The sequence below is a fragment of the Cyanistes caeruleus genome, chromosome 19, assembly GCF_971803275.1.
Source record: "Cyanistes caeruleus chromosome 19, bCyaCae1.hap1.1, whole genome shotgun sequence".
In the NCBI taxonomy this organism is placed as follows: Eukaryota; Metazoa; Chordata; class Aves; order Passeriformes; family Paridae; genus Cyanistes; species Cyanistes caeruleus.
Genome location: NC_141719.1, coordinates 6,520,044 through 6,592,132, shown reverse-complemented (window position 1 = coordinate 6,592,132; position 72,089 = coordinate 6,520,044). Strand labels below are relative to the sequence as shown.

Below are 72,089 nucleotides of genomic sequence, written 5' to 3'. Positions count from 1 at the left end.
CGTTTCCTTGAAGCACAGCTGATTCTCTCCAGCACTGCAGATGGGTATATTTTACACAGAGGTTCAGCAACAATTTCATGTGTGGCCTAAATGACAAATGAGAAGGTAGACATGAATAATTTATTGTCATTACAGCCATTTTTATACTACTATAGTTTCCTAATATATTAACAATAAGTGAATGTTGATGAAAAGGTTGTGGGAACATTTAAGTGGTTTTATTGTGTTTATAACACATAGTAGTAGTAATGTAAAACTATCAATGTTTAATAAATTTTTAGCAACATATGTTATGAATTATAAATGGGTGACTATGTCATAGAAAATATGCATAATTTTTCAGATGTTTGTTAAATAGATGCTGCAACTTTTAGAAAAACTATTAATAACAAAGTGATCAGGAGTAAAAAAAAATTACAGACATGTTCAGGAAGCAATTTCTAATTAAACAAAACAAAATTAAAATCAATTAAATACAATTATAGTGGTCTCTGCTATACTGCAATTGTTTAATGAGTCTTTCTTTCTAAGCTGCCTGGAGATACTGACTACTCCAAATGCTTTGGAGAAGAAACAGGATCAGTTTTCTAATTGTTGTCATCAGTGGCTGAGCAACTTCTTAATTCCAAACTTCTGTTCTTAAAGACAAAATATTTATTAGGAAAAGGATATTTTAATTAAAGTCTACATAATGATTTTTGTAGCATTTTTGTAGGGCAAAGCCACATTTTCTTCCCAGTGTGCAGGGATCAGTAAAAGCCCATTTTAATAACAAAAGTCTCCTCCTAAGTAAAAATCTCTGCATTGTTATTGGTTATGAGGGTATTTGGTTGATACAGGTGGATACTTCTAAAGAGAATTCATCAATATCTGAGAGGTGATTAAGTGCCAAGCACTCACATTTTTCCCATCTTAGGTGTTAGTAAAGGGGAGAAATTAACATCCTCCCAGACGCAGCAGTTCTCCAGTTCATCACAGCTAATTAACAACTGGTTAAAAAGAAACAGCATACACTCCCTTTCTCTTCCCTAAATCTCTCGATTTTCTAATATTTTAGGCTGTGGAAATACCCAGTGTTCATTATTGCTGGCCCAGCCAGCTGAGGAATACAGAACAGTTACTACTGCTGACATGAAGACCAGAATTATTTCTCTTTAGGGAGTAGTATTGCTCTGAAAAATAAAAATAAACGAGCTAAGAATAAGGGAGAACATTTTATTTCTCTAATGAGGAACATGAATACACACACCTGTGCACAGGTCTCTCCAAGCCCTCCCAACAAATGGACTTGCTGTTCAAAGAGCCTGGGTCCCTTTACAGCTCATGGGTCATGCTGTACTTCATAATAACTCCAGCCTGGGCACAGCATTGCACTCATTTGACTCCTTCAAAGTAATTTTTTTCTGCCCTCTGTAAAGTTCCTGTCTATATTCCATGGTTAACAAACACCACACAACTTGAGTGTATAATTGCAAAGCCCATCCATTTACCTCAGTTTGGACTCAGTCATCAGCAGAGGAAAGAAATCATTTCAGACCCTCAGTGCCTTGATAAAATTTTGCTTCATTTCCTGGGGTAAATTTATTCTCAAGGCTGCTTTTCCTGCCTGCTCTCTGATGACACTATTACCTGGAGGGGGACAAAACTTCTGTAATAATTGGAGCAGCTTCATAAACCAGAGCCTAAATTAACTGAATTCAAATATATACAGCAACAGGGAAATTGTTTGCAAGCATAAAATTCCATTCCAATCTAATCCATCGATTGTGCACTTACTCCAAAATTCAATTAACCTGCTGCCTGCAACAGCTCTGCACAAGTGCATAAAACTAAACTCATGGGTAATAGTTTGCAAGATCAGATCAGTGATTCATCCACATTAAGTTGTTCAAAACTGAAAAGCTTGTCTGGGTACCAATGCCAAGAGCTCCTGCCTTCCATGTTACAATTATCACTGATGCCTCCCAGTTTGTCTTCACTTGTTCAGCGAAGAAGATGCATATTTACAGAATTTAAATGAAAGTTAATGCATCTTCCACACTAAAATTATACCAACCCTGTATCCTTCCATCTGGATCAGAGCAGACAACTCCATTTATATTCCATTTATAAGAAACCTGAGCTGAAAATGACAGGAAGAGGGAATCAAAAGGGGAAGAATGGCACAAAACAAACATTTTGCACCTGTTCTCTCCAAGAATTTTTTTTAAAAAAATCACAGATCTCAGTATTAATCTCTCAGTTTTAGACCAGCACAATTTGCTTGCCTTTCTGTCCTTAACTTTACACCTGAATATCACAAGAGAAATTATTTTAAAAATTAAGAAATTAAGGTTATTGTCTCAAAAATGCAAATGTTTCCTGCTACTTTTTTCCTAATTGTCTCTGTGTATGCTGCAGGTTGCATGAAGCCTTCCTGTATAAAATTAGCAGTAATCACTCCTCATATTGTAGCACTGAGCAACTCCTGGGCAGGAAAACCTAAGTGAGTTCCAGATCCCTAGGGGTCAGGAAAATAAAGATTTCTGCCAGCAGACATTGGGTTTCAGATTTACTCTGTCAGGGCACTGCCATATATAAACAGCAGTTGCCAACAGTAGCATTTTCATAAACACAATAATTGTGAGAATTTCAGTCACCTCCTCCTGACTCACAAAAATGGTGTGGTGTTCACACTGCTGATGTATCTAATTGGATTAGATTTGATACATCAAATTTTGATATTTTCTTTGATAGATTGCTGTGATTTTTCAGCACCCCAAAGATTTGATCTGTTATGTGCAGTCGTAGGCTGGAGACAGAAATCACGACTCGAGTCCTCTTGATCATGAGACAAACAGCAAAGAGTTTATTCCAGCAGCTCTTTTTATAGGGGGTGTGAATTTTCCTGGGTTTAGACAGCTGATTGGGCTGGGTTTTAACCCTGCCCAGCTCCTTGACCACTGAGATCTCTGCAGCAGGACTGAACAGGATTGGTTGTGGTCTCTGAGTTTAAATCTATCCTATCATTGCTCACTTGGGGACTTGTTCTACTTATTTTCTAAAATGAGCTAGGCCAGTCAAATTTGGTTTCTGTTTATGACTAGGTTTATCTGTCTAGCTACAGACTAGCTGTACTGTGACAATCAGCAAATAGCTGAGGAATCAAAGTAGTTCCTCCATACCTGTGATTTTCATCCCACAGTGAATAACCCCATCAGAAGGAGTCTGTCCCCCACCCCCTATCAGGGAATTGAGCATCACAAAATTCTCCCTAATTTACAAAGCATTGCAAAGTTCCACTTTTGTCATTTTTTTTGTGTGCAGGTTGAGAGCATCATCAAACATATGTGATTGCTTATGATTTATTATTAAACACAGTGATCTCCAGGTATTGCACATTTTATTTGAAAATTAGAGAGCAGTAAACAACCTTACTGCTTATTGCACTTACAGTTCCAGAACTGGCACAAGGATTTCTCACTAATGTCAGTAAACATTTATTGCATGTTTCACTGTACATCTAATCAGAATGGGGAATCATTTGCTTCTAATAACCAAGAGGAAAATAATGTAGATATCCAAGCACAATGACTTTAAAACAACCTCCCTGGCAGCTCCAGGAGCACACCTTGATGAGTAACTCACCCCTTACAACAGCACCAGTTGGCAATACAGTCTCCTTTGTTTTCCTGTGTTTTTCTCATGTTTTAAGGACAGAGAGGCAATTCTCAAGTTTACTGCTAGTTTGTGTGTGTGACCTTCTGCAGCATGAACAGAACTCAAAGCAGATGGTGATAAAGTTGCACAGAAGATTTAAGTTATACTCTGATCTGGAGGTCAATCTTGTTTTCAAGAGCTGTTTCAGCTTCTCACAAAAAATTCCCATCCACTTCTCACAGGAGTTAATGGGAATCTTTCAGCTTCCTTCCACAGGGTCTGGATTTATCTTCAGTTTACTTGTTTGCTGCAACACACAGTAAAAAAGGACCACAGCATGCTGTAGTTTCAGTGATCTTCATTAAACATCCCAAAGCAGATAGTGAACTATGATGTATCTTTCCCTGGTATGTTTTGTTGGTGTATTTTGTTGTATGATCAGTTATACCAGTGTACAAAACATTCTACATCCTGAACAAGTGGCAGAGATCCCTACAGCAGAACTGGAAACATGGCATTCCCACAGAAAAAGTCCACCAAACACCTGGCTATGGAACAAAATGGCTATAGAAAGATGGAGATCACCTTCAAGAAATTATCTCATAAATGATCCTCAGCTTTGAAAATGATATCTGCATTTTTCACCCTGTCTTCTACCCAGATCTTTCCCACCCAATAACAGAGTAATGGTAATATTCTGTACATTTCAACCAAAACAAAGATCTTGACCCCAGTAAGGTTTGCTACTGGAAAAGCAGTGTAAAAGTTCCCTGGAGCTCTCCCAAGGTCTGTGCTATAAGAACGTTATTGGATTTACAGCCAGAGACTCAACAGGATAAAAACAATAAATTAACTAGATTAGATTAAATAGTCAGACATCCTCTCTTTTGAAAGAGAAAAAATAATCTAATTGAAAAAAAAATTAGAAAATAAATGACATACCCTGGGCACAGTCCCAGCAGAAAATGCTGAGGCTGATCTTTTGAATCCTTTCATTTCTGCAGAAGAGGAATAATTTCACATTTGGAAGTTTCTGCTAGCTTCTGGGAAACCAGATTAATTGCACAGCCCCAGTTTCAGGATCAAAAATGTTCTGATTTTAGCACACATACTTTTTTTTTTATTTTAGATTATCCCTTGCTGTTCAGTTCAGATAAATTTCATAAACTAGAAATTTCATGCCACTTTATTGAAGCTGATACTCAAGATAACTTGAAGACTGATGAAAAGATTCCTTTGCTATTACTGTTATTACTTGTATTTCTTAGGTGAGACCCAGAGACCAAGCCAGGCTGATGGGAAATTGTGTCAGGAGCTGCACACACACAGCAGGGAGAGGTCCTGTCCCAAGGGGATTTACAAACCACAGTGCAGGGACACAATCTGGCCTTGAAGTGTCAAATTCAAGCATACAAATTCCCCACATGGAATATGTGGATGCTGAATGCAAGCAGGGAGCAGAGTGTCTGTGGAAAAGCAAGTCACAGAACTTCCTCAGACTAGCCTGAGCAAGAAAGGGAAATCATAAGGAGGAATTAAAACAATTCTCAGAGATAGAAGACAGCCTTGCAGGTGCTGTTTGTTCCTTGTTTTCTTGCAAGAGAAGGTCAAGGGATGGTGAACCCCACTGAACAATGATGGTTATGTCTTAGTTCACTAACCAGTAAGAGTTTTACCTTTCCAAACCTTCGTGTGCTTGTCTATAAAAGAAGATCTGGGGTAATAAACCTTGCTCTCCTGTTCCACTTACAAGAGAGTCTGTGTCATTACCACCTTGCCATTCCCAAAATATGTGACAGTCATACAGTACCTGGTACAGTTTTTGCTCTCAAGAGCTGTGAGGGGTTAAAGGGAGCAGCTAAAGGGGAAGATGGAAAAGGGAGTAATTTCTTGTCCTGGGGATTGATTGCAGGACACAAGGCAATGAACACACAAGGAATGGAAAGGGAGAACATGGAGAGGACAGTATAAAGAAGAGGCAGAGAAAAATCAAAGTGCAACAAGGTCCCTAAAAAGCAACAGGGTCCCTGTTTTTTAGCTCCAGTTCTCTGTCTAGGTCATCCAAGGAGAAGGAAACTAATGCACAGACCCCAGTGCAGCTGCAGTGGAGAAGTATTTACTCTGTACAGTCCTGGACTGCCACTGTACTATTGCTGCTAGAGTAAGTCTTTGTGCAGCTACACTGAACTTGTGCTAGTTTATATTAGTATTATATTTTAATCTCTCCAATTCAGTTCTTGCTCTCTCCAGCTACAATGTTTCATTTTTTTCCAGAACACTCAGAAGTAGATGAAAAATAGTATAATTTTTATCCAAAAAAAAAAAAAAAAGTGATTATGAAGCTCTCTTCTGCTTTAAATTTTTAACCAGCACTGCTGGGTCTTTGAGCAGTTGCCTCAAATTAGACTTAAAATGAACCTTTCATGACTCCAAGCTTTGATAAATTCTGTCCTGTTCTGAGTTTTTTTCATAGTCCCTTATTTTAGCTTATGGCAGTGGGGAAATCCAACCTTATGATGAAAATGCCATGAAAGAAATTGCACTGTGTGCTTCCCCCACCTGCCTGACAACCCCCAGGGGTGCTCCAGGCACCCAGGGAATCATCCAAGGAAGATTCCTGGGCACCAAAACTACCTGATGCAGGATCTTTCAGGTTCCCTTAGAGAACAAATAGCTGTAACTTCTTATTATAAATCTAAATCAAACAAGTGTTGGACAGTGGAGTTTATTCTTCTGTTCTCATGCCATGAAAGCACAATGCAGCCAGGCAGTGCCTCTCCATGAACAGAACTGAGAGTGTAGGCAACACTAGGGCATTTTTAATGTTGATACTTGGGCTGCTATGGAATAACCTCTCAAGATTTTAGTTTCCAGATACTAACCCCACTTGCTTAGTAACTTACCTTTACAGTAAGTTATTCACCCATGAAAAAAGAAAACCACCTCATGGATAGCACTAATATAGGAGCTGCCATCACCATCTAAAGATATATTTTCAGTGTGATTTCTTGGCACTGACTTTTGAACACCCAGCTTGTCCTGTAGGTCCTTAAAATATTGGATCTAGACCAAGAGTAGACAAATATTTCTAGAGCACCAAGAAAAATACCACAATGGCTTAGGGTTCAACACTAGCTTTTCCACTCATTTAAGTGGCTCCACAGCCATTCTCTCAAACTTCTTGATCTTCTCTTCTCCATTCAACATTTATGATAAAAAAGTGTTCTGGGTGCAATACCAAGTGTCGGTCATTCCTCAAACTTAAATGCTTGTTTTCTTTCTATATCTCATGGGGCTAAAGCAAAGGAGGTTTTTATACCCTTCATAATGCAGTTCCTGACCCCCACAAATCTCTCACTTCCAGCAGTTCTGATCAATACAGCCCTGAAGTTGTCACTGCCCATGTATTAGTGCAAACCTGCTGCTGACCTCACTGCTGTTCCATTCCCCTCTGCTCCATCAACAGCCCCTTTAAATCAATTATTTGTCAGATCCACTGGGACTTCAATACTAATTGCAATGAGATTTGTGGCTTCTGGACCAAAATGAAGTCCCATAACACAAAAAGTTTTTTGTTCATACCTCATTTTCCAATTTCTTTGGAAGTCCCTACGAAACAGCCAGACCCTTGCAGGGCTGAGATTTTATAGCTCTTTGTCAGCACTTGCTGAAATTATCCCACACACAATGAGAAATCCAGTGTTAGAAGCAAGAAGATGGCATTACCTTCCTGAGAGCCATGGCAGCTGAGCCCTCAGGGCTTTATTTCTCACCATCTGTAACATCTCTCTATTCTCTCTTTATATTCAGCTCCACGAGGATCCTCTCACACACTTTATGTCTAATATGCTGTCTCAGATGCTGTGAGCTCCTCTCCAGGACTGATCTAAGCTACCCATGTTGCACAAAATACTTGGTATTTTGTTTTTCAGGAACATTAGTAGTGCTCACCATTTTCTGTAAGGAAATCCAACTCAACAGAGAGAAACCAGCACTGGGAATGAGGAGGCTTTTAAAAGATTTGAGATAGCCTGGTAGATTCCACACTGATTCTTCTATTTCAGTCTGGTTGCAGTAACATGGAAAAAGGGTCTTGGTGGTGAATTACTCACCTGTACAACCCCTACATGAGAAATGTATTCTTGCCAAAGTCTCATGGGCAGTACTGTATTAGCTTTGAGCGACCTTCAGGTAGAAACAATTCCACTAATCAACAAATTGTCTACAGCAAATATCCCCAAACAGCTCAAGAAACTGCAATTCCCATACTGGATAGAGAGGAAAAAACTCTCAGTTTGACACTGAGAGGAATTAGAATAGGGAGCCTGGTTGGGATGGAGTAGAACCCATTAAAAGATCACCAAAACCCAACTCCCATGAGGATGCCAACACGAATTTTCTTTTGAAACACTGAGTTCCTGTAACCTAATGAGAATTAAGCACATACCAGCTCTAAATTCCAGCCAGGACATGGGACAGACACACAAAAAAAAAAATTCCATCTTTTCCAGGATGTCCTTCAGCATCCAAATCCCCAAAGCCATAAATAACATATATTAGCATGGAATAATTTGGCAAAGGCACATAACTTCCTAGGGGGAAAACACCAATTGGTGACATATAAATATTGCTTTGACCTTAGGGTCAAATTTCTCAGAAACTGCTAAATTACAGAAGTGCTTGAACTACCTAACTCCCCTTGCTTTAAGGGAATAGATGCACTTAGGGACTGGAGCTGCAGAAAGCCAGGAAAATGCCTCAGGCGTGTTTTGCCACAGCTTTTACATCATTCCTGAATGGCTGCTGCTATCAGAGGAAAGCCAGCTACTAAAAGCACTCTCAGCAAACTTCTCCCTGCCTCTGCAGGAATGCACACTTACCTTGCCAGCTTCCAAAGCCACGTGAATCAAACCAGATTATTTTGGGATGAGCATTCTCACCTTACAGCCGCCGCTGCTCAATGGAACTGCAACAAATAAGCTTTTTTTTCTTTCCCTAAAACCATTATCACAGCTGGGCTGCTGATTCATCACAGGCTTGGATGTCCCCAGCCCAGGTCCCCTGCAAGAAAAGCTCTGTGATGTGTGATAGGAAACAAGCATTTCCTGCTCGGTTTTCTGGGCGCTGTAGAGCTCCACAGAGATGCTGGAGGTTGATGCAAAGGGCTTCTTATCTTCTCTCATCGAATTCCACAGATCTTGGATGCACAGTACAAGGAGAACATATTCAATTAATTCACAGCAAAATGTAAAATTTATCAAAAGACACCAAGGCTTAAGAGAGTCAGCCTGTTGTGCTAAAACCAATTCATCTCCCCCACACTCAGTACACCAGCCATGCTAGAAATAAGTGATAGCTTTTCAGCAGTCCTCTGCTTTCATTTAAAATACAGACCTTCTTATCATTATAACTCTCTAGAACCCCAAAGACACTGTCCATTATAGAACTAAACTCTCAATATTTATCTATGCAAGAGGGATCATACACTTTTCTTGACACACTTTAGGACTGTAGTGGATTTTAGGACTCGAGTCCAGCAGGGGATGTCAAATGCTTAAGGCTCTTACCAGAACAATGAACAGCTGCATCTGAGATCCATCACTCCCATTACTATCAATAAAATCACAGAGAGCTTCGGTGAAGGTCTCAGTACAACAGGGAAGGGTTAAGGAATGACAAGCTCTTGAGTTAGGTACATAAAAGATGTCAAAAGTTTAAGAAAAGAGAAATCAGTGATTTTTCTAACTGGCTAAGTTAACAGGGACAGATGCAGTGCTCTACCACAGCAATATTTAAGCTGCTGCTGAAATAGAATTTTAAACCTGTTGAGGTCCCAAGGAACAAGTGATCACAGATCAGCAGAGATGCTGCACTGGGGCAGGCCAGGGACTGAAGGGGTAACTCACTTGACAGACCCTCAGCTTGTGAATGACTCTATCCAGTCAAATAAGAGAGATTCAACATAGCTTATTAATCATTAGCTCTAGCATGAAGTATTAGAATATTAATATAATAAATATAAATATATAATATCTATTTATTTTATATTTCATATTTATTAATATATGATATTAGAATATTTAAAACCACGACAGAGACACTCTGGCCTGTATTAATATTTTTCCTAAAGTGATTTTCAGCCTTTCTCTATATGTCATTCTATTTAATATATCCAAGATCCAGCTCCTGTTCCTGCTGCCAAAACATCTCTAATCAGTTTGATGCCCTCCCCATCCCAGCTTCCTTTAGAATTTGCTCTGTAAAGGAGGAGACCTCACAGAGTCTGTTCATAATTCTTAATAGTAAATTTTTTATCCACCTTTTCATCCCAGCAACTTGTCCCTGTTACAAAGTAAATTTTTACACATATTAAAAAAATGAGTTTGCAAGATAAGAAACGAAAAACCATTATCACCAGATAACCTAAAAGGATGCAACAGAGACAAATTGCCTACAAATATGTTAAGATTGTAGTTGAAAGTTGGTTTATTGACAAGAAAACATTGGGACTTTGCAGCAGAGAACAGATATAAGGATGGAGTGGATTCACCACTTTTAGCTCCAAGGAAATTACCAGTGTCTCTTTCAGTATCAATGTCACAAGAAGATGTTTGGTGTATCTATATCCAGCACAACAGCATTTCTAGGAGAAAGCAGGGCAATTATGGCCTTGAGCTGTTCTGCAATTTTATATTTAAACTTATGAAATACACTCTTCCAGTTTAAAAATCATCTCTAAACTGTCAATCAAATCACTCCAGGAAACAAGACTTTTCATTTCTCAAGCTTACAAGAAGTAATTTATCAATTAAAGCCAAATAGAGTTATAGGGAAGCTTTCTTGGAATTTATTTCTTTAACTGTGTGCAAAACCCAGCAAAAAAAAGGCCCTATTCATCATTATCCATTGAACCTGGTGAAAAAAATAAGGAAAAGAAGCACAGGAGAAGGATGATCACTGACTGATATAGGCTGGGATTAGGCAAGGCTCCTGGAGGTAAAAAATAAAAGAAGATAAATAAAAAATAAAATAAAATAAAATAAAATAAAATAAAAATAAAAAATAAAAATTAAAAATAAAAATAAAATAAAAATAAAATAAAATAAAATAAAATAAAGTAAAATAAAATAAAATAAAATAAAATAAAATAAAATAAAATAAAATAAAATAAAAATGCAATAAAATAAAATAAAAAAATTAAATTAAATTAAATTAAATTAAAATAAAATAAAATAAAATAAAATAAAATAAAATAAAATAAAATAAAATAAAATAAAATAAAATAAAATAAAATAAAAATCAGAGTGAAGAAGCCAGCACAGAGAATTCTCTGCACAGCAGCAAAAGGGAAGAGCAGAAAGGTCTCCACCATTTCCCTTGTCCCTTGCCTTCCCTCTGCTCCTCTCTGCAAACCAACAGGGAAATGGTGACAACTCTACTCTTATTGCAGAATTAATGGTCAGCAACAAAAGAAAATCAAAAGAGGAAAATTAATTCAAAAGGAAAAGTGATCTTCCTGGCAAAGCAGAGCTGTGCAGCACTGCAGGGTATGTAGTCCTTCCCAGAAATCAAGAGGTGTAGGAAATCCATGGCACTGCCACAGTGTCACATTAAATAACATTAAATAACGTGACACAATGATTTTCACAATTACATTATTATAATTTTAGCTGGGTCCCTTAAGGACACAAGGCTTTTGGGATCCCTGTGTTCAGCAAAGCCCTGTGGAACTGGCCAGCCAGAATTACCACTGCATTCCTACAGCACAATAAAGAGAGCAGCTGGAGCTGGGTAAGGCGTGCTCAAAACAAGAGAGGATGTTCACCTACCCAGCAATTATCACCAAATATCCAGTCCTATATTGGGTTTAGGGTGGTCTGAGTACAGGAAACAGGGCAGAACAGTCAAGAGCTTATCAGCTCTACTCAAGGGTTATCAGCTCTAATCCTCAAGGAATGCCTTGGATTTATTGGAGAATTTTGTTAACACACATCCAACATATGGCAGTGCTCATTCCCATTGGAAAAGATTTCACTGAGAAGCCAAATGCTAAAATCAAGCAGAGGGTAGAATTTAAAGGCCTGTAATCCACATTTTACACATTGTTATTGGAGTTATGGAAAAGCAGGCTGCTGAAGGTACACACTCCATCCTTCCTGTGCTGATGAGGATGTGCAGGGGGGAGGACTATGTGTCTTCTTTGCAATGCATCAGCAGATTCATGCAAGGATAATCCACTACCAGTAGAAGACAAGCTTTGGTGAACCCATGCCTGTGAGAAATTGCTTTATTTTTAAGGGGAACACCACAGCTGCCAAAAATATTCTTCTGTTTCTCATACCAGGAGAACTGGTATTTTTAATTGTTAATTAGGTCTCTGACCTCCTCTTTTGAACTGACATCCTTGTACAGCTCCACCTTGGGATAAGTGCCCCTTAAAGGCAGTCAGACCCAGAACTGGGTGTGAGCACAGCAAGATGGAAAACACAGTTAAAAGATAAATGGTTTTAAAAGGGTAAGAGAAACAAGACAATTTAAATGAAGTAAGCAAAAAGAGGAGTACTTAAAATGGCCTTCTGCACTCAAACTGTTTATTTTATCTAAATACAAAGTAACATTTGCCAAATGACTCAAGTGCTTCCATGGATGCCTCTGATAATTGTGCTGTGGTCTCTGTGTGGCAGAGAATGCTGTGTACACTGGACAGGATGCTGTTTTGCAATTAGCTCATTTCTATAAAAATAGAACAAATTCCCAATTTACAAGAATGAAATGTACTATCAGAAATGTGGCTTAAAAGGATGGAACAGCTGATGCTATGAAATCTGGGTGTGCTAATGTGCTTTTTTCCCAGAGTAGTGCTATTATAACCATGATGCAAAATCTAGTTCTAGACTAAAACCTCTCTATGGAAATAATGTTCTCTGATGTTTACTCAGCCCAGCTTGGCCCCATCCATTTCCCCCAGTAATTTAGAGATGAAGGATATGTCAACATGAACTTACCTGGAGCACCTCTCACACAAAATTCCATTTTCAAATATTCCTAATCTTCCAAGGCAATTTTTCACTGGAGTCTGGGGAGGGTTTAGCAATGATGATTTTCCCTGTACAAAACTTACTCTTCTGAGATCAGGCAAACTGAGTGAAATGATGAAGAAAGGCAGTTCTACTGGAATGCTCTTGGATTCCCTGTTACTCACATTTATCAAACCATCTAACACCTGAAACACTAAATTAATTATGGGTCTAATATATTCTTTGCTAAGAACTTCCAATTTAAAAATGCTTCAAATTCAGACATCTACTTGAAATGCAAAAAAAATTATAATTTGGCTCCCATCATTGTTGACAGTACTATTTATGATACTCCCCTAGATTTTGGGACAGACTTTGGCTCCAGCTTCAGTCAGAGCCTTGCACATTATTTATAATTCCCTTTTCATTTATGTATGGAGCCTGCCTGGCTTCTGTGAGGGATGTCCAAGTGTGGAGAGCACGTGACTTGCCAAACATTATCCAAGAAGCTGGGGATGTAATTGGGGTCTCTAAAGTCCTGAGCTATTAGCATAATGAGAGCATTGCCCTTTTACAGGAAGCTGCAGGTACAGCTTCAGTGTCTCTGCAGTTTAATTCCTGGGTAATAGAAATAATGGGCAAAAGAAAGCAGAGCCCAGATAAGAAAAAGTACAGGAGGCAAGAGGCAGGTGAGGTTTATGAGCAGTAGAAGTTAGAAAGATGGCTGTGGACAGTGCTGATTGGGCAGCAAGGACTCTTCCTCTGACATACAGATATAAACAGCATCTTTTATGTTAAATAAATGAGATTTAAACACAAAAGTTGGTGCTCAGCACTGGAGCACTGCTCATCTGCAGTGGCTGAAAGAAATTGCTTTGAGCTGAGAATGCAAATCCTGCAATCTCTGAGCAGGACTGACCTCACTGGGCAGCCTCTGCTGCCCCTCACCCTGGGCCATGCAGAAGCTCCTGAACCATCAATCAAGCCAGGATTGTCAGAGTGAAGAGCTGTCACCCACACAAATCACTATTGCTCAGGGTTTCCTGCTCTGAGGGTTAATTGCATTAAATAATGTTGTATAATAATAATAAAAAAAATCCCAAACCAAGCAAACTTTGATTTCCCAAGGTATTTAAGGCACCTAACTCGTGGAAATTCCAGTTTAAATTAATGGGAAGTGTGCATCTTAATTCTCTTGAGAGCACTTTGAGAATGTCAGAACAATGAAATCAAAATGCTCTTTCTGCAAAATGGGAATAATTTTCAAAGATCAAAGCAGGGAGATGCTATTGATAGTATGTTCTGCATTTCCCATTCTTCTGCTGTAGGTAGAACCAAGTCCTTTCCCAGCAGCATGCCCCTTTCTTCAAAGAGGGGAACTTTGTCATACTCACTAAAATCAGTGCCCAGAAGCCTCCTTTTCACAATTACTTCATGTAACTGCAATTGGATGTTAGCCCAGCATGGTGGGAGATTAGCTGGATGTCTGCAATCTCTAAAGTTATTGTCTTAAAAAAAAAAATTGCAAAGAAAACTGAGCCCTCTACTGTCTCCTGATTTTGAAGTCACCAAGGAATAAGACGAGGACAAAGCTCAAAGTGAGCAAAAATCTTACCCAGACCCTGAAAAAAGCTGAGCTGAAGAAGAAGGAATAAATGTTGATGGCACAGTTCCTCATTCAGGCAGGAAGTCTGTGACATTCTTTGTAACATGCAATCCCCCCAAATCTTAAAGATAAAGGTGACTGGGGAAGAGCAGCCCTGGGCAAAAGGGAAGAGGGAATTGTGAACCCACAGAGGCAGTTCTGGATTTCACAGTCAGGCTGGAGGGAGAGGTGGTTATAGGTTTTATAGCTTAGTGTGCATGAAGTGATCCCTTAAAACCAACAGCAGTGAGTGCAAGTGGCTGCTGTGTGTTGGTGCAGAGTTCAACAGAGTGATAACTTCAAGCAGTGAAGCCCAAGGATGAGGTGAAACCCTGTCATTACTGCACATCTTGTAACAGGAGATATCCAACAACTGCTAAACTCCATGGAGACTGTAACTCCATGCTTTCACAACAGTTTTGGTGGCTCAGCTTTGCATCAACACAAAATATGATGGAGAAAAATGGATTGCATGAAAATTCATAGAGAGAGCACATCGGTGTGTGCAAGCAAACAACTGCACAATCATCTAGGTAATTCTCCATTAATATATTTTAGATGTTGAACTCCTTAGGGTGAAATACAGTAATTTTAAATCCACTTTGAGTGAACTGCACAGAGCTCTAAACACAAGATATCAGCTGTGAGATGGCAAGGGAACTCCAGCAGCCACAACTCTTCCACTCTCCCAGAAATGCAAAATGTTACTCTATTAAGCAAAGATCAGCCTGAGAAGCAGCCTAGATTAATGATGCACATCTAATTAAAGAGGTAAATAATTGTGGTGATGTACCCTGAACAAGAGGCAAAATATATAATGCAGCAGGAAATAAAAAATCTGGGGTTTTGATTAAACTACATTTGTAAAGGTAGATAGAACTACAAAGTGCAGAATATTAATGCAGAGTAGCTTAATATAAATTAGACTAAGAGTTTGTTTTCTTCAGCCAATACAATTGAACTTAATTGTTACAGCTTACTTTTGGGGAGGGAAAGAAGTTGATATTAACTAATGAGAAGACCCTGATGTCCCACAAAAATGAGATATCTGGGGTTGAAGGGGTCACTCAGCAAAACCTGTAGTTAGGAAAAGGTTTGACCCATCTCCTCAAGCAACATGAATTTCTGTAAATTATTTCAATTTTTGTGGCTCTGAAGAATTTCAGGGAGGGACCAAAAAGCCCCTTATGTTCTGCCCCCCATCCCCTGCCACACCTGCAAGGGCAGAGGAAAAAAGGTCTATGATTCCAATTCTCCTTTGCACACAGGTAAATAGAACCTATAAAAAGAGGAAATTTACCCCATCATACATCAGAGCCCCCAACAGTAACCAGGGATGTTATTGTGCTGGGGGAAAATTTATTAATCAAATATTGCATCAACCTTTGTTCTTAACATTACATCAATCCTAATTCAACAGCATCACCATGGTTACACTGTTATTACATTTTAGCCTTGCAGGTTTCTTATCAAGATGTACCCAAAGAATCTCAGTATTCATTCTATGCACATTCCAGACAAATAATCTGGCTATCATATCTACTCTATTAATATGAGGCCACAATTCCTATTCCTTAATTAACACAGACCCACAATAGCATCTTCTCTATCAAAAGCAAGTTATTGTACATCCTCTCTCCCAGAGTCCAATCCCCCATACAAAACAGCAAAGCTCCTAATTAGCTTCCAGGTTTAAGGAGCTGCTTCCATCAATTTGCATTCCTGTATCACTAAGAGCTCTTTTTCCACTATCAGCAGGACCATTAAAGTTATAAAAACATCCACAACAACACAGGGGAAAGGAAATTTATCAGAGCTTTGTCAAGGAGGTAAAGCTGAAGAGAGGTTTTAAAATTTTTTTAAAAAATCCCACTGAAATAGCTTTCAAATAACACTAATGAGAGTCTGTAATCCCAACTGAGGCTTCATCTCAAAGCATAACAAAACCCCAAATTATGCAATCTACCAAAGATGGAAAAAACTCTCTGACAGTCCAAGCAGATTGTGGTGATTTGATTCCATTTAATCGATTTTCTTAAAGTTTTATACAGAAATTCACTAAAAATAGAGAGTTTAAAATTGTCAGCATGACTAAAACAGATCCTTGGCTTCAGGATAATTTGGTATCCCATCAAGATTCCAGACTTTAGCAACCCACTCCCTTCAGGATTCTTGCCTTTGTATTACTGTTGCTCTTCATTTGGTATTTCTCTGCAAGGCTTCATCTCCTTGTGACTGTGAATCAGAATGTTCATTATCTGATGAACATAAACATTGATTCAGCCTCTCTTGCTTCATTAAGCTGGTCTGGTTTGCTCCTGATTTATTCCATGTCTGCCTGAGACTTCACCTGCATCTCCTGGTTCCAGGCTTTTGGAATTGTTGTGTCCCATGTGTGATCTTTGCAGCTGGGATTTGTCCTGAATGCCTGCTGGAACCTGTCTTTAAACAGAACTACAAACTACAAACTACACACCTACAATGTCATTTCAGCAGGGGCTTACAATTTCAGTGAGCCAAGTAAAGTTCAAATAGCACAGATTGTGAGAAAAGTGGGTTTAAAATAATTTTTAGAGATGTGGAATGTTCTGCTTTTCAGCAAGAATGGGCCCTAACTTTGTATTTCTGATCCAGATGCATGTTTTCAATGAAAATCAGGAAAATAAAAACACTACAAACATGACTGGAACATCACTTGCCCCAGTCTTGGAATTCAAGATAAAGGCATTAAGATGATTACACTGAAGTAACTGGACATTAATATGTCCAAGCATTTCCTACAATAGAGCAATCTAATTTGCATTTAAGGGTTTTCCCTACAGAACTGTGATTTTTATTCCCAAACAGCTGAGGATATCCCAGGATTATTCTCAGGATATCCCATCCCATGTCTGTGATTCAAAAGCACAATGATCACAACAATTACAATATGATTAAAAACTCATTATCAGAAATACCTCGATAGCATGCTGAAAATAAACATTTCTAAGGTAATTTTTCTCACAGCATTCAGTAGATGATGTTGCCATTTAATTGGCTGACAGCCAAACAAATTACTCATAATGAATATTTCCTTTCAGAAATGACAGCATTCTGCCTTTTAATTGCACCTGAATGGAATATGGTTTTCTGCAATATATTTCTTATTCAAAACAAAATTCATATGTTTCATCATTTGGGAAGTTAAGTAACACCCAGAGGATTATTTCCTGCAGGTCTGCTAAGGGTAGAATTTATTTTGCATTAATTTAAGCAAATGTCTACATTTGAACTGACCTGTAGATTACATTGCTGAGCCAAATGGAGACACAGAATTTAGACAGGACTTGAAAGGGGAAAAGTCAGATTCTTGTAATTTAAAAGAATAACAAAATTTAGCTTGTTTGCAACTACACAAATTATCTATGTTTAACATGGGTTTTCAAAGTGAGATACTTATTCTGCAAAATAATTCCTGCAATAAAAAGAGCAGACTACTTTAATTATTTTTACTTTGTACTGCAGTTAACACAATGGGAATTGTTTGGGCTGGCATACCCAAGGGTTTATTAATTGAATAGAGCAGACAGCTCTGAGCTGTGGTCAGGAAAGATTTCCTGAAAATCTGCTGCTTGAATATAATGAATGAAATCAGTAAGGGGAAAGCAATGCTTAAGAATGATGTTTATTGACTTATTCCTGGTAGGCAGTGCTGATAAAAAGGACAGGACACAACCCTGACATGACAAGAGCAGGGCTCAGATTGGACTGTCTGTCCTCAGGGCTGCTACTCTAGATTTGATCTGGCATAGCTGATAGCAGAATCAGGGCTTGAAATGGACAATTTTCCAGCAATAAGGAAAAGATTACAAGACAAACTGCTCTATAAAGCAGCAGGGGGAGAAAAAGGGGGGAACAATAAAAATTGAAACAAGACCAATAGAAGTTTCACTGCATTACATGGATCAGGGAAGTAAATGTTTCCAATAAAAAAGCTCAAGCTGAGGAGTGTTATTTATCAGGGAACATCTGTTTGGCTGGCCACTATCTGTGCTAGTATGGCCTGACATGAATACTTATGGAGAGGAACACAGCCTGGCTTGGGAGCAGAGAGATGTGCTCTGAGGAAAGAATAAATATATCCCCATCTGTACTATTAGAAATCTTGGATTTCTACTGATATTTCTAATGCCAGGCTTCTTTCACCAATTCATCCCTGTACTTTATCTCAGAAGTTATTCCTGACTTGATATGCTAGGTACCCTGTAAGATTTCAGTCTATTCTTGCTCTTAATTCTTCCTTTTCATATAAGTATTTTATATACTTATATGAAGTATAATATATTATATATATATATATATATATATATATATATATATAAATTCATATAAGTATTTTTTATATTCTCTTTCATCTAAGTATTTTTTACTTGTCATTTAAAATGCATAGGTACAGGCCCATCTTCAATAATGTTTTTATCACATATTTAATATCATAATTTTTTGAAAGTCATACAAATTAGCAACAGTCCTCTCTCAGGTATAAGTGGAATATTGTTGTTATGTAGAAGTTACACAATAAACTGCTGTCCTGATAAACAGGTTTAGCATAGACATGGATCCTTGTGGGGTAGATATGTTTTCTACTACCTTCTTACATTTACAGAGGATTTATTTGCAAGAACAAGAAAGTCAGAATAATTGAGATCTAGCAATGTGATACCACAATGTTAAATATTTTAATCGAAACTCAAAGCAAAAAAAAAATCTGCCGCTATAATCAGGCTCAGGACTCCAAAACTGTGAAGGTTCTGGGGGAACATCTTAATTGCAAAACACAGCAGGAACCCTGCAGTATGGAAAAGGGAACAAACTTCTAGTCTATATGCTAAAAAACACTTGGGCACCATTTGTGTTACAGCTTGGCAGCATCTCCTTGAGACCAGATTCACTTATTGCTTTGGCCATGGCAATAGTTTCATTAATTGCAGCTGAAATTTGGATGGGAAGCATTTCCTTCCAGGATTTAGTGCAACAGACTCCTTGGTCCTGTAGTGCCATTATCCTCAGTCCTGTGGAATTATTTATGTCAGTTTAAAAATAATACTGTGTGCAACAGAACAATAACACTGTTGCATAAATGAGAGTACAAAGTACAGGGTGGTACAGATCTTTTCAAAGCCATCAGAACTGCTCTATCTTCTATTGATGATAATTTCTTTGATGTGTCCTGATGGCAGGATCAGACTATTAACTTCTGCCATCTGTGTGCAGCTTGTTCCTTATCACAGAATTCTGACTACAGACTGTAAACCTCTGACTCAGCAGGTAATACCTGTGCCACTCTGCTGGCAGAGACTGCTTTTCCCTCTGTATATATGCAGTGGGGACAAATTGCATTAAAAACCAAAATCTTGCCAGATGAATTACTTTATTTCTTAATCCAGAGTAAGGCAATATTTATGTATTTTCATGGACAGTATATAAAGGTAAATTAGGTTACTTCAGAGAGGAGGTAAATTATTTTCATTGCCACTAAGCACAATTCAGCAGGTTTCCTTATGCAGCTTTCTTAGACAAATCCTTAGAACCATATATCCTTAGAACCATATATCCTAGCATCAGGTTAAAGCAAAGAATTTTTTTGTTTTGTTTTGTTTCTTTTTGCAAAAATTCTTGTTAATCTTTTGTGGTGCAGTTCCTAAATCTAAGCCTGTAATCTCAGATTTAGCAGCCTACAGAATGAGTAACACAAGTCACTACAATAGATCATATACTAACTCCACTTTAAAGGCATCAGAAAAAGTTCCAATATTGTTTCCATCAAGTTCCAGGCAGCACCACTACTTGCTTCAGGTGCAATTTCTATCCTAATGCTTTTCCACATTTTGGCCCCAAATAACACATCCCACCACATGGAGCTCTGCCAAGTTTCTTTAATGCTGAATCCTGCAGGGTGCTAAATAGAGCCTCAAGTGTTAACTGAATTGAAAATCATCTCAACTGGCTGCTGAAGGACTGGAAGTAATGGGAAAAATCCTATTCCACAGGTCACCTGCACAGCTAGGACACAAACTGCATCACTCAGCTCGGTTTTGGCAGGCTGAGCCACAGACAGGAAAGTCTCAAGTCATGGTTAGCACCCAACAGGCAGAAGCAGACATGGATCCCACGGAAAATCCCTGTGTGATTCCCAGTGAAACTGGCCACCTCTGCCATTCAGAGCTGTGCCAAGCAGGGCCCCTGCCACCCTGCCACCCTCCACAGCTCAGAAAGCTCAGGATGCATCAGGCTCACTCCAAACCTGCTGTTTTGTCACAGCTCCAGTGACCGTACCAGCACAACTGATACTTTTGTTTTTTAAACAGTTTAAAAAAATCAGAGATAATTTCCAAAATTATTGTCCATGGCAGCGTGGCATTTGTAACTAGAGAGTATTTAGTCTCTCTCTCAAAGTCCCCCCTCACTTCCTGAATGGTTTTCAGTCTTTATATTTAACTATAATCAATGAATGTCTTTTTTCTTAAATTACCATTTCAAAGGCAAATAATACACCAGCAACTTAGATAAGGTGGAACCAATGGGATCATTTACAGATGCAAAGGAATTAGAGTTTGGCCCACACTTCAAATTAGGCAAGGTTAATAAAAGTCATCTATGGCTTGGCCACCCATTCAGGGAGCTGTGACGATGCATGTGATGATTTAGAGCTCAGCGCTGCAGGGCTCTCCCTTTTGGGGTACAGGGAACCCCTGGGAGGTGATAACATTTAGCACCTCAAATATATGCAGTCTATCAGCACAGAGCCTTGTAGGTATCTTGGTCAGGGGCCAGGAGGGGCCATCACTGCAACTGTTCTGGTTGCAGTGATGCCATAAGATTTTAGCCTTTTTATTTTTCAAATCCTGTGCTGCATTAGTGCCCAGCTCTAAACTGCATATAAAGTGTAAACTTGTCTTCACATTTTGGTCAGGCAAAACAATTCCTCTGGGCCTGAAGCTCAAGGACACCCTAAAGCTTCAGGCCCAGAAAAATATAAACAAAAGTGAATTGGGAGTCAACTGGGGGAATATGACTTAATTACCTGAAGCTGTAATTGGAGGATTAACCCTGCTATGTAAATGGACCACACTTATTTCTGTCTGGAAAAAACTCGTGACCATCATCCATCCCAGATGTAACTTCTGGGAGGCTCTGACTGCCCAAGGTGTATCTGTTGAAGGTTTTTAATAAATACCTACTCTTACTTTTTAATCATGTCTAGCCTCTCTTCTAGGTAGCCACTCCAAAGCATCAGCAAGTGTAGCAGATTTCTCCTGGATGAGATTGAAATGATATTCAACCTCTTTTCCTCTCTCTCCCCAGATCACATCCCTACCTCAGAAAGAAGCACACAAGCAGTGGGATCTACTGTCTGTTTTAACCATGGTCCAGTAAAGGAACTCTTCTCATTTTAGCTATTGTGCTATTGATGTTTGGAACAATCCCAGGTGAGTATTCAGTTCCAGCCACTGGAGGAGTAGTCATCACTTCAACAGGTTGAATTCCACTTTCCTTTGCCCTCTCTCAAGTAAAGTGAGCTTCACAATCATTCAAATGATAATTAAAACCAGGTAGAGCAAGCAGGTAATCTCCCAAGCAATTCAATTTAATTGTCAAATTAAGTAGCCTCCTCATTGTTCTGCATATTTATCAGGGTGTTAATGATTCATTTGAAGACAACAGGGTAAAATGGCTTCACTTCACTGCCTGATTCCTGGGGTTCTTACCCTCACCACCAGAATCAGACATTTCAACATCTTCCACATTATTCAGAGGTCACCTCTGTGCACTCAGATACCAGCAGATATTTCTAAAATCCCTATATTTTTGTAATTATATTTCTTCCACCACTTCCTGCTGGTTCCTTCCAGAAGTGTATGGAATTTTTCAGAGTGCTTGTGGTTCAGCATTTCTTCAGAGGGATCCTTGTTGACAATAACTCAACATTAGAAGACATTTGTTTCTCCTGACTTTTTTTCCTAACCCCCACATTGAAAAATCTAAGGCAACAGGGGAGCAAACAAAAAGAAAATCCTTCTGGCTTCCAATGCCTCTGAATTTTTGTGAAGCTCACAGCAAGAGCGGTGGGCCACCTGAGAAAATTAGATCGAATTCATCCATTTCCTTGATGAACAGCCAATAACTGGGAAGTCAAAGCCAGGGATTGTGCCAGCACTAAATCAGAACTGAAGGACACCACAGGACTTGGGTCACACCGTAAGTCAGGAAAAATTACTCTTTGCTCCACTTAGGTTTGTATTTACATAGGAACCCAGTTTTACAAAGGAGCTGACCTTGTCTTCTGCCAAGACAGAATGTCTGCCCTAGATCCAGAAGTTCAAAGCAGGGACTGAATTTTTGGAGTTTTGGGTGTTAGGTCAATCTGGCTGGAATAAGGGTAAAAAAGTTATTTCTTCTATTCCTTCTTTAAACAATTATTCTTAAATAATAAAAAGAAGTATCCCAACGATGAATAGCCAGTCAATTTTCAGTCTTTGAACTGGTGAAAAAGACAAAGCAAGCTCTGCTTAGGAATCAATCAATAGAGTGAGCACAGAGGAAGGGAGTAGAGCTTTGCTCTACTTTGGGTTAGAGGGCTTGTTATTTGGAGTTCTCTTTCCAATAAAGAGAGCTCCTTCTTACTTAGCAAGCTCAAATCCAAAGCCTGTTTTTCTTCTGATCCCTTGAAAACCGGATGATTTAAAGTTTCCAAAACTTTTCATCATTTATAAATGTCTTATTCAAAGCACATTGACCAAGTCTTCAAAACTCCTGGAATAAGTGATATAAGATATAAGTGATAATAAAAAAACAGATGGGGGTTTACAAATTTACAAGTGCAGGACCTCACAACTATTTTCCTGAATTCCTGAAATCTCCAAACCAGACAAGTCCCCATGTGATACAGATGGAATATGTGATAGAAGGACTTCATAGTAGTGAACATCCTTCCATTTGTCAGATTAAAGGCATTCCTACTAAGAGGATTTGCTAGATAAATTAATTCTGAGTGATCACCTCTGGGCTGCTGTGCTGCCTGGGCTTAAGGAAAGATTTTATTTTTTTTTAAATGTTTTGTCATTTTCATAAGAATTATTTGGTCAGTAGCTATTTCCAGCTATGCTGAGCTCCAGTCAAACTTTCTAAAAATTCACCTGGATTCTTCATTTTATATAATAGTCTAGTAAACTCTAAAATCCCTAGCATACAGAGCACATTTGCAGGTGTTTTTGTGGTAAATAATTCTTCATGACCTCACTACCTGCTTTCTGTAAAGGAAATAATCAAATTTTCCAAGTTCAGGAAAGCATTGCTCTACCTCCTTTTTCCCCTGTTGTCATTTAGAAACACCAAGAGGTGAATGACAAATGTTACAAGTCTCTGGCCCACCAGACCTTGACAGCAGTTTCCTAATATTTTTCTCTTTAACCTCACCTTCTGGCAAAAAGCAAATACATTTGGACACTTATTCCACTACTCTGGTCCTGCTGCACCAGCCACAAAGCCTGCCTTGCATTATTTGTCTCTTCTGCACATCTACATACATCAACATAAAGAATCATCTTGCTGAGTATTTTCAGAAATATTTTCCACTCCCCTCTCAGGATTCCCTAAAATCCCATTATTTTTCTCCATGTTTTAAGCTCAGCTTCCCAACACAAGTCTACAGAATGGTGATTTTAGCACAGCTGCTCTCAGTAAATGCTCTTGCATTTTCATGGGGATCCTGGAAAGCTGCACACCATTTAAATGTTTTGGAAAGCTGACAGTCATCCCAGCCTTGTGATGCCCCTTGCCTCAAAGGCTGTGAGAGTTCTGTGATCTGACTTGTACAAGGCTGGCAGGAGTTGAGTCATTTTGAAGCTAACAGCAAATGCCATCACCCTTTCATTTCCTTCATTACCCTGGATAATCCCCAGTTTCTATGGCTAAAATCACCTTAAGGGGCATCCATGCCCTGAACTTTCAATGGGAAAAATGGTTTCACCTCCACTTCTATTCCTGAGCCAATCTTTGGCTGCACTGTTGTCCTGAAGAGCAGCATTGCTGGGAAGCTGAAGGAGCTTTTTTCTCCTCTCCAACACACAACCCCTTCAAGCCTTTACTACTCTTTTCTTTCTTTCCACCCCAAGTTTTAACCTGTTCTTGCCACTAATCCCCTGCACTGTTCTGCACCTCCAATTTGCATTCAGCAACAGCCAACTCTGTGTTTTCCCCTCATTTTACCACTCCTCTATATCAGTGTTTCTCACAAGGCATTCACCATGTTTACACTCTCCCTTGGAATCCATTTCCTTTTATTTCCTTTGCCATTTGACACCTAACTCCACAAGTTCTATTTCCAATGTCTTACTGCACCTTAAAAGACATCAGAATTGAGGGAAGTCACTTGGGATTGAGTGCAGCTCTCACAGCCCAGGGCACAAACCCAGCTGGGCTGAAGTGGGGACCAGAAAAAGGCAATAATATTGTTTTGATCCTGAGCTAGCAGGACAGAAACTGGAGAGAGAACTTTTGTTCTGCTAAATAGGAACTGTGCAGCCCTAGAGGCCCTGTCCTGGCAGGACTCAGAGCAGCCAAGGAAGGAATGTGGATCAGCTGTGAAATGAAGTAATCCTGTTATCACAATCTGAAGTCTGCTGCTGTTTTGAGAATAATGAAAAACAGTGCACCTCTGCTAGGATGCAAAGAGGGCTGCACAGAGACCATATTATTTCAATTTGTTTTCTTTTGTTTCTGCTAGCACCACTTCAGAGAAGTCCTAAAGTCCTTTAAAGTCCATATATTGACTTAAGGGAATCAATTTTCCTCCTGCATTTGTTTTGTTGAGGTTTTTTAATTTGGTTATATCTGGTTGTTTTCACATTTTCACCTTGTTTTCAGGGGCACTGGTAGCAAAAATCCCCATGAAAACCACAGTAACACTGAGAAATGCTTTAGGCACCCCTCAACAAAAGAACCACAGTTCTTTAGTAATAACAATGATATGAAACTTGCTTTGGGTTAAAGAATCTTATTTTCTTACCACCCCCTCCCTCCTACCAAAACAGCCTTATTACCACTTCACAGAAAGATATTTACAGTGCACAAAGGGATTTTTTTTCTGTTGTTTTGCTCTTGTCATCCATAGATGGCACCTGAGCTTTGGGGAGGGAAAGGGTGTCACATTAGAGCTGGGAGGTTCACATCACAGGAGAGGCACACGTGGAAAAATTAACAGCATAGAAAAACAGTCAGCTCAGAAACAGCAACACACAGGGCTGAAAAACACACACACTTGAGGAATCAAACTGTGAAGTTTCTCAGGTTCTCATCATGGCTTTCTGAGTAAAAGTTGCCTCTGGTATATTTTGGCTGGTCAAAACCCAGCTGTGCTGCTCACAAGACGAGCCCTTCTCTCCCTATCATCGTGTCCTACCTTAAACCCTCTGCACGTGGAGGAGCACAAAGCCCTGGTGAAACACTAATAAAGTACAGAGCTATCACAGCTGGGGACAAATCAATACCCAGTTATTTTATTCTGAACAACAACTCCCAACTTGTAGCCTGGGGAACCATTTTGTTGCATGTCCATCATCTTTTCAATTCTATCAGGCAGCATTCACTGATTTTGCACCACTGTTTATTCTGGTACAAACACGTGATAATTAAGTAACACAATGATTAACTAGCAATCTAGTTTCCAAGGAACCTTGGTGAAATTGAAACAAGAATTGCCTCCAAATTTAAGCATGGAGTGTGCAGCTGATCTGCTGCTTCCCATCATCTCAACTGGTTAGTGACAGCTGAAGGCTGATGCACCTTAGCCTCTCACATAACTCAGACAATTTTGTTATATGTCTCAGCTGTAAATTGCTGTACTAAGAGTTTCTCACTAAGTAGATCTATCTCTTTTTGCTTCATAAAGAGAAATTAGCACTATCACACAGGAGCCTCTTTTCCAAATCACCTATGTACAGCACAAGCACAAAGTGCTAACTAAAGACCTTTATGAAAGTGACAGAAGCACAAGAAAGAATCCTCAGAGTTCTGTTAAAGCACATTTAAGAGATGTGATTGAATTTTCCCCAGCAAAGGGACTCTGTCTAAAGCAGATGGCAGAATATTAAACAAATTCTGTGATGCTTCTTTAGAAGGACCTAATTTATAGTAGTAGGATGATGGCAAATATCTATCTCCAAACTGACAGGTACAATTAAAAAGGAATTACTAAAAATAAAATTTAAAAACCCCAACTAACCAAAAAACTAGAAGGAGGTGCATCAGGAATTCTAGCAAAATTAAACATGCATAAACAACCATTTGGTGAAGAATGGAGGACATTAATTGTGACAATACATTACTGTTTCAAAATTGCTTTTGAAAATCTGTTTTAATCCTGACTGGCAGAAACTATTGCTTGTAAGAGACACATTCCCTTTATAAACAAAGCCAGCTGTATTTTATTTTTTGTTATTAGAGATCCACATTCAGACTGTTATTTTCCTCTCTGAAATCTTTTCTGCTGCTGTGGATGGTCTCAGGTGTGCAGCCTTAGTATAAATGGATAACTCTAAAAGGTGTCTTCAGGCATAGCCTTGAGCTATTGGAATAAAAACGTCCTGCCTTGTGAGCAGCCCCTGGCACAAGGGTTAAAGTGTGCAGAGAGCCCTCTGAAACTCCTTCTTAGTCCCCCAGCTAATACTTTTACTTTAATTCCCTTTCTTCTCTGGGAAAATTTATCTCCACCTGTCTTGTGTTTTGTGAATCCTCTGCTAGTCAGGAGAACTATAGGGCCCCTGTTTCCTCTCACAAATCTTCACATCAGGTTTTTGGGGCCCACAGAGAGGAGCCCCCCTTGCTCAGGTGTTGTTGTTCCACTCCAGCACAGTCTCAGGTAAGGCACAAAGACAATCTCCCATGGCTGCTAGGAACAGTCAGGGGACCCAGGGTCATAACATCTGTTCTTGTACAGGAGGAACAGGCAGCTCAGGCCTCCAAGCAGTTCTAGGAAACCACTTAAGAAAAATACTGTAAAAAATGCTTCTCTGCCTTCCCCCACAAGACACTCTCTAGTTCACTTGTTTGTTTCCTGTTTAAACCTAAGGAACAGGAAATATTTCCCTCACCTAGAACACAGCCATATACAATGCTAAGGGCTCTGCCTTTCCCACACTGTGCTTTCCACATTATCTAACAGAATAAAGCCAAAATGGTTGGAATAGCAAGACTCATTTGGAGTAGTCATTGACAAAACCAACAGATATTGGTGCCTACAGAGAGCTGACCTCTGTCCTCAGAAGGAATTTTCAGAACCCTATTGCCCATAATCATGGGCTTCTAAAAGTGTTTCACCCATGTCTTTCCAATTGTGGTGCCAATCCCAAGCTCCCCTTGGCCTCTCACCAACGTTTTGTCCCCTTTTAGCCCCTGTCACCACTCAGAGCTCCTGCTCTGTTGCTCTCCAAAGCTCCCTTAGGTAGCCCCAGCACTTGTACCTTCTGTAATCAGGGCTTTAACTGGAAATAACACTTTTGTTTCAAGGTTCCCTTCCTCTGGTCAGGCTTCACACCCCATCACAGCCTGATCTCCACTTTGTGATGAACTATCCCCTGCCTCTTGAGCCTCCACCCTGCTCCAGTGCAAAGGTGGTTCAAAGGCCACAGAGCACTGGCCCCTTGGGCACTGGGCACAATCACCCCTGATGGATTTGGTTACATGGAAGACAAGGATAAGATGGATAAATTCTGCTCTGGTGCAATGAAGTTTCTGCTCAGGACATTACTCATCACAAATATATTGTGTCACACACTGGCATGACAGATGATTCATCGTTGTATCTTACCAGCACAATGGAGCACAGAGAGAAGCAGTGGCATCTGCAGGACCATTTCCCCTTATTTCCTCTAAAACCTGCTGACCTCACTGGTTCCTCCATCTCTGGATCATCAGTGAGCACTTCTTTTCACACAGGGTGTTCTGATTGCACATGAGATGAAAACCCACTTAGCATTGCATCCTCAGGCAGGCCAAGACTTTGTTATTGCAGGATGTCGTTGCCATGGCACCTTCCTACCTGTGCCAGTATTTTTTCATCTTTTACTTAGCCTTCTGCCATAAATGCAAAAGTTTCACTGCTGATCCCTTCCCCACGTGTTTCTGTGACAAAGGTTTATTTATCAACTCAGAGCAAGTTGAAGAAGGTGGAACAGGGAGTAAAGAGAGAATATGGAGGTAAATTATTTGAACTCTCTCTGTGAAAATAATCCCCTCATCCCTTCTCCATCACAAACTTCCAAACTCAGGCCAGCCTCAAACTGATCTGCTCTGTGTGAACTTCATGATGTTAAAAATTCCTCCAGCAGCCTGTGGTCCAGAGGCAATCTTGGGGAGCTGCAGGAGGAAATTCTCTTCCTTCTATCTACAACCTTATCCATTTGGCTTCATTGCCCAGGAAAGATTAATTCAGTACCTAGTGTTGGTGGTTTCTTTCAGATATGAGCATCAGAATCTGCTGGCAAACCCCAGGCATCTGGGCAACAACCTAATTAATACTTCTTTTTTTCCAATGTTAAGTTTGATGCTAGATTGTCAAATACTAATGCCTAGACCTCCTGGAAAGAGGATGAGAACAGTAATAGTTAATCCTCTGGAGAATGTGATGATCTTTGCAAAAGCAAGCAAACACAGAAGTCTGGAAATAAAAGCATTGCTGCAAGCTGATATCTGAATATATCCTGGCATATGGCTGTCTGTTAAATTAGGCAACATGTTTTATCACCTTCAGGATTGACTGACCTTCCTCTAAATGCTTTATATAGTTTTCTATGGTTTGTTTCTTGTTTTGTTTTTATAAAATATATCTGAAATAAATACTGTTGATACCAAGCAAGATCTAGATTATTCAAAAAAGTTGGAAACACAATGCCATTTGTACGTATGTTCATTTCATATGAGCTAGCAGACTGTACAGCAGATGCAAGAACACCAGAGGATTCAACCAAGACAAGCCCACGCACAAGACATTGTCAGAATCAAGTATTTTCTTTCCATTAAAAAGATTAAGAAATAGGAGAGCAATAATTCCTGCAAATTATGTGTGTGTTTTAAGTAGAAACAACATGAAGTCTTCCCAATCTTTTTCATTCAAACAATTGTAATACTGAAATTTTGTAATTTTGGAAAAGAATTCATCTATTGAAAGTAGCAGTACTTACATCACAGGGGCATCTGCCAAACTCATTTCTGAGCTCATAAAAGCAAGGCTTGCTGCAGTTAGGATAACCTTGTATTTCTGGTTATCTTCTCTTTCAGGAGAACACTTGTTTTTTTCAGGGCACAGCTATCATATACACAGCAAACCTGTGCTTATTCTAAATGCCCAATCTAGTTTTGAAAACATGGTTGGAGTCCACAACTGCTATGAAGTATAAAAATGTGGTCACTAAAAATTCTACTGCAGTTTGTGGGACAAGCCAAGTTACTAAGGATCTTGGGATACAAATAGATTTTCACAATAAGTTATCATCCCTCATTATTCCTTCAAGAACTGCTCCAGAAATCAAGTGAAACACAGATAAAGCAGATTAACAGATAAAGAAATACACAGGTATTTCACGCCTAATTGTACTAAAGAGATCTGCAAAAAGCAGGTTGAAGAACTTAAGGAAAAATTCAGGTAAGAATGAGTCACTTTCCATAAAACATCAAGTCCAGAACTGGACTTTGCAGGCCACTTGTCCCCTCTGAGAGTTTCCTCATTGCAGAAGGGGTTTTGCAAACATCTTGTACCAAGGCAGGAGACTTTTCCACTAATTGAATGCACAGGACCTGTCAGATTCCACAGAATTCCTACAAGCTGTCTGCACATGGAGGGGACAGTAACAAACTTTGTAGATGTTCTGCTGGAATGGACCAAAATACTCAGGACAAAAAAAACCCAAATCTCAGATGTGCCATAAAATATCTACAGGTACAGCCACACACATGTGCTTGAGATGATGATAAATTCAATAACAGTCAACAGAACTGTGATAATGGTGATGTTATAATCTGTGATATCATTTGATGTTGTCTATCTGCTCCTTTGTTTTTTACCCCAAAAGACAATCTACAGATTTTCCATAGCTTCACGAGACTTTTCACACCAAATTGTTGTTGCTGGTGTGGAACACAGGTGTGTGCTGGGTTGGTTTGATGGTGATGGCTGGATTTGGCCTGAGGAGATACCTCAGTTTGGTGGGAATACTCACCTGGAGCTTCCATCTCATCCTCTGAATGTCAGCCAGGTTTTCTGAGGATTAATTTTTATTATCAGATGATGTTTCTCCCCAAAAATGAGGGTCTGATTTCAAAAAGTGTGTGGTGTTTCTGAGGACATGCCCAGTTTCAGAAATGTTTAATGTGTAAAAACTAAATACACTATCTACATTCATCTCATGAGTGTCTTTGAATTAACTGTCAAGAATACCCAAGAGAATAATGTTAATGAAGAGTCTTAGCCCACAGCACCTACTGCCACTCCTATTGAACACAGAAGAACAAAAATATTAGTATGAATGTTGATATTTAAGCAAAAGAGAACACTTGCTGTGCATATTTATGAGGCACTAACATTAGCCCCATTTCTGTTCTGCTCAGTTAGTTCAGTGATAAACAGATACAAAATGTGTTTGAATGTGGCTGTAGAAAATAAAGATGTTCTGGGAGCTTGCTAGAACATCAATTGATTTTACATGCTTGGTTTTTCACTTTCATTGTTCAATTCTACCTCAGGTTATGAATTTTCAGAAGGAAACATGAGTAATTCAGAGTAAATATACAATTGCTTCTTGGGCTGGTGTATCATTGCTCTTAGGGTTCTTTTTTTAAAGGTTGCTTAAATCAGTAGAACTGTACACTTGAAAAACTCTACAATATATTCCTGTATTTTTCTTGGCCATTGAAAATCTTTCCATAATATTTTCTTCTTCTTTATTGTAAAATAAATTTGGGAAATATTTAATGATCTTAATAATATGGCTGGATGTATGATACAAAAATTGATCAATAATTACTTTTGATCAATATAAGTGGTAAATTTACTGCATGTATTGTTTGGTACTACCAGAATATGTATGTAAACATTAGTCAATTCAGTTTTCACATGTTAACATATATAATTTAGCTCAAAATTATAATAAATAATTGTATTAATTATACACATATCTTTAAAGCCATCCAGACGTGCAGCAGAATCATGTTATACCAAAAAGCCTAACAGACATCAAGAAAACCATTTCTGCTCTAATATTCCTCAACTGTAGTTCAATCATGTGGCTCTCCTCAAATTCTGGTTCTCTCCTCCTTCCAGCTAGGACATGTGATATCTTCTCTATAGAGTTCAGAGCAGGGACCCATTAATTATTGTGCAGTGCCTCTATTGAGTGTGTCCTGATGACACTTGAGGCCAATGGATGCTGCTGAAATCTGTGTAAAAATTACCAGAAAATGTTTAAAGCATGAAAAGTGATTGTGTTGTGAACCACTGGTTCACAATAATAATGTGTAACAGTATAATTAACTTATCTTTCACCATTATCTTAATAAATTGTGAATTATCACACCAGTGTTGAACTTTCTTTCTGTCTGAGAAGTGCTTGTGGATGTGGTCTGGATGTTTTACAGCTCACAGAGCCAAGGTTCTCAGCACCTGGTTGCAGTTTGCAGTGGAAATTCTCCATTTTGAGTCCAGTTTGAGACAAAGCCACCAAGCCCAGAGGTCAGAAAATTGTGCCCAAATCATCACTCTCTCTGCTGCTGATGTTATTTTTTGGTTCTCACTCTGCTCCCTGCCTGGGTTTTTGCCTTTCCTGCAGTCTGAAAGCCCTCCCAGACAGGTATTTCTCTGTTGTCTGTGCTTAGACTGCCTGGGCAAATTGCCTTCAGATTGAAATCTGGCACTCCTAGGTGCTATCATAAAGTATTATTTTGCATACTTCCCACTGACCATATTTCCTTAATGATGTTTAGTAGTCACTGCCTGGGGATGTTTGCCAATTAAGACTGGCAGCAATGCTTTTTAACATGTTGTTTACTTGAAGTGGTACATGCATTTTTCTTTAAATGGTAGGCAGGTTTTGGCTTCTAAATCTTGTTTGAACATACCAATAACCAAATGGTGGGTAAGAGGATGCATTTCCAGGCCATGCAGTTTTTCCCATATAATGAATATGGCAAAGGCTGTGTTCTCAGTGCTACAGAGCAGCCCACCAGAAAAGCTTCTGCCATCAGTTACTGGATCTCCAACACTGAGAGCATTTCCAGTCGTGTCATTCATGAGACTTGAGTTTTGTGCTTTCCTCACTCAGCTTTGTACTGTGTATTGGTGTGAAATTGAAACAGGGAGGGTGAGACAGAAGGAGAATCCTATAAAGGGTGAAAGCAAGAGTATCAAACTGTCTTTCCATCAAAAATATGATACCAATGAATTAGATAACAAAGAAGTGGATGGTGTCACTGAATGGCGATTTTAAAGAATTAACTGAATGTGTAAATCTGAAATATCGGTTGTCTGTCACCCATGTTATACATTTTTCTTTCTGTCACTGATTCAAATGAACCTTGTAAATTGAAATGTGCATGCAGAATAGGGTGTTTATAAAAGCCTTTGAGAGTTTCACAGTTTGGGCTACAATTCCTTTTTTGAGTGCAATTCCTGGATACAGTGCCTACCCCTCGAACAAGGACTGATGATCTACAGTTCCCCCTGGTTTCATTTCAAGCTCATTGGGGAAGGCTTTATGCTATGCAGTGTCAATGGAACCTGGACTAATAAATGGAAATGGGATGATTGATTAAAAGCCAAGAAGAGCCTAAGTACAGATGATTCACTGTGCTGAAAATCTCATGCTTTGGAGACAAAAGAGACAAAGGAGTGCAGGAATAAAAAGGCAGCCCATGACAGGGAGGAAAAAGAAGCCAATGGCTCATTCACTGATCTCATGTTCATGTTAAATAACTTCTTTCTTACTCACTCTATTATTTTTAAATCTCTCAGGCCAGAAACTTACATCACATTTCTTCATCTTGTTTGGTTCTAAACCACAGTAAAATGCCAATCTCTCAAGGTGAAGATGGGTTGAGTACAATCCTTGTAGAGAGGGGACAGGGTATTAATCTTTAGTAACTTATCTGTACCATTATGCAAATCAGAGATCTGTTCATTTAGGAGTGATTGCCTTCACCTAACTGGAGCATCCTAGTTCCTGTTATTCATCTAGTTTCTCTATGGATTTAATGGAGAGCACTGGCATAGGTGTTTTTCTAGGTGAGATGATTCATGTTCTGGAGGTGTGAATAATTCTTGTTTGACTAAAGAGGGAGCTTAAGCATTTTTTAAAGATAATTTATTTTTACATCATTAAATAGTAAAGAAAATTAATTTTACTATTAATGGTTGTCTTCAATGCAGAGCTATATTAGTCAAAAATAGGTTGCCAAAACAGAAAACAGGAGAGTGGCTTCAGTCATCTCAGTCTCAATGGCAGGACAATTCCATTATTCTTCATGACAGAAAAACACTGCTTTTGCCCTGAGTTAACATTGTGGTCCTGCCCTTTAAGATTGTTCAGAAATCCACTTCTTGACTGAGATCATGAGACAGGTTGATTGCCAAAAGCTGTCCTGCACTGTAGAAAGATTTGCTCATACAATAAAAATGGAAATGTGAAGCTGTTTTATGACTTTTTAACACACAAAACTATTGGGAAATGTTGTAAGCTCTGACCTGCACTCGTAATTATAGTTGCCATCACTCCTTGGGAATGAGAGCTGAAGTTATAAATACATCCACTTCCATGAGATGTTGGAAGCTACTTCAAAGAATTCACTTTCAAAAGGAAATTATGCACAAATTAAATAAAAGGCTAAAAATTAAAAACCAGTCCCAGAGATAAGTCCACTTTGAGCAGACATTGGTGCATCTCTCTAATACTAATGCAGAGAAGGAGTCAGTGGGTAGGGAAGTACCTTCAGCCCCAATACATGAAATATTCCTGTACTCAAGTGCTGCTGTCAAGTCTCTTCCTAATGAGCCCAAGAAAAGTCCAATTGGCTGAAAAGACGGGAAAAGGGAAGAATCAATGTTAATATAATTTGTAAAAAATACAATTTAATCAATTAAAAAATCTTCACACCTCTATTTATTTCATTTCATTACATTAGACAGACTCCAATGGGCTGATATCCTCAATTAGACTTATTTTCTTATGGAAAGAGGGAATAATTCATGTGCCTTGAACTTCACATGTATTAGGACACAGTTTTAAAGTTTCCAAGGAGAGTGCAATGTGCCATCCTTCAATTTCCAGGCTAATTTCACAAAGGAAACTTTTGAAGGGCATAAAATATTTGAGCTGTGTTACCCTTATAGATTTACATAAAATCCTTGAAAGTGCTAAAAAATAATTATTCCAAATGAAAAGTTTTATGAGAAAATTTCCTTTTACAATAGTTATTTTTAAATACATATTAAAATGGTACCACCTAGACATTCTGCTAAAGAGTTTGATGTGATTTAAAATACATGTAATGCTATTTTCACTTGAATTCCACAGAAATTTTCTGCAAAAGCATGGTTGCAAGACAGGAGAGGAAAAAGAAAAAAATGTCTATCTCCTTGCTTTTGGCTAAGCAGTCTCCAACTCGATCAGGCAGCATTTGCAAATGGATCTGGGCTCATTTATTTTCTCCAGATTTTCATAATGTATTTAAATATTTCATTTTCACTTGTGCAACAAAGAAAAAGAATCAATTAAAAAGATGATAGGCGAGAATTCTGTGCAAGTCTTTGAAGCAATACTGGTAATACAGTCCTGAGAAACTGAATTCCCATTTGCATAATTACATGGGCCAGAACTATCTCCTGTGGTGAATGGAGTTTGTTAAAAAGCTGACTTGGTTTCCCTCTGCATAAATACAAATCCTCTATTCAATTGTTGCTCCTGTATCTTGGAACTCACAGAACATGCAAAACTTCCTCCTGGAAGTGCTGGAAGGATGATTTCCACACAGCAATGAGGGGCTGATCCACCCAATGGGTCACTGCTAACCTCTGCACCTCAGAATAAAGGAAAAAGGTGCCATGGAATGAATCCTGTCCAAACCTGCAGCCAGAACTCAGCCACAGTGAGGATTGCAAGGAAAACTGTCACGGGAAAAGCTGCATTCCCTTCCTGACACACCAATATATTCCTGCCTACAGAGAAAAGCCTTGCTCTTATCAGCATCAGCAGCTGGTGTTCAGCCAGTTAATTTTCAGTTTCCTTCAGTCAGGCACAAAGCTTTCCTAACTGTTATCCAACACAGAAGAAAAAGGTTCCTCCTACTCCTCTAGAACGTGACCAGGGCTGGCTGAGCCCTGGGAGACACTGAAGGGTTTCCTGGAAGACCCAGAACCCTCTGAACTTGCCCCAAGGTGGTAAAGCCTGCAGCAGTGATCTGGAGCTCTCAGAAATTGTGTTAGTGAGGAAATGTCATCACCCTGGAGGGAACATCAGACTTCAATACAATAAAGGTTCCTGGGGAATGACACTGTGCTTTTAAGTGCAGGAAACATGGAGTTTAATGGTGATAAACTCTGATAAAACAAAACACCCCACCAACCACCAAAATAACAACCCCCCACCATGTATTTGAAATAAAATCATAAAGTGTCAGAAATCTATCAAATGTACTCTTCTTGACCACAACCACAAGGTGACCCATATGTTTCCTGAATATCTTTTTTACAGTGAATGCATTTATCAAAGACCATTTTCTCTGAATAATAAAGGATGATGAACTACCTAAAGAAATGTCGGACCATCTGTCTGCCTCCTTAGTCATTAACATTCACCTTCAGTATATGCTTGGCTTGTTTTATAACTACTTGACTGACAGAAGAATTAGTTCATTCCCATGGTTTGGGGGTTTTTTTTCCTGTATACTTCATTTTTTTCCTGTCATCTATGCATACATTTGTTAAACAGAAGGTGGGGGTGGAATATGTAAAGTCTAAACTAATTTGAGAAACTCGCACAGCTCCTGCTTGCAGATGTCATGGTGTTTGCATTTTACATATTCATTGAAATTATTCTTCTTTGCTGGGGTAACAAAAATCAATTTTAGGCTGCCTTTAAGTCTCAGGTACCCCCTGAAGTTGTAATCATGCTCAGGTTTTCCCCAGTTCTCAGGGAATTCTCCTCCCAATGTCTTTATAGGCTGATGAATTTGTCAGATTTCTGGGTTTTTGGATGTGAGGATGGTGGTCCACATATCTGAGCTGACACATCTCATAGCTGGTTTTCATAAAGCAAGAATTGCTGCAAGATCTCACCAGGTGCTATCTGAGGTGATAAAACAGAGAAAAATAAAGGGAGTCAAGGATTTTTCCAGAGTTTGCAGGCTGTAATATGGAGACAGGTAAATTACCATATATAAGGAATTCACTTTATAAATTTACAATAAAAAAACCTCAAAACACAACATCAAAAATCCCCATTTCCACTCAACTTTAAAAGTCAGTGTTATGCCCCAACCCCTTTAAAACAACAAGGCAGGATTCTGTGGGACAGTTTGGACTGAAAAAGAAGAATAGTGACTAGAAATGGGTTCAGAGTACCCAGGTACTTCCAATATTTTTAAAGATGTTCTGTATGAAAATATTTTCTTGACATTCTAGCTGCTAATCTTTCATGTGTCTGTCCAGTACAAAACAAAGAGTGGGAAGAAAATACTTCAAAAAAACAACCTTAAATAGATTTTTTTAGTAAAAGTATAACGAAAATGGCAAATAATTACAGGGTAGTACAGGAAGTCTACTGAATTCAACAGGATAAGTGAGAATTTACTCAAAAATGGCACAGACAAGATGTTTCTGTACTTTCTTCCAATGAATTCTCTTCTTCCATTTCCTGTAAGTTTAGATATTTTTGACTCTTATATTAAGTGCTGTTTCTAAGCCCATTTTGTAAGAGAAAGTATTAAAGAATTCTGCTTTTCCTCTAGAAATGTGATTATTTATATCTTAGTGTTAGGATTCCAGTAGAAGGATGATTCAACCTGGGGTTCTGCTGTCTGTCCACAACTTATTAGAAGTGTTTATATTGAAATCTAGAATTCCAGGAATTATTTTATTAGCTTATTTACGCAAATTAAAGAATGAGCTACTTAGGTAAAATTCCCAAGGAAGACCAGCTTATAGTTAACAACACATTTTTTGCTTCAACTGACCTAAAACTGCTGTGGAAGAGCTGCTCAAATGGACTGACACTGGCTCCCAAACTGAAATTGGCTTCCATTTTGTCAGAAAACAAGGGAAAATAGATGAAAGTTCAGGCAGACAATGAGCAGCTCCTGCAGCAGCAGAAATTACCAGTCAGTCCTTTCAACTTCATATAAAAGGCCAACAATTTTTATCTATACATTTGTGACTTTTGGAGAGTTCATCTGGCTGGAATTTGGGAGTGGACAGTATATTCTGTATATTTTCCATCAATCTTTATCTGGCTTGGTGACATTCCAATACCAAGACCATGCACAGCTGGTGGAAAAAACTTTTCTCATGTTGAGAAAAATCTACTTATTATTTTTTAACATGCAGTTGGAGTTTGTTTCATCTGTATCAAAGGGAATAAATCCATCACAGGGAAAACTGGTGATGTGGTATTGCCTTGTAAAAAGTTAATTCACCAGAGATTCACTTGGAGTGTACAAACAATATCAATGGATGAATAAAGAATCAATAAAATTAAACTCTTTTGCAACTGCTGACAGCAAGAAAAATTATCCTGTCAGTAAGGAAAGAACTGATCCAAACTCTGATAATTTTAGGACAAATCTACAGTGCTGCCATTTCCTGTGGCTCAATTTGCCTTTCCTTACTGAATAATAATAGCAGACAAATTAAATTAAGCAGGCAAAAATCAATAAAATCAAAAAATTGAGCCATCATATTATTTTCCGGTGATTATTAGTTCTGTGCTATTTATCTGAGTTAAAGCCTGAAATTTGCCACAGAGTGAAAGAAGGCAGCTTTATCTACCTTTCAAAAAAGTTGATTGCTGGTATATTTTAATTCTCCTGCATTCAAGGCACAGGACTCAGCAGCTGTGAGGAGAATTTATTTCATAATTGCAGAAATTATGAGGGCAGAGGCACAGAAGGAAGCAAGGATGTCCAGCCACAAGTCTGCGAAAAATCACCAGAGGCCAGCGGGTCCTGCTTATAGGAGATACAGCTCATCCCCAGGCAGGGAGAAAGGCAGATAAATTTTGGATTAGACTGAATTTTTTGTTGTTCTGTTCGCCCCTTTGTTCAGGGAATAAATCTTTGCTGTCCCTGATTTCTATTCCTGGTGAGGTGTTCAGGATGACGCCCATCCTTCAACACTCTGGGATGAGAACAGAACCATCTCCCTGTGTTAAACCACCAGCACAGGCTGCTAAATGCTTTGTGTTCTGTTTCAATTAGAGCCACTTCTGGAAGACAGGAATGTCAAACCTACCAAAATTCCATTAGCAGAGAGCAGGGCTGTGTCTAAAGTGAAAAATCACATACGCAACCTTTGAAGGATCAGGGTGTGACACTGTTCACTCAGTCTGTGCCTTCAGCTGAAAAATGCATTTTTCACCATATTTGATTTTTCTTCAAATTCTTGCAGCTGAAGAACCATTAAAAATATTTTTTAAAAACCCAGTGCACTTAAAAACCCCACTTTTTAATTTAAATTTTTAAATGTACCTAAATAAAGTATTAACTAAATCACAAACACATAAGACTATCATAGCTAAAATTTGATATAAAGTAAGAGGGGATTAGTCTATTCCAACAGGAAAATGCAAAGAAAAAAATGCAAAGAATTGGTTTTCTGCCAAGCTAATTTTATTTAAAATAAGATGCTGAACTTAAAAAAACTCACACGATTCTCATGGTATTACTGGCAACATTTTTCTGGTATTTCCTTCTTGGTTTGAAAAGAATCAATAATTATGAAAAGTGCCTGACAAAGTCTCAAGTATATGAAAGTTTCAAAGGAATTTATAATCTGGTTGAGATCCCTTTTCAGGTGGGAAGCTGTTTGATATCTATCTCCACCATGCTCTTTATGGCTAATTTTCTGAGTGGCTTTTGTAGAGATTTATCTGGATTCAGAGAAGATCCCTCCACTAATTCAAATAAATATACCTCTTCAAAACTCTGGTTCTCTATTTTACCATCATTTTGTTAGGTGAAAAGTTATTGATAGAACCTCCTCTATTTCAAAGTTTGGCAAAACAAAAAGGCAAGAGAAGAGCTACAACCTGGATGTGGATATTTGTCTGCAGCTCCTCCCTGCTCCATACTCAGAGTCAGCTCCATCCTGACCCAAACCAATTTAACAGCTTGCAGATATTGAGAAAAGTGGCTGAATGCTGGGCTTCTCTGTGGAGCTCAGTGAAAATACACTCCTGGAGAACAGAGATGCTGATTTACTCAGCTGTGTTTCTGTTACCCCTGGAAGCAGCCTGGATTAGGGGATCCACTGTGGGACCATATAATGCAGTATAATTCCTGGATTTGCAGGAATCACATCCCTGGATTCAACAATGCAATGACTCCAATGCCATTTCTCTTTCCTCGAGTTGACTAGCATGATCCTAGTTTTCCTTCTTTTTTTCTTTGCACAGATCATTGCACAAGATCTGTGCTTTCCTTCCAGTTGCATTCAATTTTCATTGATCTCTGCTGCTTTCAGGAGGTCAAAATCTGGCACAGCCAAATTACCCTACAGGTAACCCTGAGCAGAGGTAGCAGCTCTGCTTAGAGCAGTCAGTTGCTCATAAATGCTGGATTGTCTCATGGTTAGAGGTGGAAATTGTACTTTCCAGGAAAAAAAAAGAGCAATTAAAAAGAGTGATCCAACACTGAAATCAGATTTAAATAGTAAACTCTTATTAGAGATTACCCACAGAGAGCAGAGTGCCAAGTTGCAGCCTGTATTGCAATAACATATTGCCCCAGGAGTCAATCTTGTTCCAGCACATTAATACTGACACTCCCATTTATACTCCCACATTCCTGACAACTGAAAATAGTGTCACTGCTGTATCATGATTTGTCAATTGAATTAAAAGAATATTTTTTTTAAAAAAAAAAAGTGCAGATATTACAGTGCTAAATATTGATCAATCAGGGCAATTTTCCCTCGCTCTCTTTTAAATTCAGCCTTCAAAGAGAAATCCATGCTGTCTGACAATGATTAGGCAAATCACCCATGTCTGAATTTTCAATATTTTTTTTTGTCATCTTCTATACTATATCTTCCCACACAGGCTGGATTTGGTTCTGCCTTGGAATCAGAACCATCCTGGGTACAGCTGTCTCTGTCATGGAGCCACAGAGCTCAGCTGGATTTTTGCTAAAAACCAAAACTGAAAAAACATGGATATATCCTAAGACAACCCCAAAATCATAAAAGCAAACAAATTTTGCTAAAAAAAACACTAAAAAGGAAAAAAACAATCCAACAAAGAACCAAGCCTACCAAAACTAACCCCCCAAACATAAACAAAACAAAACCTACCGAACAAAAATCCCCAAACAAACAACCACAAACAACAAATTCCCTTATTTTGTTCTCTGTCCTTTCGTATTTTTTTTGCTATGTGAAACAATATATTCTGTACTTAAAACCTGTGCAAGAGGAAATAACTTTTCATTGCACAAAGGCATATTTTTATTATTTTACCTTCTTCTTCTTGTGCTTCTTCCTACAGTTCCTATTTTTTCTCCCATGAATGGCTGCAAAGCAATGGAGAAAATAATGAATTTCTTCGGCATCTGTGTTAGTTTCTCCTCAACCCTTTACTTGCACCAAATGTTCCCACCTCTCCCTTCACCCTGAGCCAAACAAGGCTTTCCCTTCCTCACCTTCTCAGTTGTCAGTGATCCCCAAAGAGCAAATGCACAGGGAGGGAGGGAAGCTGCTCTCAGTCATGCCATGCTGATGCAGAGCAAGCTTTGAGTATTTAGTGCAGGAATTCAAATGTCATTTTTGTGTAGTTGAGATCAAAATTTGGTCCTCCCTGTTGGAGAGTGTATTCCAGGCTTAGAACTCGTCCTTAGGAATCATCCCTTTTAAGATCTGCAGGAAAATTAGCTATTGTGCCTGTTAGTCTGTGTCTGAATTTTTGAGCTGTGCAGATAAAAATTTTACAGTGCATCTTCCTAATCTGCCTCAATTTCCCCCCTCATTTAAATCTCCAAACCCATCACACAGCACCTGCCATTAGCCTTACCTGTACACCCTATAACATGCACCAGGAAATATAAAGAAGGAATAAAAGCCCTTGACAATAGAGCACTTGGTTCTCTGCAAATCCCTGTAGATGTACAGCACACAGTAAGTCAAAAATAATTAATAGGGTCAGCTCCAAGAGATGTCAGGTTCACTGAAGCGTTGTGTGTTTCTTTGAAAGAGAAACAATGCTGACACATTTTTAAAACTTAGGGTAAACTGAATGTTGTCTCTAGAGGTTGGCACTTCCACAGCACTTCTGTAACTTCTCCCCATCACTACCCATGTTTACTCTCAATTATATTGCTGGAATGCTCTGCTTCTTTCAAGGATGTGGAAATTTAAGGGTGGAATTGAGTGAAAAAATCTGGTATGCATTTTATATGCATAATAAATATATAATATAATTATATATATGCATAATATAATTATGCATTATATATCTATATATAAAATATAATTATACAATGCATAATATAACATTGTTTTGTTATTAATCCAGACATACAAAAGTGATGGCCAAGCCCATCCATTGCTCATTTCTCCACTGCAAAAAGAGCTTATTTCCACAAGGAGGATGCAACACAATTCAAACCCAATGAATGCACCAGTTTTCAAATTCATATCAAAATCTGGCAAAGTACTTGGTGTTTTTCTACCAAAACTCATCAAAATCAAATACCAATGAGTTTCAAAGGAGGAAAGTCAATGCTTTTAGCAAATCTCATTATGCAGGAAGCCATAACAAGCACTTAGATTTGTCGCCCAATTCCACCTACATTTAACAACTCTGATTTTAAACTAAATTCATTAACATTTGCTTTTCTAGACACAAACAGCATCAATATTTGCAAGCTGAAATTTCAGTCACTGAGAAAGAAAGGAATTCATCCTATGCAAATACAGCCTAACAGCCTGCCCTGCTCAAGATTCTCTCCTTCCCAGCATGGAAAACATTTCTCTTGAATATAAATTTATTCCAGCATCACCCATAATAATTTTTTTTGTTAATCTGGAATTTAAAATAAACCCTGATGGGCTGCTGAATTATCTTCTGAAGTTACAGTGAGTGCTGCCAACTGAAGTCCTTCCAGGGCTTTTTTTTTTTTTTGCAAGACACAGTTTATTGGTAAACACTGATTTTAACAAGCAAAGAGGAGTTTTAGTTCATTGTTTGGAGAGTCACAGGCAGAGAGAGGATCTCTGGAGGCTGAGAAGGAAGGCAGGAATCATTAGGAAGAGGACTGGCAGTTGCAATGGCAGCTCTCTGGTGACAGTGACGAGTGACCTCAGCCAAGGCAGGGTCACTGCTGTGAGAGAGAGAAGTGAAGGAATGAAGCAAAAGAGAGCAGCAGCCTAATGCAGTATAATTTAAAAGCTAACCCTGTACATTAGGGCTAATTAAACTAAACAACTGTAATCCTGCAAAGAAAATGAATACTATTGAGAATGAAGCTACAGTACTTGAAATCAAATTAACCATTATATCTCCCCAGAGATTTGGATCAAATTCTTCTTTTCATTAACTGAAATTTGTTTTTTCTTTGATTAAAGTTGATATTAAAAAACCCAAACAGACAGAGTGATAATCAAAGGTATGTACCATCTTACACCCACTCTGCATTATTAAAATCTCTCATTTCAATAATTTGCATGATATTTCACCAGCAGTAGGTTCACTTAGAAATAATAAATCTGCCAATTAGAAAAATTCTCCTCAAACCCAGAGCTTTTACAGTGCCATGCTAGGGATATTTCTGCCTTCTGCTGTAGTTTGACACATTTAACACCAAGAACCCAATGACCTTCCAAGAATATCCAAATTCAAAGCAGGTGAATCTGAAATCTGAAACTTCTTGTTAGTGATACAATTACTTAATCTTTTAATATGGTCATAATACATTCTAGGTAAATTCTCCATAGTGAAATAAATATAGCAACCTTAAGAGCTTTCTTTCTACCTTATTTATTAAAAAAGAAAAAAAAAATCTATCACTTAGCTTCTGGGTTTGATTTTGATGTTTTATTCAGTTGAAGAAAGCCAGAATTAGACCCCTGGGTATTTCAAACAGGAGAAGTGCCAACATATTCAGTGGGCATAAAAGAAAAGAGATATACACAGGTGTGCCTTAGAACACAGCCAAGGACAGACATTTCTCCAGACTCCCTTGATGCACTCAGCAAAAGGCACCAAAGGTACCAAATCTCAAGTAAACCCTGTGGATTCTGGAAGTGTGAATTTGTATTTTACACCAGCTTCCAGACTAAAGGCATTAAAGAAAGTGGGATCAATATTTCTGAGCCTACATTAATTCTCCTCCCCAAAGCTCAGAGCCTGCTTCCCTTGCTCTGCAGTCATCCTATCACTTTCCTGGCTGCACAACAACAAGGGAAAGCCTCAGTTTGAAATAGAACAGGCAAGATTTTCCTATTCTCACTCCTTGAAAGGTGCAGAATTGCACTGCTGATATGAAAACTGTAATAATTTTGAAGGTGGGCAGCAAACACAGGAGTGGGGGAGACAATTAGCTCATGCTTGTGGACAGTGAGGCTAAGGGAGGATAGAAAGTCATTTTCCATAGAGCTCCTTGTGCCTCAGTCAGGCTTTTTGGACTTACCTTACTCATCTTTAACTTCAGCATCACTCACTCAAATTATTGCTACTATAAATCTAGAGCTAAATGTTATATGAATGCACTGTACTCACATGTGGAAATCAGAGCTATTGACAAAAGCACATTCAATGTCTAGAACTTGTAGTGAGTCCCACTCAAAAACATCAACCTAAAGCATTCTCATTTTAATAAAGATAAGCTGGTTGATTTGTTAAAAAATTCCATTAAAATTATTTTAGTAACTGCTTACCCAACCTTCTATCAACAAGACAACACAAAGGACATGATTTCTCTTATTTTAAACAAGAAACAAAAAAAGTACTTTAATTAGAGTTATTTCTGTGCTGTTTTGTTTCATAAAAGGAAGGATTATAATAATTCAAAAACCTAATAGTTTTTTCAAATTTTCCTAGAGCTTACTTCTTCATTGATATTTTCAGTAGGCCAAGAGCTGGTTCTGTGTCCACCATGGACACACCTCAATAATAAATCATGTTTTTAAATCCTGTCAGTCTTGGTCCTTTAAGTGAAACAATCTGAACTGTCCAAGTGCTGAGCACCAGGAGGTCAGAAATACATCTGTGCTGATCCAAAGCTGGAATTTATTATCTGCTTTCTTGACAGCAAATTCAGAACAGGACATCTAAGGATCCACTGTGAAATCTTGGGGATTCTACTCCATATCAAAATGATGGAGTACAAGTATATTTGCAGCCCAAGAGTGCAAGAGAAATCTGGCAGCTAATTTTGTATAAGATCACAACCTCCAAATTAAATAATAGATGTAGCCTGCCTGCCTGCTGCATCATCAAATTTTCATTAGGTTCTTTGCAGCTGTATGTCTTTGATCTCAGCTAAATAAATCATAGATGCGTTGTGGTTTTTTTGGTTGTATTATGTGCAATGCTAAACTTACTTATGAAACAGAATGATGTGCTTGGATCTGCATTGTTAAAAAGAGGGAAGAAGAATGTAATTCCCCCTGAAACTTCACCTAGAGAAATGAACTACTTCAACATCTACCTTTATCCCCATACCTGTGAGCAAAATCGAGTAATTTTTTATTTTTTCCCCTTTTTTCCCCCCCTCTTTTTGAAACAGCAGCACCACATTTTAGCAACTGCTCTGCTGTAACTTGTGGAGAGAAGACAGAGGCTGAATTCAAGAACTGCAAGGGCCCCTCATGAGCCAGGGGTTGAAAACTCTTTGATGTTTGATGTATCTGAAATGCCTTTGTGCTTTTTTGTACTGCTCCAGTTTCAGTTCCTGGGCTCATTTATACAAATTGAATCAACAGCACTGAAATGTAACAGATGCTGAAGCTCCTGTAGCAAAGTGCTGCTTACAATCAGGGAAGTTTGGTTCTCCTTCAAAGATCAAATGTCAGGCCAAATCCTGATTTGCAGGGCATGGACACTACATATTTTACCTGAGGAGGAAATAAATTGATTGACTTATTTATTAAAGACCTGCAGCAGGATTTCCACTTTGAGCAGAGATTTCCAAGAACTCTGACTGCACATCCACACCCTTAACCTAGATCTGAGTGAGATCAAAAGGAATCCTTCTGGGAGCTGCTGCTGGAGCTGGGAGCTTCACTTCTTCATGTTTCCAATAGCTGTTTATTTCTAGGCTCTGTTTTGCTCCTGATTAAAATAAAATTAATAAGCAACTTTCTATAAAGTGCATATAAATGATTGTATTAGGTAGTTGTCTTCTGCTGCTGGACTGAGCATCACAAAATAAATCATATTAGCAGCAGCTGATATCTTCCATAATGTAAATAACTCCTAGGAGATCAAGTCAAAAGGATTATACATAGAAAAAGCATATCAATAACTAATAAAACTATTAACTAATCAAGTTATTACACATTTGTACCCTGAAGAGAACTTGTCATTTAAAACCAATGCCAACTCAATACCAAGAACTGTGAAAGAATATATTCCCTATGTTATTTCCCACAGAGAGAAAGTTTCAGGGAACACTTTTTAACTCAGATAAGAGTAAATTTATTTCTTTCTTTCTTGAATAGAATGGACATCTGCTGCATTTTATTTCGCTATTACTCTGCACTCCTCACAGCAAGTTCTCTCCCACAATGTAATGAAAGATGAAACAACTTTGCAAACTGTGAACAAAGTGCATTGATGAGAAAGTCAAGCTTCCATGGATCTCAATTTCCTGTCCTTTGGAAACAAGATTCTTACTACAAAAAATAGAATTTTGCTACTCATTGAAAGCATGGCACTGGCTTAGGATATATTTGAATTGTCACAGAGCACTTCTGTTTTTCTGCTTTAACCTGGTGTGCTCCCTAAGCCAACATGCCCAGGAGTTGGACACAGCAGGTCCTGTCCATGCTCAGCACACCAGGACAGCCTGGATTTGTATCAAACAAAAAAAACTTTGTGACAAAACTCTCAGATATTTATCTGGTTCTTCAGAGCATCCTCCTCACTAAGCTGTGTAGATTTGAGATCAAATATTTAGACACAGACCATTTGTACAATTTAATCTTCAGTATTTATACAGCTATAAAGGGAACAGGGTGTATTTTTTATGTCCCAGAATAGTTCATAAAAGGAATAAAAAATGCAAAGAGTGGATAGACAAGCTTTCACAAAAACTGTATACCTCACTCTTGTGTTGCTGAATAATGGTGTGCAAAATGTGCTCCAATTACTTGGTCACAGGACACAGAATGTAGCATGAAATCAAGAATATTAATGACATCAATTCTGAATATCACTAGCCTTGAAACCTTCATATGCTAAGCACAATGTTCTCCCTAAACTGATTTTTTTCTTGCCCTTTTCCTCTTTAAAACAAAGCATTTTGCATAGCAGAATATTTTGATTGCCTATTTCTGTGGCAAAAAGCATGTCTCAAGGCATGTTAAGTTACCTTAGTACTCTGGATTCATTTTTGGCTCAACACTTTACTCATCATCTCTTTCTTCCTCACTTGCTACTTGTAAAACTACTAAAGCACAGGGAACAGTCTAAAAATATGTAACTCAATTTATTAGTTTCTTTGCCACATCAAGGACATATTTCCTAAAGTAAACAACCATGACTGGATAAGAAACTCTGCTATGTATTATAAGACACTTTGTGTTTTATTTCACCTTTTGTTATGCTTTTTGAAAATATCAAATGGCTGTAAAAATGTACCTTTCCTTAGGCTTTATTTTTTTTTTTAGCTTTATACAAACTCTCTACAGCACCTCTAGGTAAGCACAAAGGAGCACATCATTAGAAACAATCCCAGGTTTCTGAGGATACTCATCTGAAAATATGATTGAAATGATACAGGGGTCCAACTTTAGCCATTTTAACAGATTGATTTACAGAGAACTTGGCTGTTTCTGAAAGGTCTTTCAAGGCATCAAGTTAGCCCTGTGAAAGGACCAGTAAGCCCTAAATTATAGGTCATTAGGAAATAAATGCATGACAAATTTTAATAGGAGCTCCAAATAATACCAGTATTTATATTTTGAAAAGACTCTGCCATGGGCTCCCTGCTTAATTCCCTATGCAGATGCTTCCAGCTGAGACAAACCCCAGCTCTGTTAGCAGCAGCACTGCCACTGCATGAAGAGGGTTTTGATAGAAGCAGAGGGGCTGAGAGCTGATTCCTGCCTGGGGAAGGACACAGGCTGCACAGAAGTGTCCCCAGAGTGTGCCTGAGCGCAGGGACAGGAGAGGCAGGGAGCAGCACAGCCTGGCACTGCACTTTGGGACAGGTGACAGCACACACAGGGTCACTGCACACCTTGAGGAGCCTGCCAGGTCAGAATGTTCCTGCTCCTGTGTCTCTGTGCTCACAAAGTTCCAGCAAGAACCACTCCAGAGCCTGGAGCTGCTCAGGGCACCCCTGGCTGCATGGGAAGAGGGAACAAACCCATCTCAAAGCCATTTTCCAGGAGATGAGCACGCTGACACGCTCCCAGGGACAGCTTGAATTTCCCTGCTCCAGCCTCTGACCAACAGGCAGCACACACATACAATCACACACACACACAAGAAGCAGAAACTTCCTTTTTCAGATGGAAAGCAGAGATATGAGAGGAGATAGTGGCTTTTTCAGGGGCTGACTTACAAACAAAGCAACAATGTTTGCTAAAAATTAGATGGTGGATTGCTCATTAATCCCTGAATAGGACTGGACAGCTGATGTACACACACCACACACAGTCAAAAATTAAAGCAGTTCACACAGGAAAGTCAAAGTATGAAATGTATAAAGAATTTCAAAGCTTGTTTCAATTGCAACTTTTTTAAATGAATAGTTGGTTTCTAATCATTTTACAGAGAAATATTAATTTCCTGGAATCCTAGCATTTAGGAGACAAAAATCTCTTTTCATTATGTATATTGCATACACTGACATATTTTCTGAACACCTTAGACATGTTCTTCAAGGCAGTCTGAGTCAACCCATTCAGTCAACACTTAAAAAATAAAACCACTCACAGCTCAGGTCTCAGTCCTACCCTGAAAAACAGATAATGTTCATTATATCAGGAGCACCTAATTAGGGATGGGATGAAATCATGGCTTATTAATTGAGGACATATATTGACAAGGGGAAAAAAAAAGGATATTCAAAACAGAGATATAAGATTAAATAATAATTTACCTGTTGCTTTAGTTTTGTGTGCTCTTTAACAAAAAGATCTTTTATAAAACCAATGGAGTTAATAAAAGAGCTAAACATACAGAAAGTGCAATTTTTCTGATAAAGAATAAGATCTGCTGATGCTTGCACATGCATTCTGTATGAGCTGAAAAGCAAAACCATCTTCCTACAGCTGATAGCAGCCAATTTTCTCATTAAATTGAAGAGAATATTATTTCATGTTTTAACTCCTTAAGAACCTCAGTAATTCTTGGGTCATACATTTCCAAAGTAGGGCATGAAAATAACATGGCTCAAACCACTTGGAGAAAAGCTTCTGAGGAAGCCTAAAATAGGCACTTCAGTTTTAAGAGTGAAAGGAGGACAGGTATTAAATAAACAATGTACAGAAGAATTGTACACTATACCTCTTGCACCTCTGCTGTCACAGACTAGGATGTGATTTCTTTTCACCTATAAAAGAGAGGATAAAGGATAAGAAGATAGGAAAATTCACCTTCCTATAGATAAGGAAGGTTCACCCTTATAAAAAAGGTGCCTTTTGGGGCACAGAATTTGAGGGAGTTCTCACAAACCATCCATAAAGAAGAGACTTGAGCACAGGTTGCTGGAACCCAGCACCAGCACTGAGGATTCCCATAAAGAGCTGATCAAATTTCCATTAGTCACCGATTTTCATAATGAACTCTTGCTTTGGAATTCATAATTCCTGTACAAATTACCTATGAGTAAAGCCAGATCACACAGAAATGAAAGGCAGCGTTTCACCCCGTGCAAGTATTCACATGGAATGCATCAGACACCAAACATCATCAGTAAAATGTAATTGGGGTAATCTCACCCAGCCCAGAAGCATGCCAAAATATCCATCTGACAAAATATGAGCCCAAAGAAACAAATTAATTTACAACCAGGGACAAAAAAAAGATTAATTGCTTGAAGACAGAGGAAGAACCAGGTAGGCAGACTTTATACAGCCATCATAAAATATGTCACAAAATATACAATATAATAATGTCACAAAAGAGAAAATTACTGATTTTTTATCAGGAATTCTGTTCACTGGGAAAAGAAGTCCCTATTACACTGCATGCAAGAGAAAATAGATTGGTTTTAAAAGGTTCCCCACTACCACCAATTTTGACAGCAGCAAACGTACAAATTTACCTGGCTGGCTTCTGGTGATTAATGTAAGCTGATTTTCCCTCTCCCTGGGCACTAAGCTCTTGGTTCTTTGTGTGGATGTGAGGGCTTTCAGTCCTGCAGCCACTCAAGAGCAGTTTGGGTAGGTAACTATTCATATTGGAAATAAACATTGTGAGGCACATCCCAGCCTTTAATAAACTCGGAATAGAGATTCCCAGAACCTCTCCCAGGGACTGCATGACCTCAATAAAATTCCCATTTAATTTTTTAGCTATACTCCATGGGTAGATAAATGTAGCTTGAAACCACAGGATCTCCTTTACTCCTCTCCATCCTCGCTGGTCTCTGCTGCTGAGCTCTCAGAGGGAGCTAGGACAAAGTTTGTGTCACAGTTTGGGAGAAATTCACATTCCCCTTTCATTCTTTAGTTTTCCATCCCCAAATTTATCCAAAATGTACTGATTCCCCTCTGGCCAGGGCCTTGGGTGTGATGTGGGGTCTAACAGAGTGAAGGAAGGAGGACACATCAGAATCAGTCCTTGGCTCTGTGGCAGACCCAGTGCAAAAATGAAAATGTTTTAGCAGCATGACTCCCAACTCTGTTACCATTCCCAGCAACATTCTGAGAAAATAATCATTTTTTCTGCAATAAATGGCATTCAGTGGCAAACAATTGGAATCAGAGAGAACACTGACTGCAAACTTTGAAAAGTGCATTGGTAGAGTACAAAACAAGCTCTGTGTGATTAAATCAGCAATGTAATAGCTTTTATACCCATCCTGGCTTGTGTAGGAATAAACTCATGTAGATCTTCAAGCCACTGCTGTCCACAAAGCTTGTGAATCCAAAGGACTTCTTAAAAAATATAATTTAATTGCTCAACATCTTAGCCTCACTGTCACCCTTAATCATGCCTTAAATACATTTCACAGGATTAACATACTTATAATGAATTATTTATTGCCTTAAACAACTCAGAACAAAATACAGCTCTCTAAAAAGAAGCCTGAAAAATGGAAATTTATATAGATATGCAAATATATGTGACGATAAATATTAAAAAAAAATAAAATCCAAGACAGTTTTTCTTTCTATACTGAACAAAATTTCTACATAAAAGTTTTTAAAACCAAGTTTATATTGTCACAAATATTTCAGTTTGACTCTGCAGAAATTAGTACAGGAAGCAATGAAATCCTGGGCTATTTCTCAGGGGTACACAGGAGTTCAGAAGCTGGAGAACGAGTTCCTGTTTCTATCAAAGGACTTGAATTAATCAACTCATTTCCCTGTGCCTAAAATTATTTCTGTGGAACTTGCATCTTTATTATCAGAAGTCCACAGATAAAACATACACAGCACGAGGATTAATTTTATTAGCAGAAAAGAAGAAATTGCACACAGCTTCCCCCTGCCTCTCCTCCCCCCAGGAGGGGTTTTCACCTGGTGTTTATCAGAAATTACTATTAGCAGAAGCATTTCTCTTAAGCCATAATTCTTGGGCTCCATTCTGTGCACTTGAAACTCCTGTTCAAGGCGCTCGAGTTTGGAGACAGCAAATGTGCTGGCCTTTATTATGGGCTGGATTATTATTATTATTATTATCCAGCATGTCAGGAACACCAGCCCAGCTCCACTGACAGGGAAAAAAGAACTCCATCACCTGATTGATATCAGGATCTTATTCCTTTTAGAACTTCTAGAAAGAGATATGGCCATTTATTCAAGGCATTTGGAGAATTGTAGCAGAAGGGGGCTTATTTATTCATATTGTTCATGTAATGCCTCAGAGTGCTCATAAAAATAAAGAGGAGCAGCAGCTCCATTTGAGACATTCTGCTCTCTGAATTTTGGGGGGGAGAAATGCATTTCTTTGGATTAACCTCTCTCCTGTAAGTGCTGGCACATGTTGGAATTGGCAATGCCTGATTTTAACCCTCAAAACTGCTCAACTCTTTGGATGCAATTGCATTATGTAGAAAAAAATCCTTTCCAAACATCCTGTGATCAGGTGGAGACTTAATGGAGATAATTTTCTGTATAGATTAGAGGTATAAATTGATGCTTACCAAATCCTGTCCCATAAATTAGTTATATTTCCTTGCTTCTAAGCAGATGTCACAGCTTCAACTGCACTTCTTGCAGATCATAAAGCCCCAGGTGAGTTTTTTCCTAAATATAATTTTAATCTCATTAAAATTTTTCATACATTGTGCTCTATGACATAGGGCAAATTAGCAGAGGATGAATTATTTTTTTTTTGGTCTGAGGCATACTGCATCTAGCTTCAAATTTTGTTTGAACCACTAGCCTCATATGAAACAGAACAAGTTAAATACATAGCAATAAATTCCTGTTGATTTCCCCAAGGATATAATCTCAATTTAAAACATCTATGATTTTTAATGTTTTGCAGATGGCCTCTTTCACAGTTCTATAAAAGCACTATTATTATTTATGAATACTAATAAAAATTATTAATATTTCCCTGTTTTTTAAAAACACTTTTCTTCCCTCTCAGACTATGCCTTATGTTTTTTTTCCCTAGTATGCAGAGTTAATATCTGAGCAACACAAAAAGAAATCCATCAACAAGACTGAAGGCCTCAGAGTTTTGGTAAGAGGATATTGAACATTTCACCCAGAGGTTGTTGCTTCCAAAGTGCCCTTGGGCTGGCCACGAATGAAATTCATTAACATTTGAGGGCTCTTCAGTGGTCTGCAAACCTGGGTCTTTAAAATCCAGCTTCTGGTGCAGTCAGATTGGGCATGACACAGGAAATTACTGCAAACAGGATGGAATAGGAGCAGAAGGAAGGCACTTTTCTTGCTGATATGTAGAACACATTTAGTCTTGAATGAAATTCAGATAGTCATTTATACCTGCTCTTGTTTTTCACTCAGGAAAAACAGCAATGCTCAGTGGGTAGATGTCTGGCTGAGCATCTCTGGGGTGCCATAAATGAAAGGAAATTGTTTATGAGGAAACTTCTTGCCCATAGAGAGGGTCCAGGGGCAGCAGCATGGAGATGGAGTGCCAGGAGCACTCTCAGTTGAACTCAACCTACTTTGCAAATAAACAGAATTTAGTCTCTAAGGCTGACAGCCTGGGATATTTCATAAGCCCTTAATCGTTTGAGATATTTTATAGATAAGAAATGTAACAAATAATTGATGGTTGCAGTGCCATTGGCTGCAGGAGGAGGAAGATTGGGCCCATCATAAACACCTGACATGCAGGATCCAGAGACACAGATCAGCCAGGACAATGAGTCTTCTGCTCATTAATGCCCCATTAATGAAGCTCTGAGAATTTGCCCTGTGGAACCACACATATGTCACTATTTTCTTCTGATCTCACCTCCCATGTGACAGCCTTAAACCCAAGTCTTCCCTGGTGCTTTATTAAATAATTTGAGTACTTGGTGGAATATTCCAGCCTCCTGAATCATTCTCTTTTTTACTGTCTTAATGTCAGATGTCCCTGTACCTTTTCTACCTGGAAGCAACATAAGTCAGTGGGAGCCAAAATTTCCCTTTCCTCAGGATTATGTCCTTTAGCTGTATTTTAGGGAGAGGAATAAAGCTCCCTAATTGTGGAATACGGATTATTTGAATGTATTTACTCTATGAAATTATACAAGCACCTCAGCAGTATCTTGAACACAACTTTACAGACTCTTGAAAATCTGAATCAAGTTGTTGAGGGATTAACAGTGAACAGCAGTTAGCAGATCACTGGAATAGTTTCCATTAATTCTTGGAAATACCAAATTTTTGGAAGGAAACTTTCCAATACCCTCAAGGCTTTGTCTGTTCAAATTTCAATGAACAACTTCACTATAGTAACAGAATTCCACAGGGAACCCATAAACTTCTGCTCTTAAGAACTAGGTAAGAAGGGAAAAATAAATCCCAATAAATAAGAGAAAGCATTCCTGAGTTAATTAAAATGTTGTTGTTTAATATACTGTTAGATTTGCTTTTTAAAATACACCCCTTATAGTTACAGGCTTAGAAACAATTAAGTCAGTTTGTGAATTGTGTTTAGGAACAGATGCAGCAGAATATGCAAAGGATGAGAAAATAATCACTGGAATGAATGGTTCTCACTCTATAAGCAGATCACAGTATATTAAAAATCAGCTGCCACATTTTCCTCCTCCTTGCCTATTTCCTTCCTAGTATTTGGAAAACTAGGTCAGACATAATGTCTTTATACTAACAAAGTAAGAAAGTAATTTCCCCCTATTCATTAAGTTCATGTTTTTAATCATATCATAAGTATATTAAAATATAGATGGAGCTCCAACCACTAATCATAAAGATGAAAATTTGTAGGACAGGTTCAGCAAATAGTTTCTACATCGATCATAGCATGAGAATGCCTTCTGGGCCAGATCATTAACTGAAGAAACTTTAATGAACCTGATTTTGCATCCCTGGAGGACACATACTTACCCTCTGATCCCTTTTCTGCACCACCTATTTCCTGTCTTTCCCTACATTCCATCTCCACCTTCCAGAACAGGGGAGAGATTCACCTTGTTGATCTCACACATCACAAAACCCCACTGTGGCAAGTGGCCACACATTTAACATTCAACAACAGAATGACTTAGGTTGGAAGAGATCTCAAAGGTCATCAAATCCAACCCATGGTGTAACAGCAAAAACTGGACCATGGCACCGAGTGCCACATCCAGCCCTTCATTAAACACATCCAGGGATGGTGACTCCACCACCTCCCCAGGCAGACCATTCCAGTACTTTATTATTCTTTCTGTGATAAACTTTCTCCTAATATCCAGCCTGAATTTCCCTTGGCCCAGCTTGAGACTGTGTCCTCTGGTTCTGTCAGTGCTGCCTGGGAGAAGAGACCGAGCCCACCTGGCTGCAGCCACCTTTCAGGAGTTGTAGAGAGTGATGAGGTCACCTCTGAGTCTCCTTTTCTCCAGGCTAAACAACCCCAGCTCCCTCAGCCGTTCCTCACAGGGTTTGTGTTCCCAGCCCCTCACCAGCCTTGTTGCCTCCTCTGGACACGTTTGAGTGTCTCAAGGTCCTTCCTAAACTGAGGGGCCAGAACTGGACACAGCACTCCAGGTAAGAAGTACAAGTGGGTACTCGAGGTAAGGGGAAGCCAAGTACAGGGGGAGAATGACCTCTCTGCTCCTGCTGGCCACACCATTCCTGATCCAGGCCAGGAGCCATTGGCCTTTTTGGCCACCAGGGCACTCTGCTGGCTCGTGTTCAGCTGCTGTCACCAGCACCCCCAGGTCCCTTTCTGGGCACTGTCCAGCCACACCATCCCCAGCCTATAACGCTGCAGGGGGTTGTTGTGGCTCAAATGCAGGACTCCTGGACCTATTAAACTTCATCCCATTTACAGAACACATCTCATTCCCAGGATCCCAGGTTCTTTACAGACTCTATTTTATGGAATCATTTTGTTCACAGCCAGCTCTGGAAGGATGCAGAGCATATAAATATACCCATACAGTTATATATAAGTAGAAAGCAGCTGCACAACACACTGAAATTTAGGAGATGAAGTGAATGCTCTACGATGTTTCTTTTGTAGAAACCCTACATAAAAGTACAGTTGTTGAAAACTGACTAAAAAATACAACCAAAGAGAAGTTGCTTTTAATCTGGCAGCAGAGGAGCCCCAAAAATTTGTACTGGTCTATGTGGGTTTATTCACACCTTATCTGACACCAGAATGGATTTCTGCTTTAGACAAGCCCTTAAAACAATGAATACCATGGGAAACTGAGATATTTACTCTCTCTTTGTGTTGTTTCCAGTCTTTTAGGGCCTCATTCATGGTTGACCGCTTTAATACCACCATAATAAACATAAAAAATCTGGGTTGGCCACTGTGATTGGCACAGAAAGGGGAGAAATTAGTGGTAAAGTTGTGTTTCAAGATAACACAGCTCAGCACAAATCTGAATCTACCCCTGACAGGCCCAGAGTGCATAACCAACACTCACCCTGGAAGCCATGGGAAAGCCAGCAATCAAATTCATTTCCCCCAAGTCACAATTTAATATCAAAACACCAAACCTTCCCCTGTGTGCAGCTGTGCCACAGTCACACAGGGCAGGACTGCAGGGTGACACCTGATGTCACATCCTAGCAGAGGGCCACAGCTCACTGAAAGCTGAAACTTCTGCCTGCCTGCCTTCCTTTCTTCCTTTCTTCCTTCCCCACCAATTTCCTCTCCCAGGGTCTCACAGAGATTTCAAGTTATTTAAGATCTGAGATGAGCCAAGACCATTGCTCAAGGCTGAATGTGTGACTGTGTGGATTCAGTTCCCACATACTGTGTGCTTTTTCTACAGGAAAATATCATTGTACTGCCCAGACCTGAGTTCTGTTTAGGCTTACACTCTGCCTATATTTCCTTCTTAGAAACCATTTATTATTTTATTTCTGTTCTGCATATTTTTTTCTCATTTGCCTGATTAAACTGATGTCTGAAACTGTAATGCCTGGACACCTTAATACTGAATCCCACATACATCCACTATTTTTCTTTCATTGTAGCAACTGAAAGTTGTATTTAGTCAAAAAGCCCCTCTTTATCTAGGAATGACTTTGATGTTTGTGGATAAAAGCTTTCCAGTGTCAGCTAAAATCTTGCTATTCTAGTTCAAGGGGGAGCACAAACACTTCCCTCTTCCTGAAGCTGCTCACAACTCACTGGATTCTGTTTCATTCACCTGTCAGGAGAATGTTCTCCAGGGCTCATAAATTTTTTAAGGGGTATTTCTGCCTCTGTCTGCCCCACAAGGTGAGTTCCCAAACCTTTCTGTCCAGAGGCTCAGGTACAAAACAAGCAGGGGACAATGGGTTTTCCTCCCAGAGTCCCTCCCAAGCCGCTCACACGAGCTGAGGGTCAGCCTGCGCTGCTCATGTGCTCAGGAGGTTGTGCAAGAAGAAGGGCAGCCTTTTCCACCATGTCCAGTTTGAAAACAGCAGTCAGTTCCCTTTTAATGTGAGACATTCTATTTGTTTAATGTCCAAAAAGAAAACCAAACTAAAATATTCTAATCCCCTAATTTGTCACGTTATGACTCGCTCACTCTTCAAGCCATTTGTCAGACTCTCTTTTGCAATTAGCACAAAAGAGCCAGTTTGTAATTAGGGGAAAAAACCTCCAACCAACCAATACAAACAAAAAATCTCCAACACCAAACTTTTCCATGAGCTATTTAGTAGACCATAAGAAGCTCTATAAGGCTCATCCTTATAATTTCCTTTTACATCCTTATCATATCCTTTTGTGTTTATCTTCCATCTTCTATTTCCTTGTAAAAGATTCAAGGAACATCAGTAGATAATTGAGTTGTGAAATGATCCTGTTTGGGATGCAGCACAATGCTATGGGCAGCTTCACATTAAACATATTTAAACATTAAACATAGGCTCCCTCATCACCTGTGTGTATAACAGGCAAGAAGGATTTTGGAATGTGACAGAGTATCAACATCAGCCCCTGATACAAAGCCTTTGAACGTGAAAATTTCCATCGTGCTCAGACTTTAAAAGAGCAGGCAATAAAGGGCCCAGGCAAAGGAGTTCTGGCAGGCCCAGCTCTGTTTAATTTATGAGCTCAGTTATTTGCCTTAGCATGCAGCCACAGGAAGGGAGAAAACCTTGATTATTTGCATGCAGAGGTGCAGAGCACTATATTGAGCTGCTAATCCTAATATTAGACTGTACCTTTAGCCTTCTATTTACTTAAGAAAAAAAAGAAAGAGGAGGGTGAATAGGAAGACTTCCCAAAAATCAGAGAGATAATTCTTATTCAACTACATTTCTGCATGTCCTGCCTACCAGTAGCATGCAAAAAATAATACTTATTTCTATTTTACTAAAATTTTCACATTGTTCTGGAGAAGGCCCTGCATTTCTGGATAAAAATTTGCCACTTCCATGAAGGGATTGCATGGATTTCTGGGATTTTCTGGGAAGAGCAGAGACCCTGGGCAGATGCAAAACAGGGGATGACTAGGTGAGCAATGACCACATCCATCAACACAGATTAAGGGAGGAGCAAAATCACACAAATATGAATGTACTGAGAAACAAAAAAAAATGTATCCTATCAACACATCAGTCATTAAATACACAGTGAGGCAGTTTCTGCATTTTTCTTTGGAATTTGCACAAATTCCAAACCAGGCTGCACTGCTCACAGTGATGGGATTTGTGCCTCAGCCAGGGCCAGAGTGTTTGCAGGGTGGATCAGTTTAAAAGTGAAAATTAATTTGCCAGGTGAGAGCGCTCATCTGCAGCAAGTTAATATTCCCCAAGTGCCGAATACAAAAGTTGCAGCTGTTGTGCCTAATCCCAATTTAGTGAACAATTCTCATGGTGCTGTCACAGAGATCCTGTTTTGGATCTGGATATGGTGACAGGGCTGCCTACACCCTGTCCTGGCTGCTGCACACACACACAGATGTGTGTGAGAGATTCCTCATATCTGTGCTAGAAACAAATGCACTGCTGCTCAGTCTACCACCTTTGGAAAAAAGGGATTTGTGGGCTCAGATGCAGAGATAAAACCTCCCTTCAAAACATGCCCTGTGAGAGCACCAGGCAGCACAGCCCTGACCCAGCCTCTGGGATGCTGCCTGCACAGACAGCTCCAATTTGTCTGTGCACACCAGCATAGACATATCTCTACTTTTTACTTAAATTTTACTTTTACTTTGAAGCATCTCCTCCTCAGGCTGTTTGCTTTGGTTAAATTCAGGGATCCCATAAATCTAAGGAGGTTTCCCTGTGGAAATTTCAGAAAAGCCTGAGGAAGATCTGTGTCCAAATACCACCAGAACTGCTGTTCTGCTGCCCAAGCTCCTTTAGAAACTGCAGCCTGCTCTTCCTCTGGCTCTGGAAACATGGTTGTATTTCTCAAGTGACTTTCAGAAATTCTCAGGAATTTAAAATAAGCACAACCTCCACATCTCTCAGTAGCTTCATGCTCCCTGTTCCATTCTCTTCCATTCATTTCTGCTAAACTAATAAAAGCAAATAGGCTTTAGGAGCTGATTAGTTCACTACTACTGACTTATGTGCAGCTCATACTGCAAATTATTTGACCCTATGAGTTCACAGCTGCTTCAGTTTTAGCATCTCTACTCTCTTTCTATGTCAGTTTGAACCAAAAAGCTCATGACCACCTATGCCTTAACTCTTATTATTTTTAATCAATGTCCTGGATGCATTTCTTATTGCTTCCTGCTCATTTTCTTTGGATTTTACTAATGCTCAGACCTTGTTCATGTCACAGTCTAATTCTGGGCAAAATGGCCTCAGCTTGTCTTCTCTAACTAACAAGAAAAGCAAGTTCTCTGAGCCAAACTTCCTCCCAATTTACCCAGAAATGCTGGTTCCTACAGCACCATCAACACTAATGGAACTGCCAAAGGGGGACACAGCAAAACCTCATCCCCAGCTGCTGGAATTTGCACTTTACTATGTAGCAGATAATGGGCTGTGATACCTCTGTATCAAAAATTCAAACCAAAAATAAATGGTTTGGTATATGTGCAAATTTAAATTGATTTAATTTTTTTTTTTTTTGAGAATTTCATCATCTACTTTATTGTACAGCTCTATTTACTGATGTTGCCAGTGCTAGGAGCCTGGATCTCTTGTTTATTGGAGCTGGCATAATGAAAGTTTGGCACCTGATTAATTTTAATAGTTTAGCAGGGTACCTAAGGATACTGCATATTGGCTGTCAGGCTACAGATAAATTTTGTCTGTTTGGTTGTAAAGATTTCTGAAATAAAACCTGTTGTTTGCTATTGTAGAGCAATATTTGGGTGAAATGGTGTTTTCTAAGGATGCCACTGTCTCAGCTGCCCTGATTATGCACCAGGGCTCAGGAGTCCCAGACAAACAGGCTAATCCATCATCCCAGTTCTGATATCCCTCAAGCTGAGTACCCTGAGAGCCCAGGCTGAGGAGTCAAGAGATCTGGACCTCATTCCCAGCTCTTTTTACAGCCACTTTTCCCTCCTGTGCCCCAGCTTCCCCAGCTGGGGTGCTCACCATGTGACTGAGTGCACACAAGCTGATTTTCCCTGCAAAGCACGGTGTGAGTGCTCATTACCGGCAGCTTTGGCAGCAGAGTGTTCCAGGAGGATCTGAGAGGGCTTGGAGAGTCCATCTGCAGGTGGAAGTGGTGCCTAATTGGCTTTGGACTGTGCTGCTGAGCACCCAAATACTCACCCAGCCTGCAGGGGAATGCTTTTATTGAACCTTCAGACCTTCTGGGGGCTTCAAATATCCCCTGGAGACAGGCTCTGTGTGGGTGCTTCTTCCAAAATGGAGAGAAAAGGGGGAGAAAAGAGAAAGGAGAAACTTTTTATCTTTCTCTTGCATTATCCTAAGCTCTTCTGCTTCAGAAATATTATAATGTTTTCTTAATATATAAAAATTTCCTTAATATGTACATTTGTAGCTGGAGGCTATCCCTGCTTCTGGTGTGACTTCCCTACTTGGAGCTGGGCTGGAGAAAGGAGGTGTGTGGTGCATGTGTGGGATGGTCACAGGGCAGGCTCTGGCAAGAGGAACTGAAAAAAAAAAACCAAAAACTTGTTCTCAGCTCTTTTTCAAGCCACTTAATTTGTAATATAAATAATTTACACTGAAATGATTAATCAATGCACTCATTATAATTGCATGGTTACTCCTTAGCACCAAAGGAAGTAAACAACAGCCTGCAGGATAGCATGAAAGATGAACAATCTTATACCTCAAACCTACAAATTAATATATTAAGTGAACATCAAAACCTCTGAACAGAGACAATATTAACTCAACCCACACAAAGCAGCAGGCAGGATCAAGGCAATATGTTCTAATTTTCCACAGTGCAGATCTTCACTTACTTGCCAGAAAACATCTATTAAAATTTAAAGGGAGTTGCAGAATTTGGTGTTGACATAATGAAAAAGAATTACTCTTAACTCTATTTAAGAAGCATAGTTAATTCTATGTAAGAAGCATTTATTTAATGCCATTCATATCAGTTTTTGCAGTGATGGGTTGCTTGTTTGTATTAAATTGTATTAAATTCAAAGGGTGTTTTTTAAAATGTCACCTGAAACTTTAAAGAAACTTGACAAAATTCTTCTACCAAAAGCATCAAAAATATTCTTTCATGCTGACTTTTTCTTATTTCCTATATATATATTTGTTCAGTCCAAATTCCTTATAAAGTAATAGTTCAAAATAGTTCAAATTCACTTATAAAGTAATGGTTAATAATTTCAGTATGAATTTATCTTTTTTCTCTCCTCCTCATATCTATCTCTTTTACACTTTGAATTACTGAATTCCAGTAATAAACACAGTAAAATAAATAACATGGATAAGACAGATAATGAGAAAATATGAGTTTTGGGTCTTAAATTTGCACTAATTAAAAAAATTAATCCACTTATCTAGACCAGAGTAGAAAAGTTTAATGAAAGGATAAACTTCACAGTTTATCAGTCTCCAGATAAATACTGGTGCACGAGGAAAAGACACCAAGTGCTTATCTCAATATACAAACCTTAGTAGCTGAGTGGGAAAAACAAGAATTTATTTCTCATCATTTCAACTTTTTCCCTGGAAGTGTCAAGGGAACTTGTCAGACCAGGGGATGGTAGAGCAGAGCAAGACAACAAACTTCAGCTCAGTGAGAAAATGAACAATAATTCATCAAAAGGCCATTCACTTGAAGAAAAAGCATTGAAATGAGTGAGCATCTTAAAAAACAGAACAAAAGTTGAATTTTACCAAATTAGTGTTTTCAGCCACATGGAGGAAATTATTTCAAAAACCTCCAGCTCAGAAAATTGTCACAGAGGCACCTCCAGAAACCTGGGGTAGGATGGTTGAGTTTGTTTGACTGTTTTCTTTTTATTTTGGTTGTGGTGAGGTTTTTTATTTGGTTGGTTGAGTTGGGAGGTTTTGTTTGTTTTTTTCTTTAGTTGCTGTGGCTTTCTCTTTCCAGGGCTCCAGTTTTTAGTTTACAGCTGGGCTTTGGCCATTTTTTTTTTTGCATTTTCAAGACTGGCCTTTTGGTGAAGATTGGGGCAACCAGAAAGATTTGGGGGGGGTGGGAGGGGAAGCATGATTTGAAATGGAAAGCCTGAAAACAGGAGTACTCTTTACACCTCGGTAAAACACTCAAAAACATAAATTTCAGGAAAAGTAAAAAACAACCTTATAATTTTACAGGAAAGCTGTGACAAAATACATTTTGAAGAATTAATAAAAGTCCAAATCCAGTCCACATCCAAGAGATTCTCTTAGTCCTTAACCAAATTCCCAAAGGATCAGCCCTCCTGTAATGAAAACCTCATCAGGTTTCCTTTGACTGTTTTGGTCATCAAATCTCACAAAGAGACAAATTTCAGAACAGCAGCCTGTCCTCATTATTTACTGTATAATCCTACCTACATTATCACACCTGCTTTCTCTCTGCTCCAAATGTCAGTGAAGAAATAACTATGCCAGAGTTTGCAACAGACAAATAAAACCAAACAATGCTTCCCTCACACCATTACAGTCCCCTAAAGAGCCACAGCCAGGCAAAAAATTGGAAGGGAAATTTTCTGTGCACATTATGAACTACAACAGGGCCTCATTGGGGTTTATTTATTTTTAAAGGATGAAGGATTCTGAGTACCCAGAACTTGTTGGGATACCTGATGGGGATTTCAGAGAAGCCAACTTTACCCTGGCCCTACCCCTGGGCTTTCCCTGAGGCAGTGGAAACGCAGATTCTCCCAAAGGAAACTTGGAAGAGGAGTCCCTGGTCCCCAAACCCTGAAAGGTTTGGGATACTCAAGCTAAACCATATGCTGTTGTTTACCTGTAATTCCAGCACACCTACCCACACCAACTGTGCTGAAATGCTCAGCTGTCTTGGAAATGATCCCTCATTCTTTGCAACAGGCAAATCCATCGCTGGATGTGCTCACCCAGCAAGCAGAACCTGGATCCCTGGAGCCTGGGACATGACAAACAGAGCACATGTCACTGCCCCAGCAGCACAGCTGCTCTCTGGCTTGCAAGAAAAATAAATATTTGCTCCTTTCATTTGTGCCACTAGGATTTGGAATGTGAAATATTTCCTGTAAGGTTTACGATGGAGGCAGAATTTTCTCTCCAACAAAAGAGAAAGGCTGATGCATGAGTAATCTATAGCCACCACAAGGAACTGATCAGAACTATTCAACACAAAATGAAGTCTCTTACATAATTGAAGGAGGGGATTGGTGGTTCATACAGTAGAAGGTGTCAAATCACTACTCAAAATAAAGCTCCTATCCCCTGCACTGGAGTACACCCAGCTAGCTCAAAATCCACCAGGAGGGGAAGGGGAGATCCAACAAGGACAAGGTGAAAGACGAAGGAGGTTCTTTTCCCCAGGATTCTGCCCACAGTTTATTATCAGAACAAATTCCAGGGAAAAAAGAGACTGGGAGGGGAATGGCAGGCACTGTTAAACTGGGGGGAAATGTTGGAAACCAAAAAATAGAAACTCCTACAGATGCTGAAGAGTTCAATCTGCAGCCTTGGAAAGAGCTTGGGTTAAGGTAAAGAGGAAGGTACAGACACTGGGTAGAGAAATTATAAACTTATGTTCTTATAATTATAAGCAAGAATATGCATAAAGTAAGAAATTATATTAGGTAAAATAGTTTGAGGTTTAAGCTGTAATAGTGTGAGTTACAAGAGTAGGTTAGAGATCTAGAAACTATGACAGAAGTGTGTGTATGAGTATGTGACCTGTCAGCTTATTGGCTAAGAGAGAGACACAGTGCAGCAAAATTAAGAAAATAAAGGTTTATAGGTTATTATAGGTTAATAAGTGAAAACAAGCTTTGTGTCAACTGCCTATTGGGCTAAAATGTTACATATTGTCATGCAGAGAAGAAACTCGTGTCTGCCTTGAGCTACAGCTGACTTGTTGCTCTAAATCTCACACCTTGAGACTAATATCTTATCTGGCTATTTGAGTAATAAATCATTTCAAAGCATTGTGGTCCCATCCCTTGTTCTTCATCTTGACAGGGAAAGGGGAGGGGGAAAGCAGAACTACAACCAATGTGATGAAACCAAAACCACACACCCAGGGGAAAGCAACAGGGAAAACCCACTTAGTGTAGATATAATAACCCTCTTAATGCAACACAACATCTATTCACCTGGAAATTATCCAATTAAACATCTGACAGACACTGACAAATGTTGTGTCCCCCTTCCACAGCAGCTGAATCTTATGAACAAGCTGTGTACTGCAGAATTGTATTTTTAAATGGTCTAGCAGAGACCTGAAATTCATCCTGACCACATTTCTTTCCACTCACAAGTCTATGACCTGAGGCCACAAATAAAGCTATAAACTGAAACATACTTCCTCATCTTTCTTTTTCTTTTTCTTTTTCTTTTTCTTTTTCTTTTTCTTTTTCTTTTTCTTTTTCTTTTTCTTTTTCTTTTTCTTTTTTTTTTTCCTTTTTTTCCCCCCTTAATTTAGATGTGGCATCTCATCCTCAGAACAGTACCAATTCACAGGGATGGAGACAAGCCAAAGTACTGCTACTGTACTCCACACCAAAAGTCTTTTCCCACATCATTCATGTCCAAGCAATTCTAAACTAATTTTGGCCACAGCAAGGAACAGAGGGCAGGGCCTGAATCCAGATCCTCCATCTATACAGGCTGTATCCATCTGTCCTTTTCCCAGCACAGCATCCAGCCATGAAAGCAGATTAAGGGGAAAGCTCCATCCCCACTCCACATTTTGAGGTACAATTCATGTGCTGCTGCTTGGAATGTTCCCTTGTCCCATGGTATTTGTCACAGATAATGTTCATTTTCTGAAGACTTGTCACTGACCATCAGTGACCATCACTGTCCTGCTTTCCTGGGGCTGGCTACAGGGCACAGTAAGATCCTAATAAAAAATTTTAAATAGATAACTTTTGTATTAAACAAAATGTCAGCACAAATGAAAAAAAAATATATCCTTCAAGGCATTTAATTGCATTTAATTTCAATCATCGAGCCTGTGTTATTCCTAAACTTGACCATAAAATGCAGAAAGTGAATTGCACACCACAGAAAATGTGATACCACCCCCCACCAAGTTCTGAAGCTGTAAAGAGCATCCAGTTTTCCATCAAGCTCTTCCATGATCATTCCACTGAAGGCCAGACCCACAGTAAATTCCCTCTATGGGTTGTTTTTCCTGAGGTAATACTTAATTTTGAGCAGTACTTATAAGAAGGAAGTAGGAACTCCTGTAAGCAGCAGGTGTTAATTATTCTACTTATATAAAATAGCAATAAATTAATCAAATCTCTGGGTACTTCAGCAAAGTTGTGACCAGTTCTAACAAAACTTTATGTGGCCTGAAAGCTTTCAAATGCACAATGGCAACTTGACTTTGAAACTGCCACTTCAAAAAGCAGCCAGATTTAAAAAGCAGCTTCCTGCCATTTTCCAGTTTCATTAAAATCTTTGTCTCTGGGATGAGACATTAGAAATTAAATGCTTAATATATTCATGAAATACATCCCAGCTGTTTGCCATGGTGACCTTTTCAGCATTCTGTGTTTCATATTTTGATAAGCCATGGGCTGGTAAGAAATCTCTCCCACAGCTTTTGCCAGCAGCCCTTACTCTGAGCCCTCCATGCTCCCATGTAAAGAAAAATAATGCAAGAATCTCAACAAGCAGCTCTTTCAGAGCAATAGGATCTCACAGGATCTCAAAATTCCTTAAACTCTGCAGAAGGCTTGTGTGCTGGTTTTGTAGTACACAGCAAGTCTTGCCTCCTGCAGCCTTTATTAAAAACTACTGCACCAAAGGCAGGACCAACAAAACAATAAAAAAATAGATTTATTGGGAAAACTAAAGCTACAATGCACTGTGTTTTTAAGCTCTTACAAGGGATTTTTTAACTTGGGAATATTTGTACTCACTTAATTCTCCTCTACATGCACAGGCAGAAAACCAAGTGGGTTAGGTAAAATTTAAGCACAGATATGGAAGCTGGAAATGTGCCTTCAAAAAAAATCAGATCCTGCCTAAAAATTGATCCAGAATCTTTCAGGCTTTGGTGTAGACCACTGTGATTATTGAGAACAGATTATTCCTTTAAGCTCAAAAAATTGTATTATGGTCTCAATTGTTAAATCTTTTGCAGATTATTATAGGAAATGGGGATGTAATCTGAGCTGTGGCTGCTCTGTTTCTCTATCCATTCTATTTTTCAGTCAAATTCTTATTATGGAAAAAAAAAAAAGCCACAAAAAAACCAACCAAACAAAAAGAAACACACAAAACCCAAAACACCAAGCAACAACAGCAACAACAAAACCCTAGGAAAGAAAAAAAATCTGTATTTTTAAGACATTTATATCAAATGCAAAATGTAATCACTAAAATAACCAGAAACATTGAAAATAATATAACAGCTGTTCCACAAATTGACAGAAGACATTGAAATCAAAACTGACTTTGTTAATGATGGTGACTTAAAAAGGCTCTGCCAGTTCGAAAAATTGCTATTCTGAACCTGTTGCAGAATTAAGAATTACAAACACACACAGGCCTTAAAGTTAAATATTTGACAACATTCCTCCTAATTTACAATCCAAGAATCTGAGCCCAGAGTTTCACCTGAAGGACTGAGCCTTTCCTTAGCCTGCAAGAGGCACCCAGATCCAGGTTACCTCCAACGGGAGCTGGAGCCAATACAAGGTCAAGAAAGGAGAATTTTTGGGTAGGTGCAAGAAATGGGCAACTGAAGTAACCTGAAAAGTAGCCCTGCTTAGTCAGAAGACAGATTTTTAAATTCTCTGTTTCAAAATCCATCACTCCTACTGGCATCACACCCTTAAAATTCTTTTTTCAACATCACTCTATGGGGACATGCTCAATAGACTATTCTGTGTTACATTAAACTTGTGAATTTCAATCCATAAATTTATATTTCCTTAACATGGGCAACATCAGCTTAATACAGAAATTGCCATTGGGAAGTTGGGTTATCCTGCTCACCTCCATGTGGGATACATGCAGATTTGGTTGGGGTTTTTGATGTCTTTATCCTTTCTTTTTAAAATAAATCTCAATTTCTAAACCAGTGTCCATTTAAATTCATTCCCTCATTACTTGTATCAGCAAAAGTGTTTCACATTTAATTATATGGCACAGGCTGTCAAACATAGAGACCCTTTTGTTGTGTCACAATTTAAACATATGGATGGAAACAAAACTAAAATACCACGGGAAGAAATTCTAATATTGAATAAAAGACTTTTTTATCTTACACAAGACTACATTATGAAGCCACAATTTTATTATTTAGTTTTATTGTTTTAAATTAAATAGAATGAAGTGGCTACTTCATCTTGCTGATTTAATAAGTTAATAAAGTCTTCTGGCAAACATATACTTGATGTATTGTGGAATGCAAAAACTCCTTCTCATGTTGAGGAAAGCATTAAAAAAAAAATCTTCCAGGGAGATGCTGCACCCTGCACTGTACTTTATGAAGCCAATATTTACCAACAAGATGGACTTAAGTCATTCTCCAACACAGCCTTTTTTCTTGCTTTTACTGTAATGTGGTAAATTCTCTGCATTCTTACAAATATCTTCCTGCCTGTCACATTTTCAGGTGGGGCAGGGATTGTTTTTAAATGTTCCATTTGATCAGCAGTCAGGATAAAACTGTATCAGGAGATGCAGTAGAGCATCCCATGGGGAAGGAGAGAAGTTTCCTACTCTCAGGTGGCAAAGACATCAAAATGCCCATTTCAGGTCTCTGCCAGCTCCACCCTCAAACTGTGTCTTCCTTCCCTTATAATCACACAAACATAACCAAGATAATTAAAATAGCTGAGTTCATGAGATGCATCAATGAAGCTGTTACGGTTTTGGTTTGGGGGTTTTGTTTGGACTTTTTTGGTTTGGTCATCAAAATATGCAGTAATTCAGAACCTTTATCAGGCTGTTAACACAGCCAAAAAACAGGATAACATTTTGGGAGACAGGCTGTTAAAAGTGGCATTGGGTAATCAAATTCTTGTCAGTGGAGAACTGATAAAGTTTTAATATAAGTAAACTATGTCTTGGTATTCTCACAGTTAACTAAACAATTTCTTACAAGTGTTCCTCCTCGCCAGGGAGCTGAACTTCTATGGGTATTATAGCTGAAACTGATAAAAACATCTAGAATTGTATATACATAATTCAAAAAGGACATCAAATTAAAAATGGTCTGTCATAAAGATTGCTCAGAAATGAGAGGCTGCCTGTCCCCAGACTCCAGCAATGAACATGGTGCCTGTGAAATATGAAAACTGGAAAATAACCTTGAGCTGCCTCTATCCCAGCTGGTGTTTGGGGAAACACTGAGAATTTCCCAGAAAAAGCAAAGCCCACCTTGACTGGGACTTTTCCATATGTAGTCCTTAGGTTCTTCATAATGCACAGCCTTTATTATGTGATGGAAACTAATCAGAGTGAGATAATATTAGACCAGAAATGCAATGCCAGGCAAAAGGAAAGAAAAATAGAAACAGACAGCCCTATATATCCACATGAGGAAATTAAAACATGACTGGAAAGGAGCAAAAGTCAATTAGAGGGGAGATCACCACAAAGAGAATTTGAAACAAGGGCTTTCATTTTCTCTGACATTGATTCCAAAATCTTGAAGGAATGAGCACAGTTCTAATGAATGTAATTTAAAAATAATTAATATATCACAAGCAAGCATGTCAGAGAAAGATGAACAGTACAGCCTTAGCAGTATTTCTTTCACTCCCTGCAGAGACGTGCCTCATATGAAAGAAAGGAGGAAAGTATAAATATATTTGTGAGATATGTAATAAAACAAGACTATGAACTGCTAAGTTTAGGTGAGATAAGGCAATACAAACATTTGCCCTTACAGAGCAACGACAATAATAGGATGATATCTGCTCAGTCATCTTCTCAGGAAGAAATGCAATGTGATTAAGGGATTTTTTTTGCATAAATGAGAATAAAGTTCTGTAAGTTTAATGACTTCAAGGAGAGGCCAAAATTAAGACATTTGCTATGTACTATTCAGCCCATCAACAAAAAAACAAGCCTTGGTTTGGTTTTCCAAGTCATAGGACTGGATGATGGCTGAATAAAAAGAAACCCCAAAACATCCTGAAATGAAAGGAAGGAGAGGGGGCTGAGGCAGATATCAGCAGGTAAGTTCACTTTGAAAATCTTGTGTCTGCTTTTCAGCAGCCACCAAACACCAAAGCATTAGTGTTTGGTGAAGACTGGAATTAGTCTTAGTTACAGCTCATGGGAAATTCGCCCCAAATCACAAGAGATCCAAGAGTTCAGCCCCCATGAAAGAATAAATGAACTGTGAGGGGAAAAGAGTGTAGGAGTTGGCATTTCAGAGAGCTGAGAATGCCTATTTAAATATTAAAGCCCAGGAAAGCATGTCTTACTAATAAAAATCTCACACAAGTCCAATTACCTGACTGTGAGAGGGTCAGTAGATCAGAGCCACAGATAAAGAAGTTAAGAATGCTGTGAAGTCCACAGCTAATAAGAATACACTGGAAAACACACACTCTTATCACACACAATGACTTCTGAATGACACACAATGAGCCTGAAAACACACAGAAGTAAGAGTTTGATATGGGTTTCCATTGGCAAAGGATCAGGCCAACATTTTGGGAAGGCAGGGGTATGGCAGAGGGGTGGTGGGGAGGGAGTGTGCAGAATTTTTAATGTAATTTTATTTTATTAACTCCTACTTTTTTGGGGTTTTTCAATTTCCATCATGGCTGCCTGATTTGGTTCCTTATAAGTAATTATGGAAATGGGCTGAGGAGGTGGCATCTGAAATTTCAGAATGAACCTAAAATATGCACAAAACCTTCCACTTCTCAGAGCAGACAGCATGGGAGGCTCCCCACAGAGTACCTGCGAGGCATGAAGATACCAGAAGGTGAATAGAAATATATTTGTAGCAGCTATTGTAGCCCCTTCCCATGACTGAGTTAAAATTCATCCCAGGGCACCTTGGTTATCCACCTGAGCCTTTGAGCACTTTGGTGCTCATGGGGTTTCTGCAGAGGCAGCAGCACCAAGGGCTGGCACACAGCCCACATTTACTTTACCAAACCCAGAATAATTAATGTGTGTTTGTGGAAGTATCCTCTTGAAGGCATATTAAGTTGTGTTAAATCATTAAATCATTGCACCAAATACAGGAAACCAAAATATAAAATGTCCAAAAAGGAGAGCAAATATTTTATCACTGAACACAGACAGACAGAGAGAGAGAGAGAGAGAGAGATAGTTGTCTTCTACTAGATATTTGCAGAACTCAGATGAAGACCTTATTAAAATTTTATAGGAAAAAGAATAATTTTACTGATGAAGGACTGAACAGGTGTTCAGATCTCACACAAAGAAAGAAAAAAGAGCCCAATGTGAGAAACAGAACATAAAAAAAATTGCAGTGATTAACAGGAGCGCATTCTAGTGAAAAATAGCTGTTAGGTTAGGTATCATAGCTATTAGGTTATGTGAGCTTATTTGAGCCTGAGATAAAGCCCCAGAAAATTTAAGTCCTGTCACAAGTCTTGGAGGTTTCAATTGTTTCATTGGACTAATTGCTAGATGGCAGAACTCTTCTTGTGTGTTAATCTCAAACTGAGATGTAACAAAGTCACTTCTCTCAGTGTAAGGAGAACATTTATCTGGAGTCTAATGAGAAAGGAAAGATGCCTCTCAGAGAAAATGCCAAAAAAGTGCCAGATTGGAAAATTAAAAATATTTCAGGAAGGATACACAGAAACAGCTACCCTTTCCTTTTACATGTGTTCAGCATTTCTAACCACAGTTACACACTGAGGTGGGATAATTACCAAAGTATCTCATTCTAATGCACTCCAAAGGTGCAGGGCACAAACACCTCTGCTTTATGGATGGGCAGGTACAGAACGACCCTCCCAACCTGCACAGGGGGTCCAACACATCAGGAATGGACCAAAAACCACCCCACCTGCAGCTGGAGACAGCCCAGGGACACATCCTGCCCAGGGACACATTCAGGATTTGCCAAGAATTGTGGAAAATGCACCCCAGGACAGCAGCAGGGCCCCACATTTCCTCTGCACATGCTGCCACTCACAGAGTTTAGTCAAGGCATCAAAATTCCCTCAACCTTGACAAAGACACCACTGAGCTCGGGGTCTTCTCATCACTAGAACGTGAATTTTGCTGGATTGGAATTGTGAAATTTAAGTCATCAGTTCATGGAAGAGCTTGGCTGAAAGGAACCAGAGCTCCAGAAGTGGCTGAAACACCAAACTGATGTTGGTGTCATATATTCACCCTCATTTAAAACAGGTCAGGGCTGTCCAGAGCAGCTGAGGTACCTCAGGCACTGCAGGAGCACCAGGGTCACCAGGGCTCTCCACAGCTGTATTTCCTCAGGAGACACTGAGGCACAGCACAGCCTGTTTGGGTTACCCACAGACACATTTTTAGCAAGGTAGACAAATTCAGTTTGATATCACTTGATGGGAGATTGAGCTGCTTGCTCAGAATGTTTATCTGCTCACACCCACCAAGTGAACCCACCAGTCAGGGTGTTACAAACAACTCAGATCTTGAATCTAATACCTAAAATATTCTGCTCAATTCAGGAAGCATTTGGCATAGTTTGAGCCTGGAGTTTCTCCTTTGCTCACACAAACTGAAGATTGTGAAAACCAGCTGTCAGTGCAGAGCAACCAAATATTTCTGTAAGCCTTGGGGGTTTTCCTCCATTTTTGTGGATGATTTTATTTGGGTTTTTTTTAAATAACCACAGTTCACTAATCAGTAATAGTTAACTTTTACTGTTAAACATTTAATTCTCAAATACACTCAGGTTCGTTTGGGGTTTTGTTGGTTTTTTCCCAGGGAAATTTTGGTTTTCACAAAGATTATTGCTACATATTTAAATTTGAGACAGGTTCCTCAGCCAGCAGGTGCTCTT

General features: G+C 39.0%; 1 long non-coding RNA gene across 1 annotated transcript; it reads right to left on the bottom strand.

Moving 5' to 3' along the window:
- Window positions 1-37,082: 37,082 nt before the first annotated feature.
- LOC147649812 (uncharacterized) lies at window positions 37,083-60,341 on the bottom strand. The gene is made up of 3 exons (XR_015277963.1): window positions 60,257-60,341; window positions 41,051-41,103; window positions 37,083-38,983 (listed from the first exon to the last, which is right to left on the bottom strand). It is a non-coding gene; the product is annotated as an uncharacterized LOC147649812 (long non-coding RNA).
- Between the last annotated feature and the right edge of the window lie 11,748 nt (window positions 60,342-72,089).